General features: G+C 36.9%; 1 long non-coding RNA gene and 2 pseudogenes across 2 annotated transcripts in view; 2 read left to right on the top strand and 1 right to left on the bottom strand.

Moving 5' to 3' along the window:
* LOC148693453 (uncharacterized) overlaps positions 1–174 on the bottom strand; it is a 1083-nt gene extending 909 nt beyond the window's left edge. The window contains exon 1 of the long non-coding RNA XR_015952738.1: positions 1–174. This exon is cut by the window's left edge and continues 57 nt beyond it. This is a non-coding gene — a long non-coding RNA (uncharacterized LOC148693453).
* Positions 175–34724: 34550 nt separating this feature from the next.
* On the top strand, positions 34725–36965 carry LOC148693452 (uncharacterized; annotated as a pseudogene).
* A 2825-nt stretch (positions 36966–39790) lies between these two features.
* Positions 39791–66092, top strand: LOC137730042 (polyol transporter 5-like; annotated as a pseudogene). The gene is made up of 3 exons (XR_015951892.1): positions 39791–40519; positions 43109–44018; positions 65001–66092. The product of XR_015951892.1 is annotated as a polyol transporter 5-like (transcript).
* Positions 66093–72089: the final 5997 nt, after the last annotated feature.

Here is a 72089-nt window from a genome sequence, read left to right as displayed (position 1 = left end):
CATTGCTCGTTGACTTCTATTCAAAACCCTTGAGATTGGTGGGATAAACCATTTGCCATACCTTAACAGCCCCACTTTGATGACCCGTTACAAACCAGTTCATAACCAGCCAATTAGAAAATGAACAACTAGTAATAGAAAGAATTGAATCAGAAACAATCTTCATTAATGAATCAAAGAAAAGCTTAGAACTCAGAAGAGGAAACGACTTCACTGTATTGTATTTTTAAAAACATACCAGCGTTATTACAAGAGAACCAAATATAAAGGAATATCACTATTTGCTTAATGACCAAGCTACCCCTCAACATATCTAACTAAATCTTATCTATTTAACCAAATCTTACAACTCTATCCAACTGTCCTTACAACCAATTCCAACTGATTTGCTGACCTGGCAGCTACCATGTGACCATACTCATCATCTCTCCTCAATCTCAGGTAGGGTGACCAACCCTGAGATTGCAGCAATGCTTGAAAAAGGCAGGTCCATGGAGACCTTTGGTAAGAACATCAGACGTTTGTTCTGCAGTGGGAACATATTGAACTTGTAAGTCCTTCTTCTGAACCTTCTCTCTTACAAAGTGAAAATCAGTATCCAAATGTTTAATCCGTGTATGAAACACAGGATTAGAACATAAGGCTAACGCAGAGAGGTTATCACACTGTAATAATGGTGGCATTGACAAGAACTGATGAAGATCTTTGAGCAGCAACCGGATCCATATTACATCAGATGCACAATGAGCTAAGGCCTTATACTCAGCCTCTGTGGAGCTCCTAGAAACGGAGGACTGTTTCTTTGATTGCCACGAGATTGGATTATGTCCCATATACACCACAAAACCTGTAATAGATCTTCTAGTATTAGGATCAGTTGCCCAATCCGAATCAGAGAATGCTGTAATAGAGTTGTCCGGAGATGCAGAATATGTAAGACCACACATGGCAGTACCTTGAACATAGCGAAGAATCCTTTTCACAAGACCATAATGAACATCAGTAGGTGTATTCATATACTGACAAGCAATGTTGACAGCATAGGAGAGATCTGGTCGAGTAAAGGTAAGGTACTGTAAAGCACCAACAAGACTGCGATACATAGTGGGATCACTTAAAGGAGTGCCATCAGATGCTAAGAGCTGAGTATGAGGCTTACATGGTGTGGATGCAGGCTTGCAATTGTCCATACCAGCTTTGTGAATCAAATCTTTGGCATACTTAGATTGATTTAAGAAAATATCACCATTAGCATGATACTGAATCTGCAACCCGAGGAAATAAGACAATCTGCCCATGTCTTTGAGATCAAAAACATCTCCCAATTCTTGAATAATAGCCTGAACCTTTGTGGCATTAGATCCTGTCAGGATAATGTCATCAACATATAATAATAAGGCAATAACATCAGTGCCATCATGTTTGATAAACAGACTGTTATCGGATTAAGACATTGTAAATCCCATAGTTGGAAGATAGCCTGTAAACTTAGCATTCCAGGCCCTAGGTGCCTGTTTCAAACCATACAGAGATTTAACCAATTTGCACACAAAATCAGGATGTGTAGAATCCACAAAACCTTGAGGTTGCTGCATGTAAACCTCTTCTTCTAAATCTCCATGTAAAAAGGCATTTTTAATGTTAAGTTGCCTTAATTCCCATTTGTTTTGAGCAGCAAGAGAAATAATCAACCGAACTGTAGTATGCCTAACAACAGGACTAAAGGTTTCAAAATAATCCAAACCAAACTCTTGAGTATAACCTTAAGCCACTAACCGTGCCTTATATCTGGATATTGTACCATCAGGATTCATCTTCAATTTATAAACCCACTTACTACCAATGATTAATCTATGTGTTGGTGGAGGAACCAACACCCAAGTCCCTTGGCTGGTTAAAGCATCAAATTCTTCTTGCATGGCATTTTGCCAATGAACATTAGATGCAGCATGCTTAAAAGATTTAGGCTCAGACAGATCATTCAGACTAGCCACAAATGAAAAACCATCAGAACAAGACTCCTGGACATCAAGCTGCAATGAGTGTAATTCTGGTAAGGATGCTATGTAATTAGCATAGGTCTTCCTCGAAATGGCACCAGTTTGTAACCTAGTTTTCATTCGTGGAGGAGAAGAAACAGTAGGATGTGGAGTACCCCCAGTAGAAGATGAAGGAATGGGAAGAATGACCTCCAGTTGTGCAGGATCAAGGACAGGTAACACCAAAGCTGTCGAGGAAGATGAGGGAGTTGTTTCAGATTCAGGGACAGTCAAAGACGGACTCAGCAGGCCAGACAATTGCTGAAAAGGATGCAGAGTCGTAGAATCAGACAAAGCAATACCATTTCGACCCACAACACCATTGAGAGATGAAGCATCAGTAGGCACTGAAACTGACTGTGGCATAAAGATAGCAGAATGTATTGGAGAAGATACATGTGTGGAATCGGAAGAACTACTTCCCTGAGATGTAGTCTGCAATGAAAGCTGGGACTTATATGGAAACAAATCTTCATCATGAATCACATGCCGAGAAATGATAAATTTCCTAGACTTTAAATGGAAACAGATAACTCCTTTATAGCCAGAGGCATATCCCATAAAAGCACATAACAAAGCCCTTGGTTGCAATTTATTCACATTGTAAGGTCTAATGTATGGATAAACCGCAGTACCAAATATTTTAAGCCCTTGTAAAGAAGGAGAAACACCATATAGACTTTGATATGGAGATTGCATGCCTAAAGCCTTGCAAGACATTCTATTAATCAGAAACACAGAATGTGCACAAGCATGATACCAAAGATCCTGAGGTAACTGAGCAGTAGTCATAAGGGTAATAGCAGTTTCCACAATGTGTCTATGTTTCCTCTCAGCAAGTCCATTTTGTTGAGGAGTGTATGGACACGAAATCATATGTACAATGCCCTTATGGTTCAGAAAATCAGCAAATCTTTTACTTATATACTCCCCACCACCATCAGATTGCAAACACTTAATTCCAATATTAAACTGAGTGAAGACAAAATTGTAGAATTTCTGAAAGACATCAACCACTTCTGATTTATTGATTAAAGGAAATATCCATACAAATCTAGTAAACTCATCAATAAAACTGACATAGTATTTGTAACCTTCTATAGACATAGTAGGTGATGGACCCCACAGATCAGTATGCACCTTTTGAAAAGGAAAGTTACATGACTCGTTTCTATCATGAAATGGCAGTCTACACATCTTGCCAGAAATACAACAAGAACACACATGTTGATGAGAATCAGGAGAACAAACTATACTAGACTGTTTCAACATTACAGACAACACTTCATTGCTTGGATGACCACACCGTTGATGCCATACTTCAGACTTTATTTTCTGTCCAAGAAGAGCCACTGACTTCCGAGATGAAGACTCTGATAACAACTTCACTGGAATCCGAAACAACTCACCCTCATTTGTCCTTCCGTGATACAGAACAGCCTTGGTTACCTTGTCCTGCACAAAGAACTCATGATCATCACATATAAACCAACAAAAATTATCCTTGCATAATTGTTTAACTGACAGTAGACTAACTGCAATAGTAGGAACATGTAAAACTGTTCTGAGAAGTAAAGACTGAGGTAAAGTATGTAAACGTGCAGAACCAATATTTTCGATTTGCAAACCTTCACCATTTCCAATAGTAATCTTATCAGATCCTGCATAAGATGAGACTTGCTGCAGGGAGTTCAAATCAGCAGTCATATGGTGCGAAGCACCAGTGTCTACTATCCAAGAATCTTAAGGGAGAAGATTAGAAGAAGCATGAGCTTGCATAGCAGTCAAGGAAGGAGCAGGAGATATGCCTTGATAGGCAAAGTTATTACGATGATGACAATCCAAAGCACTATGACCACGCTTGCCACATATTTGACATTCCATAACCTGTCCCATCGAACTAGGACTAGTAGATCGCTTCCAACAATTAGGGGCTGTGTGACCACGTTTAGAACAGATTTGACATTCTGGAACAATATGAGATCTAGTTTCAGTATTCCCTGACCAAGACTGCCAAGTACCTCCACTTTGTTTAGGACCAGAAAACTGTCCACGTCCACTGCCAAAATTTGGACCTCTATAGCCCCCATTAGGCTTAGAACCAGAGAAAGGCCGCGAACCATGATTGGAATTAGGAAATGGCCTAGAAGAATTACTATTGCCCATAAAACCATAGACATTTGTAAAATCAGGATATGTAGGAGGCAAAGATGAAGGCATCATGTATGAATTAGGAGAAAATGGAACTTGAGGAAACATAGAACCATCCATAGAATAAGGAATCTGTGGAAACATTGGACCTGGTGGCAGAGCAGGCAGTGCATTAGAACCCTGAGACATAAATGGCATACTCACAGGTGGAGCATTATTGGGAGCTCGAGTAATAGTACCAGCAGTGGAGAAAGGAACATTATCAGAGTTACTAGAGGAACCCTGAGAATCACCGGACTGAGAAGAAGAACCTTGCATATACAACCCAGAAAAATTATGAGCCAAAGTGTTAACCATAGAATCAGCCTCTCTCTCTGCACACAGTAATTGCTCTCTGAATTCCCTTAGAGAAATAGAAGTATCTCGAGTAAGAATTACAGTTCGTATAGCAGAATACTCTCTCGGTAAACCAGATAAAGCAGCCACCACAAAATCATTGTCTGAAACAAATTCACCAGCTGCAACCAATTGTTCTTTAACGTGCCTCATTTTGGACAAATATTGATCAACTGAATCACCCCCCTTCTGAATTGTTTGAAATTCTGTTTTTAACGTATTCACCCTAGCCTTTGAGATTGATGCATATCTATCTTGAAGATTAGACCATGCCTCATGCGCAGTCTTGCACCCCAACACATGTTCGATAGACTCATCAGATAAAATAGCAATCAATAGACTCAAAAGAGCTAAATCAATAGATTCCCATTCAAGAAAAGCTTCTGTAGCAACATTAGTAACCCCAGAGGTCGAATCAATCACAAACTTAGGAGGACATATAGCAGTTCCATCAAAATGACCAAAGAACTTATAACCCTTTAACACCGACTGAAATTGAAACACCCATTTTGAGAAATTCTTATCAGTTAATTTGATCGTCAACATTCCAAGCAAACCCTCAATTTTAACCCCAGAAGACGCCATGATGATTAGCAATCAAGAAAACACAATACCAATTCAACAATTATCAACGAAATGGCCTACTAAACAACAAATCTTGCAAAACAAAATTACCCAGATGGCTTCGTGCCCGCTACACAATCTTGAATTGGCTTCGTGCCCAGTCCATAATCCAGAAAATTACTCAGATGGCTTTGTGCCTGCTACAAAATATTGAAATGGCTTCGTGCCGCAACTGATGTCATAAACCACAAACACAGAATCAAAGCTCCATGAACACCAAGAATCACCATGAACCAATCAAGCTCTCAGAAAAACCGCCCCAAGAAACTACGAACCACAGGAGGAACGAAGGCTCTGGATACCATATTAACTAGAAAACAGAGTTTTGACATTGAACAAGATCTTTAGAAAATGGAAGAGAATCAAAGAATCAAAGAAAAGCTTAGAACTCAGAAGAGGAAACGACTTCACTGTATTGTATTGTTAAAAACATACCAGCGTTATTACAAGAGAACCAAATATAAAGGAATATCACTATTTGCTTAATGACCAAGCTACCCCTCAACATATCTAACTAAATGTTATCTATTTAACTAAATCTTACAACTCTATCCAACTGTCCTTACAACCAATTCCAACTGATTTGCTGACCTGGCAGCTACCATGTGACCATACTCATCAAGAATGACTAAGAAAGGATGGTAAAACCTTGAACACTGGGCATCCAAGATCTGCAGTTACATTGTTTTGACATTAAATTTCATTGACGCATAAGATCGAACATGTGATATGCAAGAACCCATTACCCAACAGCGTGCCGATCACATGGCAGCCTCACTAACAACGAATAAATACGCGAAGATGATGGTGAAAGATAGAGAGAAGTATCGGTGAGATCAATGCTTCTGTCATTGCGTAAATAACCCTTTCAGTCGATCGAGTTTTGAGAGGATTCCGATGAACAAAAAAAAAAAAAAAACACCAATTTCTTGCGCAATTGTCAGACTCCAGCGAACAAGAAGCAAAGGATTTTGGGGAAGCAGCACCACATTCTGAGAAAAACCCCAATTCTGACAAAACACCAAATCCTGAGCAAGACACCAATTTCGGCGAAGCATCAATTTCTGAGGAAAAATCGGATTCCGACGAAGCAGCACAAGATTCAGACGAAAACCAACAAATTGATGATGAATAATGAATGAGATGAAGATATTCCACTGGATCCAAGAAGTTGCTTGAATCCCCGAGCCCCTCCAAGATGACGTCCTGGAAGATTTTGACGGTTGACCTGACCAAGACCGGCCTTAGACCCCGTCCATGAGGATTCATCGTGGAAAATTAACCCACCAATCTTACAACCCAGAAGGAAAATTAACCCAGAAGTTACAGAATGATTGCAGAAGCACTGAAGAAGAACTTAACCGAAGAGAAATGCCATGTTAACTACATTGAAATATTTGAGACTCAAGAGAAAATGGAGAAAAAAGAGTAACTGAGAAAGCCTAATAACAACCCTAACCAAATACTAACAAACTTGCTAACTGTATTTCTAACTGTATTGCTGACTTGTACCCTTAATAACAAGTACTCCTTCAAGGAATATGCAATAACCTATCACTGATCATCTCGTTATGAAATAACGAGCCCAATCCGCATCACAGAAACCAGTTAACAAGAAGTTGCCTTTGGAAGGAAAGAACAAATCTTGCCCATGTGCTTCTTTCAAGTATCGCAAGAGACGATGGACTGCGTCAAGATGTGGTTTTCGTGGCTGCGCATTAAATTTGGGAGGCATATAGTGCCTTAAAAGTTAAAAGCACTTAGACCTGAATTGGTCTAATGCTGCAAAATTGTTGGCTCTATAATAACTCCTGAATTGGTGTTTCATTATAGACCAATAAATATATGTAATGTCAGCTATAAAATTATTAGGGTGCTTTTGCACCTAGATCCATCTATGATAACATTCTTATTACTCATGAGTTATTTACAACCTTTAAAAAAAAAAAAAAAAAAAAAAAAAAAAATTGTTAGAGCAGGAGCAATGGCTGTTAAATTAGGTCTTGGAAAAGCTTATAAGCATTGAATTGGGATTATATCAAAGTTGTGTTAACCAGATTTGGATTTGGTAATCATTGGGTAAAACTCATAATGGAGTGTATTTCTTCAACTTCTTTCTTGGTGCTCATTGATGGCAAAGCTCATGAGCATTGTTAAGTTGTTTAGTTGGCTTTTGCTTCTTAATAGATTACATAAATACATTAATGCAATTTGCTCTAGTTTTCCTCTTCGTAATCTGGACAATGAAAATCAGGACCATTTATTTGTAAACTGTACTTTTGAAAGGCGGGTTTGGAATGCTACCTGGTTTTAACTCCAGTTAATGATAATGCTCCTATTAGTCTAACAGATTGGTCTAGCACACTTGAGAGGTCTGATGAAGGCACTATATCCCACCGAAGTATAGCCCTTCTAATTTGCTGGTAAATTTGGAACGATAGAAACTAGGTGGTGTTTAGAAATAAAACGGAATATTTTGTAGCCAATAATGCTTTTAAGTCATACAAAAAAATAAAACGGAATATTAAATGGGATCCTCCACAAGGAGGGCTCCAGAAAATTAAATATGATGGTTCAATCATCAACTCCGAAGCAGCAACTGGTCTTATCTTTTATGTATAAAGAGTATGGAAAAGGTAAATAGTGATTTGGTGTCACCATGCTTCAACAAAATTATTTGGACAAAAATGCCTTTAAAATAAAAAACTTCAAATGCATTTTAAAATAATACATCAAATAAGGTAGGGTTATTTTCATCATTTTAACAGTATTTCTTTAATAATTTACTTTTTGGTGCTTTTTTTTTTAATTAGTACCGCACAATAAGCTAGCAATAATGTGATTCAATTTCTTTATTTTTAAACACGTTTAAAACATCTTATTATGCGTGTAATGCCGGTTCTAAAAAATGTTTTTTGCATGCGGATAACAATGTAATTAAATAAGTTATCAAATGATTGTTTTTTTTTTTTAACAAGCAATATTATCTACACTAAGAGGGAGAAGATGAGCTTAACCTCACAATGGGCTAGCAATAATATGATTCAATCAGTTATTTATTAAATATTATTTTCTCTATTTTTAAACACGTTTAAAACATCTTAAGAGGCGTGTAATGCCGGTTATAAAAAAAAGATCTTTCGCACACGGATAATAATGTGATTAAATTGATTGTCAAATGATATTTTTTTTAATAAACGATATTATTTATACTAAGGAGGAGGGGATGGGCTTAGCCTCACAATAGGCTAGCAATAATATGATTCAATCAATTGCTTATTAAATATTATTTTCTCTATTCTTAATGTAAATTCTATAGTGATCGATTTTATTATGTAAATGTAGCTACTTTAATTGGTTTATGAGAGATTTCTTTTAGCATGATCTAAAATTATTCATTTACTTCAAATATTTGACTTTCCTTTTGTCAATTTATGCATATAAATACATTTAAAACATATAAATCACGAGTAGCACGCCATGATTCAAAAATACCTTCTGCACGTGCGTGAGTGCGTGCATGAATGCTAGTAATAAGGAATGAGGGTGGAACATCAATTGTAGCTGGAGCTCGTAGCGTGGGGCACTACTACATTAAACACTTTGCGAGATCAGGGAGTATTTGTTGCGCAAAGCATTTCCAGGTCGCACAAAACAATTACGCAACGCTTTACTGCTCGTTGCAAGAAAGGTATATGGACGAAGGTTTTCGTCGCACGATATAAGAGAGTACAAGTTTGCTTTGTGATGAGAAATTTTTGGGGACGTCTATGGTTTGTCTTGAAAATGTTTGAGCAATAGATGAAGCAGAATTTTGAATAAATTAAATAACATGCATATTGTCACCTTAATGTTTGGGTGACAAAACATGTAAGACGCGCGTGGTTTTGCACGATGACATATCTTTGTCGCACAAGTGTAATTTTTAATTAAAAAAAAAAAAGAATTTAATAAATAGAATGTTATTTAAAATATATATTTCATACAATTGACAAAAAAAATAAAAAATAACAAATTAATGAATAGAAAAACAATTTATTTATAATATAAATAAAAATGTAAGTATAAATACAAAGTTTAAAAAGAAAGCGGGAAAAAAAACTACGAAAAAAATGCGGCATAATCTACGGGCAAGTCGTTCGGAGGTGCTTGGTAATCTTGCTGTTGGAAGGGGTTGGGGTTGGGGACGGGGTTAGAGGTCAATAGGTCTAATTGCTGTGTATACTCAAGGTGGAGGGGCTTTGATGGTGATAGTGCAGAAAAATTGAGGAGACGGATCCCGGAGGAACTGAAGGCTTATACAATCAATGACATCTGAGTCTTGTACGATGTGAGCTTACTCCTTAGGCCAGCGAGTTCCTACATCAAAGCTGTAACCTCGCCCTTCAACTGTGAGGATGAAGAGGCTCCACTCTCCCGCTGCCTGGCATTTCCTATCCCCCGACAATATGTCCTTGGCCTTCGACAAAATGTCTGGTCAAACGTCTCTGTAAGGATGTGAAACCCCGCATCCTCAAGGGGATCCACAGACTCGATCGACGTGTCCAGGGGAAGCTGAGAGGCAGACTCCTGAAGGACCGACTGACCTTTCTCCACCATATTCACCTGTGAAATAAAACATGGAATATTAATAGCAAACAATTTGAAATAATTAGTATAAATCTTTAATGGATAAGAAATTAATTACATGAAGGGACTTGGTCAACTCATCCCCGGGCCAAACATAAACGTTAGCAAAGACGTTGATTTTCGGGAATTTTGAACCCCCTGGAATAGAAAAAGATACGGAAAATGTTAGTTCAGAAAAAAAAAATAGCGACATTTTAAAATTGGAAATGAAAACTTTAATATATACCTTCTGCCATGCCTCCATCCTATATGAGTAATAAACATTAGTAAAAATTTAAAAAAGTAAAATGAAAGAAGTCATATTTAAAAAGGGACCACATAGCCCGGCTCTTGAAAATGACCACAGAGCCAAACCTAACTATCTTCTCGGTCCTCGAAGTCCTTTGGGCAACCCTCCTCAAGAGTGACCTACGGATCATCAAACATCTCAAAATACTAGTGCAGGTCACTCTTCCAGTACTTGTAATATTAGAAGAAGAGCCGATTGAGGTACGCCAACATGTGCTCGTTGATGTTATCGAAATTATAGTTTGTCTACAATGTAACAAATATTACAAAAGTATTAGTAATAAAATACATTAATAAATATAAATATATAAATTTCATGAAAACTATTAAAAAGGCGACAATACTTACAAAGCCGGCCCTGAGTGTAGGGAGTAAGCGCCCACCTAGGGCCCCCACTTCGGAATGGCCCCCAATTTTTAGGTGGAACTAGGAAGGTTTGGACGAAGATAGGCGGGAGCTATGTGGACTTCTATGTAAACACCGGAATCTGGAATTCTTTTATTGCAGGGTCGGCCTTACGTGAGGAAGAAGACAACCCTATTCCCAACATCATTTTAATTGCACGATTTTACTTAAGATGGTCCAACTATCTTCTTCTTCTTCTTCTATTTTTATATTTTATTTTAGCTGCATGTCTTCTCCCTTTTAAATAGTCCACACCATCTTATTTTTATTTTTTTGCTTCTTTCTTAAATATCACCTTTATGTTTATTTTTATGAGGTCTTATTACCCTATTTTAAGATCACACCACACATATCTTTATTATGTACCTAAAAGATTAAAACTACCTTTTTGAAAATGACATATTTAATCTTCAAATTAATTAATTTATATAATATATAATAAATTATTCAAATCCGCCTCGTCCACGGTTCGTATACGAAAATTATTATCCTCTTCAATCTAGTATTTTTCCTAGTTGTAAGATGTTGTCTCTGTAATCCAACCATTCATTCATTTATTGAATGTAATAAGTAACATTGTAACAATAGAAAAATGATTGGAATTTGGTGTACCGGGTAGTGACTTCTCTTTCGGTTTGAATTGGTTGAAAAATTAAATTATGTAAACTTAATAAGTGCATTTGCATCTAAAAACGCGAGATAGGTAATATTTGAGTAATGTTTGTATATCCTTTTTTTTTTTTTGGGTATTAATTTTTAATAATATTTGATGTAGAAATAAACTTTTCATGTATTCAGTGAATTTTTTTTTTTTACATATGTCAATGTACAAAGGGTCGGGAGTTAGAGAACTCTAGGGCTCCACTTCGAAAGTTTGCCTAGGGCCCCCAAATTCTCAGGGCCGGCCCTGGACACTTAACGACAAATGATTGCGCACCATGTTCTTCACCTCATTTGGCATCGCCTTCCAAGATTTCCACCGCATAGGGCAAAAGGTCCGCACGATGTGCCAAATGGGCCAATGCACTATGCTACTTCACCATTGGTGCTACTCGATGTCGCTCATCGTATCTGGTTGTGATACGATCATTGGTCACCAGGGTGACCTTCGCCGTCTTCAATTGCCGACAAGGTACTCAGGTGTTTTTCTTGGCTGTAAAGAAATGAAAATTTAAAGTTAACCCAAAACTAATAACAAACCCTACCAAAATTTTGGCAAAACCTCCCTATAGTTAAAACTTTTCCCAAAACTCTGAAAATAACAAACAATATATGTATCCAACAAAATGATCACAACTGTTTAATAATGGGTTCGGAACGATGACAATAATAAACAATATATATATATATATATATATAATAACTTTTTAATCCTTAAATGATATAACTTAACAAACTGAACCTAAAATAACAAAACTAAGTTAACATGGGAATAAGAGAGTTAATTAGGATAATATACCTGGCTGTGGACTCGAGGCATCGGTTGTGGATCCCGATGGTGAGATCTACTCCGAAGTACGGGGACGTTGTCAGCACGTTGGGCACTAACAGGTAGTGCCACCAAAGAAGTCGAAGATGCAGGTGCCTATGGGATTGGAGGACCAATAGGGTAGTCGTCGGACGAGGTGTAGTCGTCATCGCCTTCCGGCTTCTAATGAGCTGTGACATCTACAAAATTGGAAATAAATTTGTTCGATTACAAAGATAAAAATTATTGTACACATGCATAATAATTTATAATTTAAAACGAATAAACCATTACAACCCTAAATCTAACTCATTGTCCTAATTCGAAACCCAAATTTAAGAACCCTAATTCCTAACCCCTAATTCAAAATCAAGTAACCCCTAACTTAAGAACCCTAAATCTAACACCACTGCCCTAATTCTAACCCTTTACTTAAAATTAATAAACCCCCAAATTTAAGAGAGAGTGGTATGATAATCAACGACTTACTATCAAAGTGGGATTATTAGATATCCAAGAATCATGGAAGAAATTGACTTACCTGTTATATATTTGATTTAAGGGGCATTTTGATACAAGTCCAAAAAAAATCACCTACTTTCAGATCAAGTCCAGTTTCATTTGATTTGTTAGTATGTCCATTTTGCCCCTTAAACTAAAAATAAAAATATATTTTAATTTGTTAAATTTGAATTTCAAATGCCTTTATCTACTTTCTCATAAAAAAATTTAAAGATCCATATACAAGTATGATAAGTTAATAAAAAATAAAGGTAAAACAATTGTGAGAGGTCGATAAAAAAAATTAAAAACTGTGATAGAGGTACGTAAGTTATGTGTTTTTGTCCACCTCTATGGGTGGAAAAGGTTTTTCATTCTACCTATGTGGGTGGAATTAATTAATTTATTTTTATCTACCTGTTTTGGTGGAATGATTTATGCATTTTCAATCCTCCTTGTGTATAATTCATGGCGCACCCAATCCATCCTCCCCGTATGGCCAGAGTTTTTATATATACATTTGATTCAAAGTTTGGTTTAGTTTCTGTGCTTGTACCTTGGTGTTTGGGGATCTTTAATTATGATGCCATCTTAATTTGTTTGATATTCTCCCTTCCGTCCCAAAAAAACGTAACAAAATTTTGTTTACCTGAATTGGTGGAAGGCGCAGATCAAAGTGGAGCAGCAGTTTGGTGACTACGAGTGCTGGGGATGGAGGGTTTATTCCTTTGGTGGGGCATTTAGGATTTTATTTTCCAGATGCATTCAATTTTATGTATACCTACTCTTTAGGAAGACAAATACTTTATACCTATAAAGTAGATTTATTCTACTTAATACATACCAAAAAACTGAAGAAGAAATTAATCATGAGAGCCTGCAATTATATTGATCATCTTTATGGAAGGAGGAGGAGCAGAAGATGAATATTATGGAAGAAGATTACTGGGCAGAATAATGCAGGAAGAGAAAGATATTGTGAGGGAGAAACAAGAAAAGAAAAATGAACGGTTTGTGGAAGGAGGAGAAAAAATGAGATTTAAATCCCTAAAAATAATCCTATAATTAAGGATAAGATTAACTTTAATCAAAAATAAAAAAAAAAACTGTAATTACTTGATTAGTCAATTTTTAAGGGTAAATGTGGCAAGAGAATACAAATAAGCTGATGTGGATAATAAATTATTGGACCTAACTCAAAAATTAAACAAAATTGGACTATAACTAATAATGGCTCGTAAAATTAGAGTTATATTAAGTTTTCCCTTGATTGAACATAGAATAGCTTAATTATAGGAGTTGTTTTTGGGGGAAATTTTAGAAATATAACCAAAATTTGTAATTCAAATAGAATTATAGCCATAATTTTAATTTTATGATAACTATAATCAAAAGTTAATATAAAAGTACTACTATACCCTTAATCACTGAATACTTATATGCTGTTTTTCTAAACCCACCTGTAACCAATATCCATCCAAGTTAGTTCCGACAGGGAGTTGCGACTGAAAAGCTGAGCTTTGGATCATTCACTTCACACGCGTTTTTGCCTCTCTATCTCTCTCTGCCTTTTTATTTTTTATTTTTTTATTTTTTCCACCTCTAGTCTTAAAAAGTTTCTACTTTTAGCTTCTGGGTATTCAAAGGAGAAGAAACAAGGAGGAGGAGGAAAAAATCGGTAGAATTAGAACATAGAATTATCAATTTAACTTCTTTAACTTGTATCTAAATTAAATGATCGTTGAGTTGTATTGAGTTTTCTTCTACATTTTCAAAATTTTCCATCTGAGTTTTATCTCTAATTATCATATGTGGTATTGAATAGCTGATGCATTTGATTCTTCGTCATCATCATCATCTTCTTCTCTCCAAACTTTTTCCATTTTTTTAATTTATAATTTTGGGTGAAAAATTCTAATCAATTTTTCCAGTTGGGTGGAAAATAATTCAAGAAAAAAGGTGTTTGAGGCCACTTTTTAGGGATGGTTTTATGGGGCATGTGGCCATCTGGAACCCACATGGTGGGGGTGGGGGGATGGAGCTATATTGTGTGTTGGAGAAAAAATAGAGGAAGGTGGGGTGGGGCGGAGTTGCAGTGAGTGTCAAAGACAGAGAGGTCAAGCTTGCAGAACCTACATGGTGGTCATAGCAGGTAGGAAGCTCAACGTTGATTAGGTATTAGGGAGAAGAACTACAAGCTTTAGGTAGATGGAGACTGGGCTTGACGTCGTAGTCATGGTAGTAGCCACCGTCTGTGTTCAATGACTTGTGGGTCAGCTTTCGCAGTAAAGAGCGAAAGAGAAGTTTCTAGCTTGTAAGGATAGATTAGTAATTTCAGATAACTTTGTGAATACAATCATCATAAACTTAAAGATGTGGCTATAATACTATATGAGGTCCAAATTTTAGTTATTTTTCTAAATTTCCCTTGTTTTTGCTCTTTGTTGTAAATATAAGCCCCTCTACTATACTCATAATATACAGAGAAAATAATTGACCAATCTTTATTTTTAAGCCATGACTTACTGTTTGCTCAGGTTTATGAAAATATAAATTAATTTATAATATAGATAACATGAACTATACTGTTATTGCTAATGTATTATAATATTAATAATGTGTGCAAATTCTAATCCTTATTTATAATATTAACTTCGAATTTTGTATAATATGAATCTGGGGTACAAAGAGCGGGACGGAAATCTTGATTCAGCACATGTTCTTAACACAAATGATCCTGTAACTTCCATGATGGTGATTTGTCGTATGTGATTTGGTAGCGTGGATCACTTCAATATTTCGTGGAAATTAATTCAACTGATACACGTCAGTTCATGGGAGATTTAAAGAAAACAGTATAAATATGTCCATGAAAATTTTGAAGTTGCAGCATCCATTTGTCTTTTCTCTTGATTTCACTCAATCCAAAGTTCCAAGCACAGCATCACTCATAAGCATCCTAAATCCAACCCCCACTGTCCTAATTCTAACCCCTAGCTCAGAATTAAAAAACCACTAAATTTAAGAATCCTAATTCAAACCCCTAATTTAAGGACCCTAATTGCAACCGACTGCCCTAATTCTAAACTCTAATTTAAAATCAAGAACCCTAATTGCAACCCACTGCCCTAATTCTAACCCCTAATTTAAAATCAAGAACCCTAATTCAAGAACTCTAATCTAACCCTAATTTAAAATTGGAAGCAAACAAAACCCAAAGTTCAAAGAAAGGGAATGCAAATTAAGACGAAATTACCACTTGGAGATGAAGACACGATGACTGGAGAGCAATTGCAGGAGAGGTGAGGTGAGCAACGGAGAGAGGGGTTGCAATCGCGTCAGGAGAGAAAGGGTATCGGACGAAGAAGAGAGAAGTGAGGGGAGGAAGAAGATCGATATAAGTATTTAGAAGCTTGCGCGACGGAGGTTTTGTCGCGCAAGCTTCCATGCTTCGTCGGAATTTTTAAATTTTTTTTTGTGAAAAAAAGGCGCATTTATTTTCACACTTGCACGATGAAGTATGGTTTCGTCGCGCAAATATCCTTTGCGCAATGAAATATAGGTATTCGTCGTGCAAGTGTTTGAATTTTTGTTTATTTATTTATTTTTTTGGTCAAAAGATAGACTTTATTTATAATCTAATCTAAATGTTTACATCCATAGCAAGTGTCTGAAAATTAATTCCACGCGTAAAATTATAATGCTTGTGTGATGAAAAGTGTTGTGCGTCGCGCAATTATGTTTAAAAATGGTTTTTTTTTTTTTTTTTTTTTTTTTTGTTTTTTTGGTGTGTGTGTGTGTGTAGAATTTTGATTACAATTTATTATAAAATACTAATAAAATAAATGTATTTACAAAGTAATTCACATATAAAATGCATTAACCATTTAATGTATTTTACAACAAAAATTACAAATAAATTGCATTAATCTTCATCCGAACTATAATAACTTTCACTTTTGTTGCTATCATCATTTTTAGTGTCCCATTCCTCATCATCATCGATAGGTACATCACTATTGTCGTTTGTGCGCATTGGACCATCGTAGCGCGGAAGATTACCGAGGTCAATTGTGATTAATTGAATCGGTATTTCGATTGAAGATACTCCTTCAATCTGAAATGATTCTTGGATAAGATTAGTATCTCGGAGTGTTTCTGCACCAATTTCCATCGAAGATTCTAGCTGTTGGTTAGCGACATTGTCGATGTCGTCATCAGTTGGGTCTTGTTATGGTATAGCATACACGTTCCTATGATCCATCTTCTGAACAACTTTCCAACCCCTCCCAGCTTTAGGGTCTTCTAGATACAAAAATTGTTTTGCCATGTTTGCTAAGATGTGGAGGTCTTCTTTTGGTAGTGTTCACTGATAGTAATCCATGATCTTTTTTAACACTTCCATGTCTATTTGGGTTTGTATCAAACCATCAACACTTAAATAGGATCACTTGGCATCGGTCTTTGTAAAGCAATCGCACGACACTTGTTAGTTTGCCATATAATTCAATGTTTGTACTTTCGCCTCCACCTGAGACATGAACACTGTTGTTTTGCGTACACAAGTTGTCATCTCATGCAGCCCCTAAGAACTTGATGCCGTTAACATGGCAACCCAAGAACAATTCAATGTGAATTGGCCCGAATGCCAAGTTATATAACTCTTCACTGTACGCTGGGGAATTCGATGCTTGCAATTGATTCACCTAATATTACACAAACACTTAAATTTGTTAGTTCGAGCAAAATAATTGGTACAATATATATGTCCAATACAAAACACTTCAAACTTACATATTCAAGAAACCATCGTGGAAACAATTCACAGTGTTTCTTGGCATACAAATGTGAAGGATGTGCCTGCTTCATCATATCTTCATGCTCGTCTAGGTATGACATTGTCTCATCACAATTGTTGAGTACAAACTACCTCCATGTCTTTTTTTGAAATGACTCGCTTCGTATTGGATCTCCAAAGGGTCGAGCGATATGGACAAAAACTGAAAGTTTCTCATTTCTCACATCCCCATCATTATTACGAGGAGGACGATTGAAAGTTGTCTCCACATCCTTTAAATACATTCCACAAAATGTAAGCACCTTATATGCCACCCAAGCTTGTAAAATTGATCTTTTGGGCTTCGCTTTGTTTCGTACATCTTTCTTCAAGTCTCTGAAAAATGTGCCAGAATAAAATGATACAATACAAATTTTACTAATCGTCAAATATTGATTAATAAAAATGACGAGGATTATATACCTTTCTATTGGATACATCCATCGAAAGTTGACTGGTCTAGCAAGCAATGCCTCATCCGGTAAGTGAACCATCACATGGTTCATACTTGTGAAGAAAGCTGGAGGAAATATCATCTTAAACTTGCATAGAACTTGCACAATGTCATGGCGCAACTAATTAACGTCTATCTTTCACAATGATCTTAATGTCAATTGTGAAAAAAATATGGACAACAACATGATTGGTTTCACTACATTGTCTTGCAAGAGATGTTGAATACCAATAGGAAGTAGGCATTGCAGAACCACATGACAGTCATGACTCTTTTAGTCTGGCTAATTTACCCCCATCAACGTTCACGCAACACGCAATATTAGAAGCATACCCATCGGGAAACTTTACAGACGAAAGAAACTTTAAAAATTCTTTTTTGTCTTTTGGATTCATGGAAAAAAAATGCAAGATCCCTTCTCGCTTTATAATTGTCCCTATTCATCCATAAACCTCGTCGTATTCCCATTCACTCCAAATCAAGACGAGCTTTGATCGTGTCTTTTGTCTTGCCCTTGATATCTAGAATTGTGCCGACCAATGTGTCAGATACATTTTTCTCAACATGCATAACATCGAGGTTGTGTCTCAATTTTAGTTTCAACCAATACAGGAGCTTAAAAAACATAGACTTATGCGTCCAATTCATATGTGTAGAAGGTCTGGTCCTACTTACAGTTTTCCTGAATGAAGCAAAATCCAAACAGTTAAGCTGTTCAAAAATCTGATCACCGGATCATTCTCTAGGTCTGAGGTGAGCCTCTATTTTCCCGTCGAACTCTTTATCCTTCTTTTGCCACTTCTGGTCCCATGGTAACTATCTCCAATGACCAAGGTAACAAACTTTTCTGGTGTGCCAACTAGATGTTACATCTTCCTTGCATACAGGGCATACCATATAATCCCTAGTGCTCCACCCGAAAACCATTGCATATGCGAGGAAATCGTTCACAATCCACATCACTACTGCCCACAAAGTGAACATTTTGCTAGTACATTTAGCGTATGTGTGCACACCATGTGTCCATAAATCCTTTAGCTCATCCACCAACTACCGTAAATATACATCGATTGACCTACCAGGATCCTTAGTTATCAATAGAGTCATCATCATGCATTCTTTTTTCATACATTTCCATGGCGGCAAATTATACAAAAATATGAAAATTGGCCAAGTGCTGTGGTGTTAGTTTAGAACCCTGAACGGATTGAATCCGTCAGTGGCAAGTCCTAATCTAACGTTTCGAGGATCAGCAGCAAAATCAAGGAACGTCCGATCGAACTCTTTCCATGCCTCCCCATCTGCAAGATGCCTCATCACATCGTCATCTACCCGCTTTTCCTTAAGTCATCTCATGTCGATGGTAGTATGCGTTGACATATACAACCGCTGCAACTTAGGCTTCAAAGGCAAATAATGCATGACTTTTTATGGGATCTTCGCCAATCTATTCTGAAATGTCATTTTGAACCTCGATTCATAGCATACAAGGCATTTATCCAATGCTTTATTCTCCTTATATAACAATATGCAATTGTTTTTGCAAGTGTGAATTTTTTTATAACCCAATCCGAGACCATTCAACACCTTTTGAGCGCTTCTATGATCTTTCGGCAAACAATTGTTCTTTGGTAGCATTCTCTTGAAAGCCCTTAAAAAGTAATCAAAACACTGGTTCGACATATGACACTTTATTTTGTTGTGCATTAGTTCCATAATAACTGTGAGAACCGAAAAGCCCTCACACCCCAGGTATAACTCTTGGTTGGCATTTTTTAATAGTTTTTCATATTTTTCAAATTGTCCATTGTCCATTGGTGTAGCATGTCATCTTCCACTTCTTGATTGGTATTTGTCGACACAAATGGAAAAACATCATTTAAGATTTCCATGACTTGTTCATTAGGATCTATATTAGGTTCAACATTGGCCACTCTTGTCGCATTTGAAGATGAAGCATTGTCTAATTGTTCCTCGTGATGGTTCCAAATATTATAGGTCTCTACAATTCCATTCCTTACCAAATGAAATCGAACATTTTCAATAGTGTCCCTTAACATGTTGTTACACTTCCTACAAGGACATCAGATTCGAGTTGTATCTGGGTTGTGTGTACATTCAAAGTCAATAAAATCCTAGATTCCGTTCAAGTATTCGTTGGCGCATTTGTTCAGGTTTTGCATCCAAGTTCTGTCCATCATTCCTGCAACCACAATAAGAGTACAACAATCACAACAACTTCAACATGATCTTGTCACCTTATGCCTTCAGTAAGGGCCATATCCCATTCAGGAATGCAAAATTATGTCAAGTAATTTATGGTTACTTCATATTAGATTTCGACGTGGAGAAATTTTGGCAGCATCTCTGTACAGTTCTTCAAGTGCACGGCATAGATATGAAATACCTATGTGCCACCACAAGAATGCACAGAGATGACACTGAAATCCCTACAACCGAAACTTGATCCTTTAACAACAAAATATGCATCATAACTTTGCATTCCCAAACTATCCAAATAATGGGACAATTCAAGAATTAATTGGACTGCAGTTATGCTTTCGCGTCCATGCTTGACATCCAACTGATCATCAAATGGGAAATTAAGTTTTGCTAAAAAAAAAAAAAACAAGTACGAAGTTAATTACAATTAACTCCTTACATCACAACACATATTTGTACGTCATGTACAAATTTGTACATATACAATTCAACATTATACACAAATTTTTTTGTAATAAATATAATTTAACAACTTAATATAAACATAACAACATAATTTCAATATAATTTAACTAATTTATATTTTTTAAAAATAAAACGAAGAAAATACCTTCCAAATTGTTATTCGCCGAGCGCTAGTCACACACAATATCCCTCTACACAATGAATTTTATGGTGATAGTATGAATTGATATTGATACTTGTAAATGAAAATAACAAAAAGCCTACAAAACACACCGAAATAGCTTGATCAACCTAGGGAAGATAAAAATTTAGATGGACGAAGTATTAGAGGAAGAAATTGAGAGAAAATGGGAACAACGGATTCCGAATTGAAGAAAAACGAAGGGAAAGGAGGTGTAGAGGCGAAATTTGCAGCTTTCTACCTCTGCAGCTAAAGTTACGTTATCAAGATTAGTTTTGGAAGAATTACTTCGTGTGACGAATATAGTATTTGTTGCGCAAGTTATTTTTGCGTGACAAAAACTAACTTCATTGCGCAAGAGTCAATATTTTTTTGCAAAATTCTCTTTTTCGCTTTCTTTATAATTTACTAATGTAAACTATTTGCGTGACGAACACTATATTCATCACGCAAGTTGCATTATTTGTTTTTCTGTTTTGTTTGTAACTAATGTAAATGTTTTTTTTATCCAATTAAAATTATCAAACCAAATTATATATTACCAAAATATTTATTAAAATTAATTTATTAACAAAAATATATATTATAACTAATGTAAACTTTAAGCCATCCATGTAACATAAATTTTAAAAATAAAGTCCAACATAAGGTTCAAATAAATCTTGTTTCATAAACAAATAAAAAAAAAAAAAAACCAAATTAAGTTCACTCTTCCTCTTGGTCATCAGCAGGGGCTTCAGCAGTAACATCGTCAACTCGTGCCGCTCTGCATCCCGCTGTACATCAAACTTCCACTGTCAAAACTGCATCTTGAAAAGGTCGCCACATACTTCTGCTGCTTCTCATCGGTTTCATCAACATCCCAAACAACTTGTAATGGCAATAAAATTAAATTAGTTATCACAAAAATATTATTTTTAAACAAAAATAATTACACATTCTTTAATACAAACTTACCGATAACTCTTGCACCATGGAGTTCTTCAAGCCAACAGGCACCATTTTCCTAGACTTAAATTCGGTAGAACACTGGTTTTGAACCAATCCCCTTGTGTCGAACCTAAGTTCGGTAGACGCATCAGCTGAACTTTTGTCATCAAATAAGGGCCATTGCTTACGTTAGTATCTCTCTATTGTCAGCACAGCTTTCCTCATTTTTTTTCCTAGCACAAAAATTTAAAACGTAATAGAATATTAAAACAATAATATTGACCATATCAAATGTAGAACAACTAATTCAACAATAATATTTTTTTTACCTTTCCATTCACGAGAGCCTTTTCCCTCGCAACCTTTCGTTGAATATGAAACCGAATCGGCCATCATTTGAACCAAAACCTTTGAAAAATAGGGTTTTCAAACATCGTTTATATAGAACCCGACACACTTTGTGCGACGAATCCTTGGTTGCGCAAAGTGTGTTATAAATGTGCACTAAATGGGAGTGTTCAATGTGTGACTGACTGTTTTCAGCAACACTTTGTGCGATGAATATGTAGAAATATTCATCGCGTAATCTTTTGGCTCCAAATTGTATTTACCTGCCTTTTCTTGTCTGACGAACAATAGTAATCGTCACGTGAAGTCATCTTGTGCGACGAAAACGTTCGTCGTGCAAAGTTTTTATTTTTTTATTTTTATTTTTTTTGAATTCCTCCAATGTTTGCGTGACCTAAATGTGTTTTCGTCGCACAAGTTACACTTATGTGATGAAATATTGTTCGTCGTGCAAGTTGTTTTTTCTACTAGTAGGGGAAAACACAATTACTGTAGCATAAGTGCTAGCTTTAAGGGATGCACTTTGGATGGCAAAAGAAAGGGCTGCACTTTTCAGTAAAGATGTTTTTTTATGATGGTATAATCATTATCTTACCTTACTGTACTATGACTATGCTCTGTATCACATGTGAAATGGGTCCAGACCCGCTCATCACGCACTCGTGTACTTAAGCACTTTTAGGTTTTAATTTATTTACATTTTATATACTATCACACTTTATGGCTTCGTCACCTTGCAAGTGTCGGCCAACACAACTCGATTCAGGGTCTTAGTGGACATTCCGAGTCGGGGTGTGTTAGTTTGGTATCAGAGCATATGTTGGGCAGTATTATGTTCATCACAACGTGATGTGAGCATTCTTGGTTTTGTGTCTAATGTTCGAATCTTGCCACCTCGTCGAATACGGAAAAATACGTTAGCTTTTCTGCAATTTTGGGCAGTTTTGTGGTCTTGATGACTTTTAGAAAAATCATTTTGGCATTTGTCCTTAGAATTAAAACAAATTTATTCCTTGTGGAAGAAATGTGCAGATTTGAGGCAAGTTGATGGCCTAAGTTAATGTATTGATAACCGTGTATCACCGGAGATTTTGCCAACCAATTCCATCATCATTCTTCTATTGTTAGTATTGATCTTTTTGAGATTGGAAATCCCAGTTAGTTTTCATTTCTTGGTAGTATTGTTAGAATATCGCCTAATAGAATTCTTGCGAAGTCTACTTTTGTTAAAACTCTAGAAATGTCTCATGTGACAATGTGGTGCTAAAGTGGTAACACACAGTGGAAGAACATGTTTGGGAAATTACTTTTGGTCCCTGGTAGTTTTAATATTTTGTGATGTTACTTTTCGATCATCAAGAAATCTTGTTAGATTATTCTTAAATTTTACCTTTCTATTTTTGGCTTGGGACAACGTCGAAATTGTTTAGGTTTTTTTTTTTATTTTTTTTTATCATAAATCATCACTTTTGATATTGTTCGACTTTTTGATATTAGTCTGCACTAGCTTTGTTCGTACCCTCAACTTCACCTCCTGGTATTAAGGGTAATTGGGTTGATTTAGAATCACCAGTCTGTTTCCCATATCATTTCGGATATTGACAAACTGTCCAGGAGGATCACTTAGACATTGAAATTGTATATTTAATCCAGATATTTTGTATTCTAGATTTCATGAACTTGTTTTGACCCTTAAATTCTTAAGTGTTCTTTTAACCTTCTCGACATGATTTCTTGCTCGGTTAGTGAAGAATTCATGATAGATCGACTTGGCGGGTGCTTGTGCCACTTTCATATCGATGCTAGCAGGAACCATTGAAATATAATCTTATTGTGAGTTTACCAAACTTACCAAAAAGAATTCTAAACAACTTTGAGTTATGGGAACGTGAAAGCTGAAACACTTTTTGTAGCCGAATTGGTGCACCTTGGGATAGTACGGTATCGTGATTGAGTTATGAGGCAAACAATTTAGGCATATTCACACAGGAGGAACAAAATGATATTTTGGTATCTCGAGAACTTCTCACTAGTTGTTGAGATGACGATAAGTTATCTGTGTTACGGGTTGCAAATTTAAATGTCAATGGTCGAATTGTTAGGTTCACTACACAAGTGGGCAAGACCGCTCATTTTCGGCAACATTTACTAGTTAGCTATGGTTCAGACTCATTAGTAGAATTCGTGACACAACGAATGTTGGGCGAGGTCCATTTTCGTTTTGGGCTTTGATTTGTGTCTTGTAAACATTTTTCTTACTACATTGTTTTATTTATACGGGTATTACACTATTATATAGGAAGAACGTGTGAACTTAGAGGCATGAAAAATGAATAATTACATCCGATTGCGACGGAACCTATTTGATAAATAAGTATTGCGAATATGTATTTGGATGATTGAGATTATTACACAGAAAATTATGATATTTGTTGGTGTTACTCGTGAGGATAGTGCGTGAGTATGATCAAGACTTGGATCAGATGATTTATGCGTATTTTCCCAATGGGGGGCTTGATGGTAAACCTGCATCCTAGGAAATTTGTTACTTACTTAGCATGACAATAGAGAGTTGTCGATATCGCAGTCTGCAGACGATAATATCAAGGACTTATTCGCTGGACTAGTTAAGCAAGTAAATATGTAGGTCTTTTCACGTGAGTACATAATTATGCATTTGTTGTATTTTACCTATTTATTACTTGGGCTCAACCCAAGGATATTATGTACTTACTTCCAGAGTTCGCAACTTTCGATTGCGTAGTTGAAAATATTATTTTTAGTTTTAAGTATTGGTACCACTACTCTAAACCTTATGTTGTTACATATATATTTTTCAACGGGACATTAGTGCATATATTTTATGTTTCCTTAACTTTGGGTTCTGTGTCCCAAATCATTTTAAATTTCGGGGAAGAAATTTTCTTAAGGGGGTAGATTGTGACAACCTGTCCCTAATTTTATGTTTTTATTAATTTTAAAAGCGTGAATTTATGAAAATGCCCTAGAGGCAAGGACTTTGACTTTCATTGACCATCGGTTTGAGAGATGTGGGACTTATTCTTTTAGCGTATCCTCGTAGTACTTGTTCGTACGAACACATAAGCGAAAGCCGTTTGTGAGTCCAGATTATAACGGTATAGTTACGGACGTTATTCAAGGTTTAGTTTTAATTAAATTAAATACCCACCTTGTGGGGAGAAGCCCAATCAGAAATCAGGAAAGAAGAAGAAAAAAAAAAAGGGAAGTAGCCTTCCCGTTGACCCACACCCACCGCGAGCTCCCATTTTCCAAGGTCGATTCCGGCCAACTCCGGTGGAGATTTTCGATGCCACCACCACCATCTTGAAGCTCTCATTCCCCTCTACAAAACCCAACTAAGAACCATCTTGATTAACCACTGTATGAGACGGTTTGAGGCCATGAAAATCGACCGTTCTCAAAGTGCTTCGGTCACCTTCTTCAATTTTTCGGCTAATCGGCAAAGCGATGGCCGATGCCACCACTTGGGCTTTGTAGCCCATCATCCCAAGAGAAAATCTCAACCAACCTTCACCCCTTCGACGCCAGGAAGGTTTAGGCACTCGCCGGCTTCATGGGAAAATTGGCCATTTTTCGTCCACTTTTGGACTTCGTGGCAGGTATGAAAGTTGTTCCTCTCATTGAGATCTCCATTTCTGTGAAATTTGAGAATTTTTAGAAATAGTGGAATTTTCCAGCGAACCATGGCGGCACATGGGCCGAGGCCCCACATGACCATCTTAGACTAATTTTGATGACCCTATTCCATATTTGTCATCCGCTTAGTGAAATTTTAATGTTTTAATGAAATTCGTAGTTGATCACCTAGTTGGCCACCACGAGGTCCTTGCATGAATTGACGATCCGACTGTTGGATCGTCACCAAACTTTAATACATTATAGTATGTAATATTTGATGACCATAGAAACTTACAGATCGAGAATCTAATGTACAGATCTTTCCGAATTGGATTTGTAAGTTCGTAAAATAAATGTTAATCGCCACTTGGTTTGGGCAATTGGCGGATATCTAACTGTTGGATTGTAATGAAAATTTAGTATGTCATTCTAGAAGTATAATGTGAATCTTTGGAAGTTGCAGATTGGAAATCTGATATGCAGATCTTCCGGATCAAATTATACATGGTTGTTGATCCTACCGTCGATAGAATGTCCTGGAGGATGTGTTTATGTGAATTACGTATACTATCGATAAGAGTTCTGAGATGTAATTCGATAATTGGTCTAAGCGTCGTTCGTCCGGGACGCCTCAATGTTCATGCTAGGAAAATGATAGGGCGGACTTCAGGTGAGTAGATCTTTTCCTTTTTATCATATATATATATATATATATATATATATATATATATATATATATACATGATTGATAATTTCAAAATTACTTTTAAATTGAATTAAGCAATTTGTGCTGTGTTATATATATTTATATGCTCTAAAGTACTAGGAGATGGTCGAGTTTAGATTATGTCATGGTATATCCATATGCATGTTACCTACAAATAACTGATGTGAACGACGATTGGCTTGATCCCTATTTAGGGTACATATGCAGTCTAACAAGACATTAGATGCAGCCATACAATAAATGAGATTAAATAATCGAGACAAAAGCCTTGTTTGGGGAATTGAGCAATGTGAAGGAAGTTGGTGGAAAGGTGAGATTTAACCTTATGATTTTGGTGGTTAAATGTTGGTTATAAATCAATGTGTGAAGAATCAAGAAATCAAAGCAGGGAAACGTAAGTAATGATAGTTAATTAAACTAGTGTCTAGTTGGGCTCATTACCGATAATTATTTCTGAAAATAAATAGTTTGGAAGTGGGGCGTTGCAGATTATGCATTTCACGCTATGTTATATTTATATATTTGGAAACACTATGCTGGTTGAGTTTTAGATTGCATCATGACATATCCATATGTTTATTATTTGCACATAATTATTGTAAATGCTTTGAAGTGCGAAGAGGAACGCATGACGCACATGTAAGTTCAGGTGAGGTTATGGTGTTACTCAAAATGATCGAGTTATGGCATGTCTATATTTATGTTTTTAGGCAACTCCGACACTGTCGTATAGGTTGTCCATGAGTCGTACATGTTATGTTGAGATGCACTGAGAGCTCATAAACCTGCAACCCGGTGTTGGTGCTCCCGCTCGTGGCTAAGGCACAATCTTTCACGTGATGTTCACCTCCCACACCTTACGCTCACCTTGGATCCAGGGTAGGTTCACAGTCCTGTCGTATAGACCATAATAAGTGGTTCCGACTCGTAGGTGACCCGTGATTATTCGCACAGTCTTCACATGATCGTAGCACTTGAGCGTATTTATTTAGACCTAGTCTTGTCGTACAGACCACTTTAGGTGGTTTCGACTCGTGTGTAGGTATACTTGTTGAGCTATTGGCTAGCATGTTGATGAGCTGTTGGCTAACATGTTATTAAGCTGTTGGCTAGTATGTTGATGAGCTATTGATTAACATGTTGATGAGCTATTGGCTAGCATGTTGTTGAGCTATTGGCTAGCATGTTATTGAGCTATTGGCTAACATGTTGGTGAGCTATTGGCTAGCATGTTACTGAGCTATTGGCTAGCATGTTGATGAGCTATTGGCTAGCATGTTGATGAGCTATTGGCTAACATGTTACTGAGCTATTGACTAACATGTTACTGAGCTATTGGCTAACATGTTGATGAGCTATTGGCTAGTATGTTGATGAGCTATTAGCTAGCATGTTACTGAGCTATTGACTAACATGTTACTGAGCTATTGGTTAGCATGTTGATGAGCTATTGGCTAGGATGTTACTGAGCTATTGGCTAGCATATTGATAAGCTATTAGCCAGCATGTTGTTGAGTTATTGGCTAACATGTTGATGAGATATTGGTTAACTTGTTATTGAGCTATTGGCTAGCATGTTGTTGAGCTATTGGCTAACATGTTGATGAGCTATTGGCTAGCATGTTGATGAGCTATTGGCTAGCATGCTGATGAACTATTGGCTAACATGTTATTGAGCTACTGGCTAGCATGTTGATGAACTATTGATTCAGTCGTACAGGCCACAATAGGTGGATTCGGCTGACATACCATTTCATATTGATTTATTTCACCTAGGTTACTTATTCTTGTTGAGATATTTGACACGGCATAACTGTGAGACTATTATTTTGGTTATGATTTTGAGTTATAATCACGCCTGTTATTTTATGGGAAATTATATAGGTGTTACGGCGAGGGGGTACTGCCTTTGGTAATTGAAATTGGTTTGAAAAGTTTTGTTTCGCTCCAAGTTCTAGTAGTAGAGTTTCGTATCGATGAGGATTCGTGGCACTTTTGAGTACAGATGTTTTCTTATGAGGATTTGTGGTACTATGCTCTGTATCAAGCGTGAAATAGGTCCAGACCCGCTCATCGCGCACTTGTGTACTTTAGTATGTTGTATTGGTTTGAAAAGTTTTGTTTCGCTCATCACGCACTCGTGTACTTTTGAGTACAGATGTTTTCTTATGAGGATTCGTGGTACTATGCTCTGTATCACGCGTGAATGGGTCCGGACCCGCTCATCGTGCACTCTTATAGTTCGTAAAAATATGACAAGTCTCACCATATAGACAATGGTGCCACAATTTCAAGGCAAACACTACAACTACCAATTTTAAATCTTGGGTAAGATTGACACACCCCGAAGCAGAATGTCCACTAGGATCCCGAATTGAGTTGTGTTGGTCGACACATGGGAAGTGACGAAGCCATAAAGTGTGATAGTATATAAAATGTGAATAAATTAAAACCTAAAAATGCTTAAGTACACGAGTGCGCGATGAACGGGTCTGGACCCATTTCACACGTGATACAGAGCATAGTTATAGTACAGTAAGGTGTGTTTATGTGACTGTTAGACTGTTGCATTGTAATGAAATTTTAGTATGTTATTCTAGAAGTATAAGGTGGATCTTTGGAAGTTGCGGATTGGAAATCTGATATGTAGATCTTCCGGATCGAATTATACATGGTTGTTGATCCTACCGTCGATCTTCGATCGACGATTGACTTGTGGTCAATGGATCTCAAACTATTTTAGAATGTCCTTGAGGATGTGTTTATGTGAATTACGTATTCTATCGATAAGAGTTTTGAGATGTAATTCGATAATTGTTCTAGGCGTTGTTCGTCCGGGACGCCTCGATGTTTATACTAGGAAAATGATAGGGCAGACTCCAGGTGAGCGGATCTTTTCCTTTTTATCATATATATATACATGATTGATAATTTCAAAAATACTTTTAAATTGAATTAAGTAATTTGTGCCGTGTTATATATATTTATATGCTCTAAAGTACTACGAGATGGTCGAGTTTAGATTAAGTCATGGTATATCCATACGCATGTTACCTACAAATAATTGATGTGAACTACGATTGGCTTGATCCTTATTTAGGGTACGTATGCAGTCTAACGAGACGTTAGATGCAGCCATACAATAAATAAGATTAAATAATCGAGACAAAAGCCTTGTTTGGGGAATTGAGCAATGTGAAGGAAGTTGGTGGACATGTGAGATTTAACCTTATGATTTTGGTGGTTAAATGTTGGTTATAAATCAATGTGTGAAGATCAAGAAATCAAAGCAGGGAAACATAAGTAATGATAGTTAATTAAACTAGTGTCTAGTTGGGCTTATTACCGATAATTATTTCCGAAAATAAATAGTTTGGAAGTGGGGCATTGCAGATTATGCATTTCACGCCATGTTATATTTATATATTTGGAAACACTATGCTGGTTGAGTTTTAGATTGCATCATGACATATCCATATGTATATTATCTGCACATAATTATTGTAAATGCTTTGAAGTGCGAAGAGGAACGCCGGACGGACATGTAAGTTCAGGTGAGGTTATGGTGTTACCCGAAATGATCGAGTTATGGCATGACTATATTTATGTTTTTAGGCAACTCCGACACTGTCGTACAGGTTGCCCATGAGTCGTACATGTTATGTTGAGATGCACTGAGAGCTCATAAACCTGCACCCCGGTGTTAGTGCTCCCACCCTTGGCCAGGACACAATCTTTCACGTGATGTTCACCTCCCGCACCTTATGTTCACCTTGGAACCAAGGTATGTGCATAGTCCTGTCGTATAGACCACAATAGGTGGTTCCGACTTGTAGGTGACCAACGATTATTCACACAATCTTCACGTGATCGTAGCACTTGAGCGTATTTATTTACACCTAGTCTTGTCGTACATACCACTTTAGGTGGTTTCGACTCGTGTGCAGGTATACTTGTTGAACTATTAGCTAGCATGTTGATGAGCTATTAGCTAACATGTTGATGAGCTATTAGCTAACATGTTGATGAGCTATTGACTAGCATGTTGTTGAGCTATTGGCTAGCATGTTATTGAGCTATTGGCTAGCATGTTATTGAACTATTATGGCTAGCATGTTGATGAGCTATTGGCTAGCATGTTACTGAGCTATTGGCTAGCATGTTGATGAGTTATTGGCTAGCATGTTATTGAGCTATTGGCTAACATGTTGATGAACTATTGGCTAACATGTTACTGAGCTATCGACTAACATGTTACTGAGCTATTGCTTGCATGTTGATGAGCTATTGGCTAGCATGTTGATGAGCTATTAGCTAGCATGTTACTGAGCTATTAACTAGCATGTTACTGAGTTATTGGTTAGCATGTTGGTGAGCTTTGGGCTGGCATGTTGTTGAGCTATTGGCTAGCATGTTGATGAGCTATTAGTTAGCATGTTACTGAGCTATTGGCTAGCATGTTACTGAGCTATTGGCTAGCATGTTGATGAGCTATTGGCTAGCAAGATGATGAGCTATTGGCTAACATGTTATTAAGCTATTGGCTAGCATGTTGATGAACTACTGATTCAGCCGTACAGGCCACAATAGGTGTATCCGGCTGACATATCATTTCATATTGATTTATTTCACCTGGGTTACTTATTCTTGTTGAGATATTTGACATGGCATGACTGTTATTTTGGTTATGATTTTGAGTTATAATCACGCCTGTTATTTTCTGGGAAATTATACAGGTGTTACAGCGATGAGGTACTGCCTTTGGTAATTGAAATTGGTTTGAAAAGTATTGTTTCGCTCACTCACATTTGCTATTTTTGCACCCCTCCAGGTTCTAGCAGAGAGTTCCGTATCGACGAGGATTCATGGCACTTTTGAGTACAGATGTTTTCTTATGCGGATTCGTGGTACTATGCTCTGTATCACGCGGGAAATGGGTCCAGACCCACTCATCGTCCACTCGTGTACTTAAGCACTTTTAGGTTTTAATTTATTCACATTGTATATACTATCACACTTTATGGCTTCGTCACCTCCCAGGTGTTGGCCAGCACAGCTTGATTCGGGATCCTAGTAGACATTCTGGGTCGGGATGTGTCAATCTTACCCATGATTTAAAATTTGTAGCTGTAGTGTTTGCCTTGAAATTGTGGCGCCGTTATCTATATGGTGAGACTTGTCATATTTTTACGGATTATAGAGTTTGAAGTATCACTATGATCAGAAAAATTGAATCTTAGGCAGCGAAGGTGGATGGAGTTAGTTAGCGACTACAACTGTACGATCGATTATCATCATTCTTGTGCTAATGTTGTGGTTAATGCTCTTAGTAGGAAATCTTATGGTCTGATGTGTCCATCTTATACCATATATTTCACCCTATTCTTAGTTATAGTTTATTGGTTATTGCGGTAAAATTTTGATACTTTGTTATATATTTTCAATGTAGGACATGCGACTTCCTCTGGAGCAAAAAGCAATCAAACGAATGAATTTTGGAGTGATTCCAATTAAAGGATGTTTGTGATTCTTTCAAGATGATTGTATCAAAGTTTCAGATTTTTCTATCAAGCCGTTTGACCATGGTGACGAAATAAAGGCCCAGTGCGTAGCTTTCCCAGATTGATGTTTATGGACGTTTTGGGTATTTTGGAGGTTAAGATGACATATTTTGAGGAAAATTCCTTCTGAGGATTTGTAGGGGATGTCTCCAGATTTCAAAAGAAACCTTTTGGGACCAAATCGGAGTTGATTTGGTTGGTCAAAAGTCTGATTTCCTGAGAAGTCCGAATTTCAGTTTAAATAGGAAACCTTTTATTTTCTGTTTTATTATTTTATTATGTTTCCGAATTTTATTCTAAGACTTTTTAGGGTTTTATTTTGTAGTAGTATAAATACGAATTTTTAGCCGTTAGGGTTAGAAGGGAAGGAGAGGAGGAAACGCACAAGCGCACAAGCCTATAATAATTCAAGTTTATTTTCTGGGTGTTTTCTATCCTTGTTCTTAATAATATTTTATTATGATTGTTCGTAACTAGTTCTTTTGCTAGGGTGAAGCCTTGATCCTTAACATGAATATGTGATTTTATTAATTTGCTTATGAATGGATGCATGCTTGCTTTGAATTATTAATCACCGTGATTAAACTATCTAATTGTCTTAATGATTCGCGACCATTAAGGTTTTTAGACAAGTAATTTGATGCAATTTCTGCTGGAACATCACCCTGAAATTGAAGAGGGCTTCTTGTGATTAGTAATTATAAGTTCACTTAATGTGAACATCACACTCTTAAGGGTTGCATGGTTTTTCAAAGGGTTTTCACAAAGCTTAATGAGTCTTGCATGTTTATATTTGATCTGAACATCACAGACAGGTTGCATGTTAGATATACATTTTCGCTTGAACATCACAAGTAAGATATGCATTAGGAAAACCTAACCTTCAAAGTATGTATTGGAAATTCCTAAGTAGTTGGTAAAATTGCATAGGATTGTTAAGAGGATGGCAGAACCCTAGACTTTTACAAATTGATTTTCTTTAAATTGTTCTCTATTTAATTTCTTTAATTGTTTTATTTTAAAATTAGTTTTTATTATATTAAATTCTAAAATCAACGTTTTCCAAACTTTGTTTTCAATAATTAATTAAGAGTTGGTTTTAGACACAAATTATTCATTCAATCTATGTGAAAAACAACCTTGCTTGAGCCGCTATACTACGATAACCTTGTACTCTTGCAAGTATTTTTAAGTGTTTTTATCCCTACTTTTACAGGTGGTAAAAATCCTATCAAGAAATTGGCGTCGTCGCCGGGGATTGTTTCAAATAATTTATGTTTATCATATTCTTAGTTAATTGTTTTTGTATATATCTTTTTATTTATTTGTTGATTTTTTTTTTATTTGGTTCGCAGGTTATAATTTGTTGATCTTGAGAGCAAGTCCATGATGGAACCACTGACAGGAAGCTTGCCGTTATGGGTTTGTTTAGCAGAAAAGGGTTTTTATGGATTTAAACCTACAGTTTGTGCACTTTACTATTTGAAGACCCATGATCTTTTGGAGTGCCCCGAAAGAGAATATTTTCCTGAGTTTGTCCAAAAACATATCAATATGAGAATCGACTCCAAAAGGAACTGGAACAATCCCTATTTAGAGTTCTACACTGCAAGTTTGAAAAAGCTTCTTGAGCAATATTTTGAGCAACTTAATGTGCCATAAGGGCTCTCAGTGGAGGACAAACTTTCTCTATTGTTGGAATCAACTGAGTTGTGCATTGAAAGAACCCATCAAGGATTTCAAATTCAAGCATCAAACTGTGGGAACAACTTTAATGATCATGAGGAAACTGTCACAGGAACTGAGGAGCACTTTGCCAGCCATTCACTCCCAAGGAAGGAAGCAACACATACGGATATTTTCCCAGAACCGAGGCCCATCCATGCTTATGTGCCACTAAAAGCCTTCCCACAAAGACTGCATGAATGCACAAAAATTGATGTGTTTGAAGCTATTCATACAAAATCAGCATTTGGTACATCACAAAGTTAGCTTTTGGACACACTGATAAATCCGGATATAGGATAGCTACCTACTGATAAGAAAATTTTATCGGCTGTAACAGACTGTGGACCTGCACAGTACATCAAACTCAAAGAAATGCCAGATGAGTCATGCGAACAAGCAAAGATCTATATGGGAAAGAAAAAGGTTATTGACAACCAACTTCCTCATAGAAAAATCCAGCCATTGCAAAAATTGTGGGTGTTAAATACAAGGTGGAAACCAATTCTACAGATACCAAAACCTTATTGGAAGGGAGTCCAGTGACCTTATTTGTTTACAAAGACTCATTCCCTTAGAAGGGTGGACAAGAAAGATTCAACCAATGAATTCAAATGCACAGTTCTAGTCAGTCCTTACCTACTAACACTTTATGATGTTGCTAAAGAGTGCTTAATTCTGAAGGAACAAGTGATGTGATCATTAGCCTCATTCCTCTACGTCTAGCTATAGACGTTAACTAAAGCGCTAATTGGGAGGCAACCCAATTTTTCTAACTCTTTGCTTTTATTTTCATTTTATTTTCTTGCTTTCATTCATTATCACAAAAACAAAAATTAAAGAAAATTAAAGAAAATTAAAGAAAATTTTTTAGTTAATCAATATTTTATTTTGGGATTTATTCTGATTAGATTTTTATTGTCTGATCTTTGCAGGTTGCATATGGAAGCAAATCAACTCTAAATATCCACTAAGCATGCACAGTTGACTGAATCATTCATTCAATAACATTCATATGTTCATCACAACAAATTCATCATCACATTCATAAGAATATTCATGGGAGTCAAATTCAACACAAATGCAAGCACATGATACAGAGTGAGCACACGATGAGGTCCAGGGATACTCTCAGTGAGGATGTTGAGAAGACCTTTATGCTAATGGACCCCTTTCTCTCACACTTCATTCAAAATATAATTACATTCAAGTTTGAGGGAGGGATCCATGTTGCACAGAGAGCACGGTGTAAAGATGTATTAGATGCTTCAGATATTGACAAGTGTACATAGATTAGGGTGCTAAGCAGTTAAGTTTGTTTAGTAGTTAGCTTGCTTAATGACTAAGATAGCCTTGTCTATATATATATATTGCGTAGCTGTTGTAACTCAGATGATTGATTCAATACATACAAGATATAATTTCTTTCTCTCTCTAAAACTGCAATTTTCTCTCTCTCTCTCTCTCTCTCTCTCTCTCTCTCTCTCTCTCTATCAAGAACACAGATGATGAAGCATCTCTTTGTATTCCTTGCCAGTGATGAAGATTTCTCGATCCTGAGCTGCTTTTTGCTTCTGCATTCCTAATCAATCTGTTCTGGTGTGAATTTCTGCTCTTTTTCCTTCATCTATAGCTCTGTGAGTTTGTGAATCTGCGAAGTTGTTCTGTGAAGTATATGCATGATTGTGCACACCAAGTGTTCGATTAACTGCTTCTTACAAGATTTGTTTGGATTGCTATCAGTTTACAAGATCTTTACAAGTCGAATTCTTTGTGCTTTTGCATAATTCTTCTTTCTGAAACCCTAATTTTGTGATATTTTTCATGAATTCTCCAATTCTTGCATAGTTATCTCTGCAAATATGGTGACTGCTGCACAATTACAGATTGTACAATCTCCGATCACGAATCTCATTCCAAATGTCTCTAATTCTGTTACTACGAAGCTTGATGATACAAATTATCTTGTATGGAATTATCAAATTTGATTACTTCTTGAAAGTCATGGTATATTTGACTTTGTTGCTGGCATTCATCCATGTCCTACTCAGTTTAAAGATCATTCAGATGTTGAAGGTGTTGAAACTAAGGAGTTTTAGATTTGGAAAATGCATGATCATGATCTCATGCAGCTAATCATTGCTACACTATCTCCCACAACCCTGTCTTGTATCATTGGTTGTCTCACTTCTCATAATAAGTGGACTAATTTAAAGGATAAATTCTCCATAGTCATGAAAGCCAATATTTTTCAGCTGAAAACTAAGTTGTAGAATATAAAGAAAGGTTCTAATTCAGTCTCTCAATATCTTCAAAGGATCAAAGATGTAAGGGATCATCTCTCTGCTGCATGAGTGAACTTTGAAGATAATGACATTGTAATTTTGGCACCTAAAGGCTTGCCTGCTGAGTATAATACTTTTTGAACAGTTATAAAGGGGAGAGATAATGTCATTTTACTCAAGGATTTTAGGTCCCAGCTATTAGCAGAAGAAGCTGTTGTTGAAAATCATTCTGTGAGTGAAACCTTTGTGTCTGTAATGATGGCAAATGAGCAAAAAGACAAAGGAAAGGTTCTGATGTTGGGAGAAGGGTCTAATCAATTTCAAATACAGAACTATACTCCTAGTGGATCAACCAACCCTGGTCCTTATAATGGTGGCTCTTCTAATCAAAATGAAGGGTACAGTTCCAATTATAGAGGGAAAAGAAGAGGCATAAACTACTATAATTCTAATAACAGACTCAATTCTGGTTCTTCAAATTCCAGTGCAGGAATTCTTGGTCCAGGAAAACCACATATTTCTACATGTCCTGATCATGGATATGATATTCCTGTTGACTGCTTCCAAAGATATTCACTCTCCACTACTTTATCCACCAGGCCACAGTGTCAAATTTGTTGGAAATTTGGACTTACTGCCATACAATGTTATCATAGAACTGATTTCTCATACCAAGGAAGGGCTCTCTCTCTAAATCTATCTGCTATGCATACAACTTTTCAACGATCAGCACTACAGGACCAGTTTTGGGTGGCTGATACAGAGACAACTTCTCACATGGCTTTTGATTTTGCAAACCTTTATCTTACAACTCCATTCTCTGGCATATATACAATAACCATAGCCAGTGGCTCAGGTTTTCATATCTCTAAATATGCATTTGAATTGAAGAAAATTATGCATGTTCCATGTATATCTCAACATTTATTATCCATTTATCGACTTTGTAAAGATAACAAATGTAGATTTATATGTGATGAGTTCTCTTACTGGATCCAGGACAAGATCACATGCTTACTGGATCCAGGACAAGGTCACATGGAGAATCCTTCTCCAGGGACTGTGTAGAGCTGGCTTATATCCCATTCCTTTCTATATTCCACCACATCTCATCAATCAAGCACAACAACATCTACATTCACTTCAACACAATCATGTTTTCTTGGACAACAAGTCAAAATAACGTTGTGGCACCACAAGCTAGGACATCATTCCAACATTGTGACATTTGCAATGTTAAAACAATCTAATATACCTATGCCTGTTTCTCATGTGTCTTCAGTTTATAAATCATGTTTAGAGGGAAAATTTACAAAGCTTCCTTTTGTTTTCCCTGTAAATAAAACTGTAAAACCCTTGGAGGTGATACATAGTGATGTTTGGGGACCTTCATCTATTATTTCGGTTGAAGATTACAAATACTATGTTACATTTGTGGATGAATGTACCAAGTTTACCTGGATCTTTCCATTGATAAATAAAATTGAAGTGTTTAATATCTTTGTTCATTTTTATCATTTTTTGAATACTCAATTTTCTGCCTATAGTAAAGTCTTTCAAAGTGATGGAGGAGGTGAATACTCCAATCATTAGTTCAAGCATTTCTAGCTTGACAAAGGTATAGTTCATAAAAAATATGGAGGCCAATACAAAGGCTATTTGTGTCTTAATCCACTTACTGGAAAAATCATGGTTTCCAGACATGTGTTATTTGATGAATTTGACTTTCCATTTTCAAATTCTCAACAATCATCCATTCACTCTCATAACATTTCATCTCAGTCACAAGTATTTGTCCCTATATCACAGTCATTACCACCATTAGTCACTTCCCAAAACATAGTCATTCCTCCTCAACCATCTCCTTCACTTGTTTTATCCCCTACAGCCTCAGAGTCTTCCAATTCCATAACCACTAGAGCCACAGAGTTATTGCAAAACCTTCCCTCTAATGCCTCAGAATTTTTGGATTCCTCTCACCATAATCAATCTTATGAGCCTGCATCTTAGAGTTTTACACAGTCTCAAATCCCTGTTGATCCAAATTTTCAAACAGAAAATCTATCTGTTGTTCTTTCCATTCCCTTAGTTAGTTTGCATCCCATGCAAACTCGGTCCCAAAGTTGAATCTCTAAAAGGAAAGTGTTCACAGCAACTGTTCAATCATCTGCAAATGTCTTTTAACCTACTTCATACAAATTTGCTAATAAAATTCTCGAGTGGCAAACAACTATGCAAGAAGAGATAGATGCTTTTCATGCTTAGAAAACTTGGAGTCTAGTTCCTCCACCCTCTGGGAAGAATTTGGTTGGATGTAAGTGGGTGTATAAGATTAAAACACACTCTGATGGTTCTATAGCTCGATACAAAGCTTGATTAGTTGCAAAAGGATATAATCAAAAGGAAGGTATTGATTATAGTGAGACTTTCAGCCCTGTAGTTAAACCCACCATTATAAGGTTGATTCTTGCTTTGGTGGCACAATTCAATTGGTCATTGAGACAATTAGATGTCAAGAATGCATTTCTGCATGGTGAGTTAAATGAAGAAGTATATATGACCTAACCTCTAGGATTTCAGAGTGACATTCATCCTTCTCAGTATGTGTGTAAGTTAAATAAGTCATTGTATGGGTTGAAGCAAGCTCCCAGAGCTTGGAATGAAAAATTTACAAACTATTTGCCTGGTTTGGGTTTTAAGTCCTCTATTGCAGATCCTTCATTATTTGTTAAACATAATGCTACTGGTACAGTTGTGTTGTTACTCTATGTGGGCGATATTATTCTAACAGGCAGTTCCTCTACAATGATTGATGATGTTATTGTGGAACTAACCAAAGAGTTTGAAACGAAGGATTTGTGCCAGTTGAATTACTTTCTAGGCTTGCAGATTACTTATCAATCTAGTGGCTTGTTTGTCTCTTAGTCCCAATACATCAAGGATCTATTAAACAAAGTTGATTTGCAAGATTCCAAGCCTTGTCCTACCCCTTGTTTACCATATCACAGACTTATCAAAGATGATGGCACTCCATATCACAGTCCAGAGCAATACATGAGCATTGTTGGGGCCTTACAGTATGTGACTTTTACAAGGCCAGACATAGCCTTTTTAGTAAATCAATGTTGCCAATTTATGCATAATCCAGCACGCAGCAATAGACTATGGTATGTGTAGTTAAGAGAATTCTTAGATACCTCAGTGGAACAATAGACTATGGTATGTGCTTCAAACCTGGAAAATCACATCTGCAAACATACAGTGATGCAAATTGGGCAGGTGATCCTAATGATCATAGATCAACTTCTGGTCATATTGTATATTTTGGTTAAAGTCCCATATCTTAGGCTTCCAAGAAGCAACACACCATGTCCAGATCTTCAGCTGAGGCAGAATATAGAGCATTAGCTATTGCAACTGCAGAATTGGCTTGGATTAGATAATTATTGTGTGATCTTCATGTTTCTGTGTTCACTGCACCAGTGATTTACTGTGATAATATTTCAACAATTGCTTTATCTTCTAATCTAGTGTTTCATTCTCGGGTGAAGCACATTGAAATAGATTACCATTTTGTCAGAGAAAGGGTGATTCAAGGAGATTTGAATGTTTGTCAAGTGTCCTCCAAAGAACAGTTTGAAAATATTCTCAGCAAGGGTCTTGCTGCACCTTTATTTCAGCCTCATTGTTCCAATCTAACGCTTGGTTCATCCAAGCATGAAATTGCGGGGAGATGTAAAGATGTATTAAATGCTTCAGATATTGACACGTGTACGTAGATTAAGGTGCTAAGCAGTTAAGTTTGTTATTATTAGTTAGCTTGCTTAGTGACTAAGATAGCCTTGTCTATATATATGTGCAGCTGTTGTAAGTCAAATGATTGATTCAATACATACAAGATATAATTCCATTCTCTCTCTAAAACTGCTATTCTCTCGAATCCCCCTCTCTCTGTCTCTCTATCAAGAACATAGATGATGAAGAATCTCTTTGTATTCTGACACACGGCTCATCAAGTCAAGATATAGATCCAGTTTTGTGCACACCATTTTGACTCATCATTCATCACGATTCATGCAAGCACATGGGAAAGAAATACTGCATCGCCGGATCTGAGATTTGCAGCTTTGGAGGCGAAATCAAAGGAGATGCAGAAGAGAGTTACCTTTATCAGTGTCAAGAACTGAGAGGGATGTTAGATACAGCTAGGGAGGCACGGCTGGGTATTTGTTTTTGAGGTTGATCTATGGCCAAAGAATGCTGAGATCATGGTGAAGTATGTTTTGGACCATGAAATTCATTGGAGGGGATGTGACTGCTATGGTTTTTGAGGGAAATGAGACATGAGTGGAGGAGCCTTCGGCTCTGGGCTCCAGGTGAAACTTCTAGAGAGAAGGGGAGCTTCTCAAACAGCTAGGTTTGGGGCAACGAGGATACTGGGGCCTAATTTAGCTTAAATGAGAGCAGCTAGGATTTCCATTAGCACGTGTGGTCCATGTGAAGAGGCTCAGTGCCTCATGTTGTTCCAGCAAGTCATGGGTTCATGTCCAGCACGCAACAATTTTGGGTTTTTATTTTTTAGCGCTTTCTTTGATGTTCTCGTGTCCCAGGTTCAAACCCAGGTGTGTCCCCTTCCATTCCTTTTATTTTATTTTTCGTTTTGTATCATTTTATAGTTTGTTCTGCTTTGTCTTTTGTTTCATTTTCTAGTTTTATTTTTCATTTTTCTATTTCTAGTCAATTAAGGTGGTTGATTATTTTTATTTTGTTGTTTAGCTTATTTTTGATTTCATTCCTTTTTCCACACCTTGAGGACAATGTGTGATTTAAGTTTTGGGGTGGGAAAGTAAATTTTAAGGTTTTTAATTTTTGAATCGGTTAAAATTTTTTGTTTTTGAGTTAATATTCATAGATTATTTTAAACGTTAGAACAAATGGACATGGTGAAGGTTAATCCCATAGTATAGTCTTTTCTATTTATCATTGCTTAGACACTAATCCATAAGTTATACTTTGAAAATTTGCACGTTCACACCAACATGGTTTATGGGGAGTGAGATTGGAAAACTTACTTTTTGTCTAAGTAATTTTTTAATTTTTGTTCTAAGTAAAGTAAAGTTTATTATGTGTTATAAAGTAATAATTGATCCACCTGAGACTTTGCTTAGTAACCAGGCCAGTCCTGCCTAATTAGCTGTGATTCTCGCGTCAAACAGTAGAGTCCTAGCATGGGGCAGGGTGGTTAGTTGGTTTCGTAGCCTTTTCAGCTTGAGTTAATAAGTCCTTAGGGGTGTTCTAGGCTTAGTGCCCTAAAGCCTTTGTGGTTTGGGAGTCACTGACCTAAAGCTCGTTACATGGGTTGGATAGAAAGCTTAAGGGAACAGACATTGCACAACCACTACTATTACTAGAAAAAAAAAATCGAAAAAGGCAAAAAAAAAAAAAAAAAAAAAAAAAAGAAGAGAAAATTCGAAAAGAGAAAAAAAAAATAGTACGTGTGGAATAAAGAGGACGAAAGGTAGTTGTTTTAGTCGAGTTTCTTTAACCATGTTGGTTCACTTTACACCAAAGAAAGTTCATGAATTCTTTTCTAATTGATTCTAAATGGCTTAGACTCTGTGGTGGGATTAGTTAGAACTTTTGGAAAGATGTTTTGATTTTTAACATTTTCTATGGATTGCGACTTGAAGAGGAAAATTTTGTCTTAGTTGAGTTTTGAGTTTTGTTAGTTCTTATATTTGTTTTTGAGTTTTGTTTTGCTTGAGGACAAGCAAAAAGCTAAGTTTGGGGGTATTTGATGAATCCATATTATACCATATATTTTACCCTATTCTTAGTTATAATTTATTGGTTACTTTGGTAGAATTTCAATACTTTGTTATATATTTTCAATGTAGTACATACGATTTCCTCTGGAGCAAAAAGTGATCAAACGGATAAATTTTGGAGTGATTCTAATTAGAGGATGTTCGTGATTCTTTCAAGATGATTGTATCAAAGTTTCAGATTTTTCTACCAAGCCGTTTGATCGTGGCGATGAAATAAATGTCCATAGCGTAGCTTTCCCAGATTTACATTTCTGGACGTTTTGGGTATTTTGGAGATCAAGATGATATATTTTGAGGAATATTCCTTCTGAGGATTTGTAGGGACATCTCCAGCTTTCAAAGGAGACATTTTGGGGCAAATTGGAGTTTTTTTTGTTGGTCAAAAGTCTGATTTCCTGAGAAGTCCAAATTTTAGTTTAAATAGGAAACCTTTTATTTTCTGTTTTATTATTTTATTATGTTTCCTAGTTTTATTCTACTTTTTAGGGTTTTATTTTGTAGTAGTATAAATAAGACTTTTTAGCCGTTAGGGTTAGAAGGGAAGAAGAGGAGGAAATGCACAAGCCTTTGACAATTCAAGTTTATTTTCTAGGTGTTTTTTATCCTTGTTCTTAATATTAGTATTATGATTGTTCGTAAGTAGTTGTTTTGCTAGGGCAAAGCCTTGGACCTTAGCACGAATATGTGATTTTATTAATTTGCTTATGAATGGATGCATGCTTGCTTTGAATTATTAATCACCGTGATTAAACTATCTAATTGTCTTAATGATTCTCGACCATTAGGGTTTTTAGACAAGTAATTTGATGCAATTTCTGTTGGAACATCACCCTGAAATTGAAGAGGGCTTCTTGTGATTAGTAATTGTAAGTTCACTTAAGGCGAACATCACGCTCTTAAGGGTTGCATGGTTTTTCAAAGGGTTTTCACAAAGCTTAATGAGTATTGCATGTTTATATTTGATCTGAACATCACAGACGGGTTGCATTTTAGATATACGTTTCCACTTGAACATCATGAGGAAGATATGCATTAGGAAAACCTAACCTTCAAAGCATATATGTGGAAATTCATAAGTAGTTGGTGAAATTGCATAGGATTGTTAAGGGGATAGCGGAACCCTAGACTTTTACAAATTGATTTTCTTTAAATTGTTCTCTAGTTAATTTCTTTAATTGTTTTATTCTAAAATTCATTTTTATTATATTAAATTCTAAAATCAACATTTTCCAAACTTTGTTTTCAATAATTAATTAAGAGTTGGTTTTAAACACAAATTACTCATTCAATCTCTGTGGAAGACGATCTTGCTTGAGCCGCTATACTACGACAACCTTGTACTCTTGCAAGTATATTTAAGTGTTTTTATCTCTACTTTGGCAGGTGGTAAAAATCTTATCTTGGTCAATTGTCATCTCTTGTGGAAGTTTGTACTCCAAATTTCTTTGAACTGAGGAAGAGGGGTGTTCGGTTATAAATGGGAGTTGATAGGGCATTGTTAGCTCATTTCCAAGTTCGACTGATACTTGTTGGTCTAGTTCACTCGGCTTAACAAAATGATAAATTGTGTTTAAAATTGATAGAAGAAGTTGCAAATGGTACACAACAATATCTTATAAGTTAGAAGAGATGGTGCATTTGTCTCTGGGAATCGACTATATGTATCCGGTTCTACCAAGATGTATCACACAATAAAGCTTTCTACTACTAGTTGGGTATCACATATTGCTGAATATGTGAGAAGTGTTTAGTTTGTCAACAAGTGCAGAAACCGGCAGGATTATCTCAACCTCTTCCTATTCCTATTTGGAAGGGGGAAGAAATTACTATGGATTTCCTTTACAAACTTACAAGAACAAGAACTAGTCATGATGGCATATGAGTAATTATCGACTCTCTCACGAAATCAGCACGTTTCATTGCTGTATTTGAGAACTACTCTATTGCCAAATTGGCTCAAAAAGTACAAAAACTAATTGATCATTTATTCAATCATATTATGGATGTCCAAGTCGAAGTTCTTAACAGTACTTTGAACATATACTCTCTAATTGGCTTCACCTTTGCCGGTAAAACCTCTGACTGGATTGGACACTGGGACCTAATAGTACTTGCCGTAACAATCTTCTTTAGTGGAGCTCTCCTCATGGGTTTTGCCCCCAACTACGCCTTCCTCATGTTCGGGAGATTCATAGCTGGAGTTGGAGTTGGCTATGCTCTTATGATAACTCCTATCTACACCACCGAGATCTCTCTGACCTCGTTTCATGGCTTCCTCACATCTTTTCCCAAGGTTTGTTTCATTACCATGTTATATTATTATATAATATAATAATTATTTTTGTTATTATCCAAGGTAATATGTTTACGTAAATATAAGCATCTAAGTATTTGAAAAAAGTAATGATTGCGAGAACATATATTTATATCACATTTCTGTATCATCTCATGTGACGCGTGGTGCATACAATTAACATTCAATAAGATAAATTCATTAATTGATGTGGCATTTAAACCATCGCTTGCCACGTTAGAAGGTACAAAAATATGGTAAAAAAATGTGGTATTCTAACAATTTCCTTATAAAAAGACGAGGAGTGCTATTCACCCACCCATTTTTAGCTCCCACATACTCTTGTGAATTTTTGTCCACTGATCTTCTTCAATTCATTCGATCTGACAACCGAAGATTAAGAGAAATCTTTGAGAGGGTAAAAAAGGGTGTATGGATAGCACTACCCAAAAAATAATGCTAGGAAGACAAGATATTTATAGCACATTAGTTTATCATCTCATGTGTGCAAGTGATGTCTACAACCAACATTCAATGAGATGAATTCCATTAATTAATGCACTCCTACATAAAACAGTTATCACGACAAACAAGAAATTGTCGGGTAAATAAGAAATTCGCCGCCTAAAATTATAAATGACGAAAACTTCGTCATCCCAAGTTGGTCGCACAAGGCTCATAAAGAATGGTATTGCGGGATGAAAAACTACGTCGTCGCTTCAAATTAATAAGGGCGAAGACAATTCGTTACATATATCTATGGGCGCAACGAAACTAGACTCGTCGCATGAAGATTAGAGGGACAAAGGGTTCGTTGCATAAAGTTTTAATGGGACAAAGGTATCTTACGTGACGAAGAACGAGGTCGTCCCGTAAAACGAATAGGGACAAAGATTATTCATTGCATAACTATATTTGCGACGAAACAGGACTGTTCGCATAAAGATTAGAGGGACAAAGGATTTCGTGCCGCAAGAACAAATCAATGAAGGGATCCTTCGCCGCATAAAGTTTTAAGAGACAAAGGTTTCTTTATCGTAAGATTTAACTCTATCGTCGCTCTAGTTAATAGCGACGACAAATTATTGCGTCGCGTAAATGATTTTTATTTTTTATTTTTTTAAATTGTTTATAATCTGAATTTCAAAACAAAATAATTTTGTTTGCTTAAATTAAATTAAGAACAGTAATTGATAAAGAAGAATATTAATTTAAAATAAATGTGGAAAATGTTTGTACAAGTGAGGAAATTTTTTGAATGTATGAATATTTATCTTAAAAAAAAACTACAATAAAAAGTCATCAGAGTCAACTCCTACGATTGGTTGTGATGGGTCAAAGGCCTGGAAGGTTGAAGTAGTAGGAGGAGGTGTAGCGGCGGGGATGTTGAAGCCAGACAGCTGAAGTATGGTGATGATTTGATAGGAGCATATTTAGGCAACTTAGTTGGCTTGTTCTTGTGCATTTACGTTGTTATTTCTTAGTTCTTTAAGTCTTTTAAGTTATTTTCGTATGTTTTCAGGTTCTAAGGGCTAAAGGAGCAAAGAAGTGCATTTTGGAGCCTTTTGGAGCACTTTTGGGCTAAGGATGGATAGCTTATGCTTGGAGCCAAAGTGTTGGACGAAATTGAAGGCCTTGTATGCACTTTAGGACATAAAACAAAGGGCCTAGCCCATTTTAACACCATTGCCGTGCATTCCCCTTCCACTCCTTCCAATTACAGCTTTCCCACTTCATCATTCAATCACATGCTTTCCCATTCTATAATGCACCCTACATACATTAATTAGTCACTCTTCATGATGGCAGCCACATTCATCACCAAAGAACCATCCTTTGCCGTGCATTCCCTTTCTAATTCCAGCCATCTTCCACACTTTTCCAACCTAGCCACACCCTTTAATCATTCACCCTAGCTGTCACTCCCATTCTCTCCCATTAATTAATTCATTCATTTTCCATATTTCAGCCAAAAACACATAGCAGCCACTATAAATTCCCATTCAACCGCAAGACACATTCATCACCACTCCAGCCACTCTCTCCATTGCCGTGCCTTCCTCCACCATTCCAGCTACCATACAAACCTTCCTCCATCACTCCACAACCTTGCCGTGCCACCAAACCTCCCTAAATCCATCCCCAACCCAAAATAACATCCAAAACACCCCTAGACCATCTCTGCCGCAGCAAGGAGAAGGAGAAAGAGGACTTTAAAACGTGCAGAAATTCAAGTGGATTTCTTGGGCGTTTTATTTCTCTTTTTGTGAACATGAGAGGCTAAACCCCCTAGTTAGCTAAGGGGTGATTTGAAACCATGATTATATATGTGAAATAAGTTGATTACTTCCAGTTATCGTTGCATAAGTTTTGAATACAATTTGCTTAACCGTTTGATTTAGAACTTATTCTTGTATGTTGATTGAGAGTGCACGCTTAATTTGCATGCTTGAATTTGGTGCTAGGATATAAGTTTGTTTCACCTAATCGTTATGAATTTATATTCACAAGTAGTGAAGGTTGCTAGTCACGATCATGTTAAGTAGATTCCTGGCAAGAGTATCATGCTTTCATAGTTACAAATGCCTTGTCGATGCTTATGATTTCCAAAGAACGTAATGATTCTAACTTGTATCTTTATCATGCTGTTCGTATAGAGAACTTGTTAGGAATAATTTGTTTGCTATGCATATTCATCTAATTCAATGATTCTAGGGAAATCTGAAGGTTAATTTAAGCGGACCTAATTAACTTGGAGTGTCGAGGTTCATAACTTATTGAATTGATAACTGGAAGTTGATTTACGTTGCATATATTTCATGTGTGGAGAAGCACCCCTTAGCTATTCCATCATCCATTGGTCTATCACAATTTGTCTTACAATCTGTCCATTTAATTTAATTTCGTCTAAACACAATCCCCCCATATTTTGTTAGTCGTTACAATCTATCTTATTTTGTGTTTTTAAGTATTTGGAGTCTTGTGGACTTGTTTTGAGTTTTTGTTAAGTGAGTTAAGTGTTTTAAAGGTTAGTTTTATTTATTTGAGTCAGTTTAAAGTGTTTAGCACCCCTAGTTAATCCCCGGTCAGAACGATCCCTACTTACATCATTACTACAATTGTCACAAATAAGGTTTAATTTGTGTGTCAACATAAGTTTCGCATCATGATTTGGGCCATCTTAGACTCTTGGGCAGCAATATGAGCTTGTTGGGTGGCGATGTGGGCAGATTGCATCACAATATGCTTATGTTGGATCGATACCTGCTGCTCGAGTTTTGCTACTTTCTCCGTCAATGATGCGACCTGTCCTGACGTAGACGTGAAAGATAAGGCTTCTATCTCACGATGGCAAACATTTCCCATGCCCTGATACACCTTCCCCGGCCTAGGACCGAGTCTCTAGTTGAGGGTGTCAGTCATGATACGGAGACCCGCATCCTCACCGGGGGGGCACCTCCTCTATCGGGGTGTCAAGGGGAAGTTGGGAAGCCACTTCCTTAAGGAAGTTGTGAGAAAATTGTTATAGTCCACATTACTGCTGTTAGCAAGGTGAACATCTGCCCAATTGCTTTATCGTATGTCGAAACTCCGTTTTCCCATAATTATTTCAGCTCATCAACCAATGGTCGCAAATAAACATCGATATACTTGCTTAGATCCTCAATTATTAACATAGTCATCATCATATATTCTTTCTTTATGCATTTCCAAGGCAGCAAATTGTACGGAATTGCAAAGATTGGCCAAGCGTTGTGGTTTTAGTTTAATATCCGAACAGATTAAACTTGTATGTGGCCAACCCCAATCTTACGTTCCACGACTCTTGCGCAAAATCAAGGTACAAACAATCAAACTCTTTCCATGCCTCACCATCAGTTGGATGCCTCATCAAATCATCATCCACCTGTTCGCCCTTATGCCATGTCAAGTCGCTAGTAGTATGCGTTGACATATACAAACATTAAAGCCTGGGCTTTATTGGAAGATAATGCATAACTTTTTGTGGAATCTTCATCATTCTGTTTTGAGCTGTCATGTTAAACCTCGACTATTTGCATATAGGGCATTTATCTAGCGCTTAATAGTTCAATACACAATTATTTTTTATACGCATGAATTTTTTCATAGCCCAATCCCAAACCATTCAACACCTTTTTTGAAATTTTGTGATCTTTAAACAAACAATTGTCTTTTGGAAGCATCCTCTTGAAAAGGCCCAAAAAAATAATCAAAGCATTGATTGGACACACAAATTTTATTTTTCCATGCATCAGCTCCATAATAGCCATCAATACCGAAAAATCCTCGCAATCGGAGTATAATTCTTATTTGGCAATAGTTCTTGTTTGACACTTTTTAATAGTTTTTCATAATTTTTAAAGGCTCCACTATCCATACTTCGAGGGACGTCATCTCCCCCTTCCTGATCAAAATTGGTCAAGGCGTCTGGAAAAGCATCATCTAGGATATTCATTTGTTTGATTAGATCAACATAAGATTCAACTGCCTCAATTAATGGGGTCACATGTGAAGATGAAGGATATACTAATCGTTCCCCATGATGATTCCAAGTGGTATACGTCTCCATCATACCATGTCGTACTAAATGGTATCAAACATTTTCATAATACTCAACCATTTAATTGTTACAGTTCCTACACAGACACCGGATTAGAGGTGAACCCTGGTTGTGTGCCATTGCGAAATCAATGAACTGATTTATTCCATCCAAGTATTCATTTGCACTTCTATTAGGATTCTGTATCCACTGTCTATCCATATCGCCTATGAAAAAAAAATCACAATGGTTACAAACACTTCAATTATAACATGCCATCTTATGCCTCTAGTAAGGGTCCTATCCCATTTAAGAATGCATGGCTACATGTCGTATTTTATAGCTCGATCAGATTAGATTTCGATGTTGAAAAAATTTGGCAAAATATCCCTGCAATTCTTCAAGTGTGGCACGTATATACCAAATACGTACGTAGCACTCGAAGAACACACAAACATGCTACCAAATTTCTCCTTATCGAAATCTAATCCGTGAACCGCAAACTACAACACGTATTTGTGCATTCCCAAACTACCCAAAAATTGGGACAATTCAAGAATTAACTGGACCGTAGTCATGCTTTCACATCCATAAGCGAAATCTAACAAATTCTCAAATGGGAAACTAAGTTTTCATGAAACGAATGTACGAAGTTAAGTACAAAAAATATTTGCCTACAAATAAATTGTATCACATAAATGCTAAAAAAAAACAAATAAATAAACTACATTTAATGTTAATGAAATAGTTGAAGAAAATATACATCTTAATGCGTTCCTCGCCGATAGTCGTTAAAAAAAACACCTACACACAACAAATTTAATTTTGTTAGTTTCATTGTGTAATTTCAAAAAACAATATTGAAAACAAATTTGCTTACCAATTGATATATAGGTGATGAAGAATGGGAGCACAAGACCAAGTGATAGAGCTAAGGGAGAGGAAAGACAGTGAGATGAAGGAGGAGAGGTAAAGCTGCAATGAATTTGCACCTCTCTGCGTCTACGAAGTTGAATTATATTTCACACTCTTGCATGACGAAGCATTCGTCCCGCAAAATCTATGCATTCAAGTACATTGCACCAAATATGTTCTCTTTTATCGCCTTTTTTACCCACCATGCACGACGAAACATTGTCGCTTAAAACATATGCATTTTGCGCAACAATGGTGTAGCATCACGCAATTCCACTTTGAACGACAAAAAAGTAATTTCATTGCTATTTGTTTTTTTTTTAAATACTTTTTTTCATTTATTACTTTGTTCATTTTAAATCACATAGACACTTAATAAACAAAGTATTAAATTACACCCGAACAAATCTACAAATGTTTAAATTAATTAAAGCATTCATGCATATTTAATTAATATAATCATTTATTACAATAATATTTTATTCAACAAAAACTTTAAAATCGCATATTAAAAAGTAACATTCATAAATAAAAACTTAAAACCCTAATATTATTATATAATTAAACATAAATAAAATTCTATTTTGCTGCTGATGGTTTTGGTATTCGGTTCAATTCTTCCTCACGTTCAACATCAAACTTCCACTCCCGAAAAGATGATTTGAATATGTTGTCAATGCACTTCATGAAATTTAGGTCAATTTGGTTAATATCCAAATCAGGCTTTAACTCATCGACCAAGTGCGTCTTTATCTACTCGGGGACAACTCTCCAAGACTCCTAATCTGCACTACATTTGTCACGCACTAATACCCGCACATCACGCATAAACTTGTTGCACATATCCGACTTCTAAATTCCCATCAATTCTTCATAATTGATTTGGTAATGGCTCCCTCCAAAACTGTATCGGACCACGGGCGCAGCCCTTTTTTTTTCTTGTCTACTAAAAAAATTTATATTCAAAATAATAATGCAAAGTATAAAATGTATAGAAAAACATAATTAATTTAGTGGGTATTACCTTTTTCGAAACTCTCGCCTTCCATCCTCTTCGACAAACGAGCACCCGAGTCCGCCATTGTGCTTAATTTGGAATAAAAATAGAATTGTAATCCGGAAAAAGGTTTGAAAATATGGAACCCGGAACTGGTTATTTATAGGAACCTTGGCCACCTTGCATGTGAAGGAAATATTTGTGAAAACTAGTTCATTTGAGCAACATCTATGCATGCAATTAACAATTAAAAGGCGGAATCATGCTTGTATGCACTCAAAAACAAAACTTTACCCATGAAATTCAAGGCCTAGTAATTGTGGTGAACCAAGACTCAACTCAAGAACAAAGTGAGTTGACAAATAGTATACCTTTGTTGATTCCTCTTTGCATAAGTAAGGGCGAATCACCCAAAAGATAGGGCTTTATTCCTTACTTCTTAGCTCCATGGATTTCTTGGATGAGGATGGTAGAATGGATTCTCCAAGTTCCCAAAATAGGGAACCTCTAAGTCTCCACACCAAGGAGGGATTTGAAGAAGATATGAGTGACCTTGGAGGATGGAAGATTACTAGCTAATCCCCTCCAAAGGGGCTGCCCTCCTAGAGAGAAAAGGGAGAGACTTTTCTTTCCAATTTCCTCAAAAGAGAACCCTAATGAATTTTGGCTATAAAGTTCTTTATATAGTCACTTCACTTAAGTGACTAAAAGAACAAAACCCTATTTTTCATCACATGGCCGGCCTACCATAGGCATTAGGCTATTTGGGCCCTTTTAAATCTGAAGTCATTTAAGTTGTCATACAACTTAAGTTAATGGGCTTGACATTCAAAGCCTATTCGGCCTTGAGGCCCAAAACTAACCCAAAGTCTAAAACGAACTTATTCATTTGATTAATTAACATATTCATTAATCATAGCCATAAACAATTAAACCATTTAATTGTCCTTACTCAACTCCGTTGTTTCTTCAATCTCTACCTTACATGGCGTACGATCCATTAAGTTCCTTTTAGTGAGGCAATGGGCGTTTGTTACTCTTAACGATCGATTCTAAATTGAAACATACTTTCAATTATCCCTTCAGTGATTACTTACCTTTAGAGCTTCCACAAACCATGAGTGACACCTAGCAGTATGTCATGGCTACCCAAGCTAATCAGAAGAGGTGGATAACCTATTCAGTTTAGGATTACAATGCAATACTGTCTTTCTCTAATACAATAACCACATTGTTTGGTTTGATAGTTTATTCATATCTACTATCCAATGTGATTCTTTTACTTATATGATTACCTTGAATGTGATTTGGAACGACTTCCTAAATCTCATTCATACTCTGGCCAGAGATTCTTAATCATATCATAGAGTAATTCTCCCTCAAACGGTTTAAAGGTTAGAGATCCCTTGTTGCGCATTCACTTCCTCCTTGGTTAAGTGACTTAACCCCAACTATGTCGTGGACACCCTCTGATGGGGTGACTTTGACATAGTCAAAGATCAAGGACCTAACCACAAGATAACTATGATTCCTCAAGTTAAAGGATGACTTTGCATTATCCCAACCACGAGTTCTCATGTGAGATGGGTATGAGAACCCTTGTTGATCGTGTTCAGTGGACTCATTCTCTATTGAGCAGCTACATGTTTGTCTTGGTGTCAGTCACACCAATGACACGAGACCAGTCACTCTTCCTAAGAAAAGACATAACACGTACTAATCTTAACGGACTGTCAATGCCCAATTGGCAATCCTATGATCAGGAAGGTTTAGGATATGTATACGAAAGAGAATGGTCTCATGAATCTTTCTTTAGATCATATTCTCGCAATTGCATATTCCTTGGACTTATCATTTAAGCATATAACATTTATATGAGACGGCTTAAAACAATAATCTTTGCCCCTTATATTAAATTAGATTAGTTTAACATGTGAAATGTTTGTAAAGTATCATTATATGATTGGTTTTAGGGCACATTTCCAACAGCGTGACAAAAACTTCGTTGTGCAAAACCCGATTCTCTGATTTAATAGTATTGAATCCTCTAACTCAGAAAAACTGATCATCTGGAGTAAAAATCTTATGCAATAAAAATCTTGCGCGACGAAAGCTTTGTCGCTCAAGACTCTGCCGTCATCGCCCTTTGATTTCACCTTTACGCGACAAATGTTTTGTCGCTCAAAACATGTAGATTTGAATTTTGGCGGTAAATTTAACCGTACTTTTTACGGCTTTTACACGACAAAAATATGCAGGACGAATAAGTATTTCGTCACACATACTTGTTGCGTCGAATATTTCGTCGCGCAAAATGTTTACCGAAGAACAAATACGTAATTGATTATAATTATGAAATTTACGTTAACATAGATCTTTATAATCTATATTTATGTAAATTTCATAATTACAAAGACTTATTCAATTATAATATTTATTCTAAAAATAATAGAAAACTTAAATAAAGTAAATTAACCAATTCAATTATTTAAACAATAAAACATGAACTAAAGGCTAATTAAGTCTAAAAACATAACTTAAAATAAAACCTTAAAAATAAATATTGTCCTCAAAAATATAAATTTAATGTTGTAGGCATAATTTACTGAACGATTATGGAGGCCATAAAGAGAGAGAGACAGGTGCGGCAATAGTAGAGATGAGAGAGATGTGTAATTATGGGTGTGTGTTATTCCACCCCATTGTGCCTTTATTTATAGTAGTAGGGAAGGTTAATTCCTTACACTTTAGGATTACAACATTTAATAGGTAATCAACTCCTAATGGAATATAAGAGATATTTCCATATCTGCTAGGATTTACACAATCATATTCCTAATCTAATAGGACTACAACATTCCCCCTTGAGTGTGTAAATACTTAAGTAAATGGCGCATCAGGTCTTCAGTGATGAAGTAACTACATTTGATGAAGTCATCGGTACAATGAGCAAATGCGAGTCTCAAATCAACAGAAGAATGCATAAAAAAGTAAAATTCACAAAACCTTGCTATGGTAAAACCAAAGGTGGGAGAACACCTATAGGCTAAGGAGAAAAGTGAGAAGTTGCATTAAGTCAAAACTATACGTCTTACTCCCCCTGAGTTTGACATAACTTCCAAATGAGAACTACAAGCATTGCATATGAATAGTTAGGCATACCAATTCCTTGGACAAGCATATGGAAGGTTGACTTTGGCAGTGACGTCGTGTAGAGGTCGACAAGGTTGTCTGGGATCGGCTTGCATGACTTCAATATCTTGATGCTTTGCTGATGTAGATGTAGACGCAATATGTCTTGGCGTTGACTTCGTTGATGTATCATGGCTTGGTCGGGTGGAGACATGCGGCATAATCTTCATAGATCGTTGGTGGGACTCAATGATGAATGAAAACAGCAACTACTTTGAATATGCTCAACAAGAACTCATAACCATGTATTTCTTGTGGCATAATAAAGTAAGGTGAGTCTTGGAACAATTTGAAGGTTTCACAACTAAGGTTATATCATGGACCTCCAAGATATTCCGATATCCTTAATGGTAAAGACATAACCATTTGGGGATTTTGCCTTGTGCGGGTTTGGTAAGTAACATGTGTCAGCATAACAAACAAGGCAAACAACTTTCCAAGGATCAGGACAGTTGGATCTGCTTGAGATGCCTTGGAATTTGCCCTCATAATACCTTCAGGGTACGTCTTTAATACCAATTTAGTGAATGCATGTAAGCGTGGTGCTGCATCTTTACCAAGATCAATAGCAAATGAGATGTCATGTCTAAATACAATGAGCTAAGTACAATGAAGCGCAAAGTTGAACTTTAGATATGGAATTTTGGATTCCGTAACCACTTCAAGGGTCTCATTTGCATATAACGTATGGACGATCAAAGGTATACTCAAAAGTACCACATTCGGGGTATAGTTCGACTGGCAGACCAAAATACCGTCAAAACAATGCTTCAACTCCAGGTCAAGGCATAAATGAGTTTACCTAAGATCCTTCATCTCAAATCCCATCTTTAGGTGCTAGGTAGTTTTCTCAAGCTCTTCCGAAGTCTTAGTGAGATACATGTTAACAACATAAATTGTAACTTTAGCAATTCGGAATAAGACTTCATAGTTTAACATGCAAGGGCATAATTTATATCCCTGACTAATCAAATAATCACTTAGACGGGTATACCACATCCGTTAGATTGTAAGTGAATGCCTCAAACAATTTAAGAGGGTATTCCATGGTTTTGAAACTATTTGAACCAGTCCATGTAATTCTTCAGGAACTTACATGTCAATCTTCGTATCCATATCCCCATGGAGAAATACTAACCATATTTCATAACGTTGCTATCACTCATATGACATTTTGAGAGAAACCTTGCGCCGTAAGACATACATCATATCACACTATTTCATTCATCTCATAATGCTTCCTTTCCCACTTGTAACACAATAGGGTTACCTTGGGCAATGTAGGAACAATAGATCCAAAACACACTATGGTAAGGAATTTGACCTGGATTGTAACTTTAGTTGTCCAATCAGTTCTACATTGTCACTTAATCAATAGAACATGGTTCGATATCGTCGTTTTTCATTTATGTCGGTAACTACAATATAAGTGAAAACATCATCGATGGTAATCTCATTTCAATTCCATTTAGCTCATCTAAACTATTATACTGGATCAAAAACTTCAAGTCTCAGGAGTAATCCAGATTAATCTCATGAGATGGAAATGATTTAGGACAGCGATCGAGTTTAGATTCATTGTTGGGCCATGTCTTCCTCTTACACACCCTCCAGGGATGTTGACTCGACGTCCGTTAAGTACGTTTATCCTTGCAAGCATGTTTGTAGAATACGTCTGGAGCAACATTCTGAAAGCTATAATTCACCACACTTGCTTATCACACTTATGCGGTATGGGGATCAAGATAAGACATAGTGGGCAACGTCCATGCAAATTCGCATCGTTCTCCAGGAAATTTGAAGTTCTTATATCCCCCTAACAGCAGGAAAACTGTCTTATTAAAGTGACAACCTACAAAATGAGCGGTAAAGAGATCACGTGCAAGGGCTCGAAAGAAGCTAGTGTGAAGGAGAATCATGATCGACAAAAGATACACATCCTTCTTTGATGACCCATATTGGTACGTTGTGAAGGCGCAACTTCACACATGGAATGCACACCCAAGTTCGTACCTAGTAACCAACTGTAACGTCATATAAGTTGGGTGGCAATGGGCCTCAAGGCAAACTAACATAACTGCGTACAAGATTGCATAGCCCTAGGAAAAAAACCGAAAACTTGGTACGTTTACCAAAATTCAGCGATCATTTAAATTATGATTTATGATCACTAGGCGAGGCTATTTGGGGTGAATATGGGAATTCGATGTTCAATTATAAACCCAAGATACATGCAATACTTTATCGAAAACCGTCAATGTAAACTCTCGAACGTTATCCAGTCTATTGGACCTTAAGGGGATAAGTAGGGTCGTGAGCCCTTAATCGGCCATAAGGTTTAGCAGCAATGTTTGTGGATAAACATGTGACTAGTTTGTCGATTTATCAACCAAAACCCTAAATATTTATATGGTCCGCATTTTGGTTGGATTAGTCCACATATATTCCCTTAAATCCACTTATGAAAAATGGAGATTTCGTATCTTTGCGATGACTGATATAGAAAATTAATTTTCCTAATGAGCAGGCTTGGCAAAGTGTGCTTGTAGGCACAAGATCCTTACTTCGAGTAAGGAGATGCATCGTAGTATCATTGTTCGACCAAAATGTCCCAAAAGGTCATGCCAAAGCAAGTAAATTACTCAATCACCAGGCTTCAAGCCAGCCACATGTGGTGTATTCCCAATTGGGAGACAACTCATTGGCCCCAAATCAAAGCTTCAGGCTCATTTTTGGAGGAGGTGCAAAGATATTTCACTTTATTTTCTTCAATGGTTTCATTCATGATCATTGTCATCTCGAATATCCTTAAAAAAACTCAACGACAGGGAGAATTTAAGGTCTCTTAAATGGTGATGCAGTACCATTCATACAACGAGGGGTGTGCCAATGCTCTTAATCAGGTTGGATAGACCTAAAGCCGTTGTTAGAGATGTGATTTAGGTGTAAAGTTAGTGTGCGTAGTACGCATTCATCCAGACAACTAACTTTCCCACATTCCTACCTAATCATGTGTTTAATTGAATTGGTCATATGTATTAAGAAACATGCTTCAATTAACTCATATTCGAGGACAATATCAACAAGATTATCCATAAGTAAAACATACACCAAACTTGAATCCAAGAACATAGAAAAATGTTCACAAAGTAAATGTTTTACTAAGTGGATTTTGCCAACAAGGCCATCCATGTCAAAATTCGACTCTTCCAACGGTGTTTGGTGGAGCAAAATTAGTCTCACATATTGATTACTAGAATGGTACTCCTCAACAACATTGGTAGAGGCACGAACATGTGCATAACCAATGATTTTTTCCATCAAGACGGAAGTAGATTCTGCAGGGTTACAGTTGGGGAATACTATCCCTTATTCTTGAAGTTTTAGGTCTTAGGTGCCAAGGATCACGCTTCGGGCATGATGCCACACCTTGGCAGGCCCTAATTCTACCATATGTTTGGGGTAGTAATCAGATCCGAGAATTTGGTAAACTTTTCCTTTCTACATTACTGCTTCAGGGCGAGTTAGAAACATGGAAGGACGAGAAAAGTATTCTCTAGTCAAAATTTGATCGGATTTATAAGCTTCATAATTATAGTCATTCGTGGACGTAATCATGGTTTGCTTTAGGCAATGTCTTTTATGATTAAATAGTTCGTAGAAGTGAGCCATAGAGCCATGGAATCCTCATTCAGAAGGTACTTCTATTTGTAATGCTTTGGGCATAAGTCTTCGAATGAAGATCATGGCAGAGGCTTATTCAACTCTTCCTTGCCATTGTTGGCTTCAATGGTGTCATAACTTCTTGATAGTCAAGTGGAGATTCATGTCTTATACCCCACATAAAGTGGTTTCTATTAAAAGCATCCAAATTAGGGAAATCAAACTTGTGATAATTCGACAATCCATTGAATTGGAAGGAATAAGATTGTGATTGGTGCTATTGGAATGAATCATCCATAAGCATCAAAGTTAGAACATTCAGGTTTTAAGACATGGTTTTCATGAAAAACATCGAGTTTTCATTGGTGTATTGTTTTATGAAAACTTTGGGTATCAAAGGCACTAATTTAGTTTATGAACATTTAGTTCATAAAAGAAAGGTTCCTGGAAGAACACAAAATGCAATATACAACTAAGTGTAGTGGATTTGAGTTGCATCAGAAACTCAAGTATGAGTGGGACTACAAAAGTGAGTCAACGGTTCAAAGAAAAAAAAATAAATTATTGAATGTCCAAAAGCGATCTTCAGGTCAATAATTTTGGATTAATTATCAGATTAATGGACTGCATGTCACTTTTAATTAATTCAATAGATTAGGACCAAATAGGGTAGATCGTAGAAGCAAAAATAATTATAATATTCGGATTAAAAATATTTAAAATGCCAAAAATTAGCATTGGATTCAAAAAGTCATAGCCCAATAACATTGGACTTGGATGTCGTGAGTAGGGCACCAAAAATAAGAGGCGGGCTTTAAAAAAAAAAAAAAAAAAAGCCAAAAATGGCTTTGGGCCGAGAAAATGAGGCAGCCCAGCATTGGATTGCTGGCTGCTGCTTTAGAGAAGCTTTTGTAGCCTCAAGTTGCGGGCTGTGCTCGGACAGTTTGCAAAAAAAAAAAAACAAGGGCAGCCCAATAAGGCATGCAAGCTGCAAGCTTGCAGCTAAGATGGGCGGGAAAAGGTTTAGCCCAGCAGCATTAGGCTATTGGCTGTAACCCAAGGCGGGCTGAAACAAAAGGAAACCCACTAGGTTTTGGGTTCTATGCACAGTGAAGTCCAGTGGGTTTTTGGGTGCAACGCTTGGCTTGGCTTCAGGCTAGCTAGGCCCCAACGACTTTTCCCCCCTTTTTTTCTTCTTGTTTTTCAGATTTCTAGGGTTTTCAGAACCCAAAAATTATGCTTCTATTTTATTTAGATTCTTTGACTCACAAATTCCATATAGCAATTTAATTGCATAATGCATGAAATAAATATATATATATATATATTTTTTGAAAAATATATAAACGTATACAATATATATATATATATCGTAAGGAAAATATAAACATAGAGGGGTTCATGCATCATGGCAAATGTTTTTATGCTTCAAGGTCGTTTCAAATATCTTACTTTATTTTAAGCGTACCTGATTGGCAGAAAACAATAAAAGCCTTTGAATTTGTAGAAAATTCTTCTCGGAAAGCTGAAATTGCATCTCAAATACGCTGTATCACGTTCAACACAGAAAAGTTAAATTGAATCAATATCATGTAAATCAATTCAAAATAATAAATTAATCACAAAAAGAATGATTAAAACGTAATACTCCCCTGATTAAAGATCAAACTCTCCTCAGCGCAGCGTCAAGAACGTGTTGATAATGTGTTGTAGGCATAATTTATTGAACAATTATGGAGGTCATAGAGAGAGAGAAAGGTGCAACAATAGTAGAGAGAAAAGAAAGATGTGTAATTGTGGGTGTGTGTTATTCTACCTCATTGTGCCTTTATTTATAGTAGTAGGGAAGGTTAATTCCTTACTCTTAGGAGTACAACATTTAATAGGTAATCAACTCCTAATAGGAATATAAGAGATATTCTCATATCTACTAGGATTTACACAATCATATTCCTAATCTAATAGGACTACAACATTTAAAACTACTCCGATAGTCCTCCATTCCGCTCCACGCCATAACGTCACTGCTTGTAATCCCTTTTCAACACCTCTTCCATCAACTTCATCAACTCTTCGTTTGTATCATCAAGAGTATAGTTACACTGTCACACATATACACAAATAATTATTTACAACATATAAAAAAACAATTTCACAAAATTAATTATTTTCAACATTTGTCACACTTACTAATAGTTGATCCATCACCGCCTTCTACAAGTCCTCGGGCACAAATTTCTAAGAGTGTCACTTAGCAGTAGGACAATTGTTCTGCATTACTAAACTAATTGAATGCTCAAACTCCACATATTGCGTCATGTCATGGGCCCAGGGGGCGTGTTGTTTCTTTCCACCATTCGATTCCAAGTCGTTGCTCTCCTACTCCCCCTATTATCGGCCATCAGATGTACAAAACAATGTGAAAAAAACTGCAAAACAATATGTGCTTATAAAGAACACGTAACACTTTACACGACAAAGCCTTTGTCGTGCATAACCGTTGAGCGACGAAACGTTTGTCGCTCAAAGTATGAAATAAATACGCAATAAATGCCAAGACTTCAACGCCACCAATCATCGCTTTGTGCGACGAAGTCTCGTCCCTCAACGTTATGTGTGACCAAAATTTCATCACGTAATTAAGTGGTAATGCACAATAAATACGGCACCTTAAATGCTAACCGGTTGTTTCATAATGTTTTTATGCGACGAAATCTCGTCCTGCAAAGGTTTTGTCGCGTAAAGCCTTACGCGATTAATTAAAAATATTTATTTTATTTCCTCTTGAAAATAGTTTCTTAACAATGTGACAACCCGTTCCAAATTTTACGTTTTTATTTTATTTTAAAAGCGTGAATTTACGAAATTGCCCTAGAGGCAAGGACTTTGACTTCTGTTGACCATCGTCTAGAGAGACGTATGACTTATTCTTTTAATATATTCTCGTAATACTCGTGGATGTGAACGCATAGGCGAAAGCCGTTTGCGAGTCCGGATTATAACGGTATAGTTATGGACGTTTGAAATTGGTTATTCAAGGTTTAGTGTTAATTAAATTAAATCCCCAATTAGAAATTGGTTATTTAAGGTGAAGCCCAATCAGAAAAATGAGAGAGAAAAAAATAAAAAAATAAAAAAATAAAAAATCCCAGCTTTCCCGTGGATTTTTCCCACTCGCGACCACCCATTTTCCAAGGCCGATTCCGGCGAACTCCGGTGGATTTTTTCGATGCCACCACCACCATCTTGAAGCTCTCATTCCCCTCTACAAAACCCACCCAAAAACCACCTTGATTAACCATGGTAAGAGGCGGTTTGAGGCCACGAAAGTTGACGAAAATCAATGGTGCTCCGGCCACCCTTTTCGATTTTCCGGCAAATCGGCAAAGCGATGGCCGATGCCACCACTTGGGCTTTGTAGCCCATCATCCCAGGAGCAAAACCCAACCAACCTTGACCCCGTTGGACCACGTAGACGACGAATCGACGTCGGGAAGTTTTAGGCACCCGCCGGCTTTGTGGGAAATATTGACCATCTTCCGTCCACTTTTGGACTTCGTGGCAGGGATGAAAGTTGCTCCACTCACTGAGATCTTCATTTCTGTGAAGTTTGAGAATTTTTGGAAATAGTTGGATTTTCCGGCGAGTCGGGGCGGCCGACCGCCACCCGCGGCGGCGCGTGCGGCGGCGCGTGGCCAGTGGGCCGCCAATGCTATTTTTAGGCTATGTCAAATGTCTTGAATTCAGTTTTTTCATTTGAATGACGTAGGTTGATAGTTGGAACCTAAATTCATTACGATACGTTACTTGATAAAAATGTGAATCGATGATCCGACCGTTGGATCGTCACCAAAATTGGATACATTATAATACGTAATATTTAAAGATCATAGGAATTTATGGATCGGGAATCTGACTTACAGATCTTCCTGAATTGGATTTGTAAGTTAGTAAAATAAAATGTTCACGGCCACTTGTTTTAGGCAATTGGCGGAGATCTGACCGTTGGATCATAATGAAATTTTAATATGTTATTCTAGAAACATATTGTGGATCGTTGGGAGTTGCGGATTGGAAATCTGATATGCGGATCTTCCGGGTCAAGTTATAGAGGGTTGTAAACCCTACCGTCGATCTTTGATCGACGGTTGACTTGTGGTCAATGGGTCTCAAACTATTTTAGAATGTCGTTGAGGTTGCGCTTTATGTGAATTACATATTCTACGGATAAGAGTTCTGAGATGTGATTTGATGATTGGTCACAGAGACCAATCATTCAGGATGCCTCGATGCATGCGCTAGAGAATCATAGCGTGGACTCCAGGTGAATGCATCTTTTCCTTTTTATCGTACATATTATTGAGAGTTCTATCGATACTTTTAAATTGATTAGGCATATTACTTTCTTATATAATTATTGTGAATGCTTGAAGTACTATATGAACTACGAATGGCTTGATCCCTGTCTAGGGTACGTAGGCAGTCTAACGAGACATTAGATGCAGCCATAAAATATTTGAGACAAAAGCCTTGCTTGGGAAATTGAGTAATGCGAAGGAAATTGGTAAAGGCAAGTTTTAGTTTTATGAATTAGTTTGTTAAATTAGTGTTAATTGGGTTGTCATGGATAATTATTCCTGAAAATAAGTAGTTGGGAGTAGGGCGTTATTGATTGTACACTTCTCACCGTATTGTTTATAATTGAAAATGCTACGACATGGTTGAGTACTAGATTGCATCATGGTATATCCATATGTATATTACTTGCATATAATTATTGGGAATGCTTTCAAGTGCAAAGGTGAACTCAGGACACCCAGGTAAGTTCAGGTGAGTTTATGGTATTAGTTGAATCGATTGAGTTATAGCATGACTACAGTTATGTGTTAGGCAACTTCGATACTGTCGTACTGGTTGCCATAAGTTCCACATGTTATATTGAGATGCATTGAGAGCTCATAAACCTGCACCCCGGTGTTAGTGCTCCCGCCCGTAGCCAGGGCACAGTCTTTCACGTGATGTTCACCTCCCGCACCTTACGCTCACCTTGGATTCAAGGTAGGTGCACAGTCCTGTCGTACAGACCACTTTAGGTGGTTCCGACTCGTAGGTGACCCGCGATTATTCGCACAGTCTTCACGTGATCGTAGCACTTGAGCGTATTCATTTACACCCAGTCCTGTCGTACAGACCACTTTACGTGGTTCCGACTCGTGTGCAGGTATACTTATTGAGCTATTTGCTAGCCAGGATTGATGAGATATGGATAAGTCGTACAGGTCACTATAGGTGACTCCGACTTATTTGCTAGCTAGGATTGATGAGATATGGATAAGTCGTACAGGTCACTATAGGTGACTCCGACTTATATGCTAGCCAGGATTAATGAGATATGGATAAGTCATACAGGTCACTATAGGTGACTCCGACTTATATGCTAGCCAGGATTGATGAGATATGGATAAATCGTACAGGTCACTATAGGTGACTCCGACTTATATGTTAGCCAGGATTGATGAGATATGGATAAGTCGTACAGGTCACTATAGGTGACTCCGACTTATATGCTAGCCAGGATTAATGAGATATGGATAAGTTGTACATGTCATTTTAGATGACTCTGACTGATATATCACTTTGTATTGATTAAATTCATTTGGCCTACTTATTAATGTATGATAGAGTTGATGGCAAACCGTGGTTTTGGTCATTTATGAGTATGGTTTGGATATATGTATATATGTTGTACTGTCTTATGGAAAACGATACGGGTTTTACATTTAGGGGCATTACTTTTAGAGAGGTAATAACTTTGGGAAGCTTGGTTTTATTGCTTACTCACACCTTCTGTTTGGTGCCCTCCAGGTTTTAGCTGCTGAGTTTGTATCGACAAGAATCTGTGGCGAATCTTAGTATTGATGGATATTTTTGAGGGTATGATTCTTACCCACACTACTGTACCTTACTTATGCTCTGACATCACGTGTGAAATGGGTTCGCTCCTACTCGTAGCGCACTCTGGTACTTAGACACTTTTAGATTCAAATTTATTCACTTTTTATGCACTATCACATTTTATGGCTTCGTCACCTTCCAGGTGTCGGCCAGCACAACTCGATTCAGGGTCCAAGTGGACTTTCTGGGTCGGGGTGTGTCAAACAAAATAATGTCAATACTATAATATTTTGGAAATCTATTCTCGAAACAAAATAAAATAAATATAGTCCATAAAAATTTATGCTTCCAAATTAATAATAATTCAGTGTCATTATTTAATAAACCATAAATAGACTAATAAAAAAAATATTCTAATCGTTCCCTGGTCCAGCCACTCCGTGCCGCTCTGCGTCACGTTCAACACCAAACTTCAACTCCCGAAAATGATACTTAAACACGACGTCGATGCACTTCATCAAATTTGTGTCACTTTTGTCAATGTCCTAATCAAGTTGATATGCAAAAATAAATCAATTATACATATAACTGTTATATTTTATCTAAAGAACTAAATTATTATTTAACTAATTAATAATTTACACGTACTGCTAACGCATCAATCATGACCGTCTTTATCTCCTCGAGGACATCTCTCCAAGACTCCCAATTCACTCCGCATCTGTCATGCTCCAATACCTTGACATTGCCCCTAAACTTGTTCACCATATCCGACTTCTGATATCCTACTAATTCTGTGTAAGTGATTTGGTAGGGGCTCTTAGTTGAAGAAGTGTATCGAATGCATATCGCATCTCTTTTTTTCTTTTTCTTTTTTTCTTGTCTACTAACAAAATAAAAACTTATATTAGTCTACTTAAATATTTCATTAATTAAACAACCAACAAAATTTAGTACGTATTACCTTTCTCATAACCTTCGCTCTGAACTCTCTTTGACGAAGGACCACCAGAGTTCGCCATAGCATACGGAAAAACAAACAAAAATTAGAATAATAATTCGGTGAAAGTCAAGAGTTTTCGGATTGAATTGTGAAGAGACAAAGCGAAACTGGCAATTTATCATGGTGTAAACACCGCATTCAACACTTTGACCAAACAACTGACAGAACCTTTGCACCATGAAAAATTGGTCGCACTTTTTTGGCGCCAAAAACACAAGCATTCGTGCGTTTTTCTACGAACCTTTGCACGATGACGAGTTTTTTTTTTGTCGCTTAAGCGACTTTTGCACGACGAAACATGGCATCGGTCAAGATGTTTGTCCTATTAAATTATTTTCGATGGGTTTGAGCGACGGAATGTTATCTTCGTCATGCTAACCTGTTTTGCATGGCGAGTTTTATGTCATCGCATAAAGTTTGCTCTTGCAAATGGTTTTTTCTACTAGTGATGTGACATGTACACTTCACTTGCCACATTGGATAGTCCACAAATGTCATATAAAAATGTGTTCACCCTAGAATTTTCCTTAAATATTTACTGGGTGGCGCTATGTTTTACAATTCACACACCCTCTGAATTTCGACCGCAAGATCAAATGAACTAAAGAATATCAAAAAATGAAAATTAACAAAAGGTGTGTGGAAACTACTAATGGATGTGTGGATAGCACTACCCTATTTGTTGTTTCGTAAACCTCTCACATGCATGCACGTGGAGTTTATATAAATAGAATTGATCATTTTGAAAATTTGTAGGTGTTTGTTAACGTTGGTATATTACTGGGGTACATATCCAACCTTGCCTTAGCCAAGCTCCCAATCCACTTGAATTGGAGGATCACACTCCGCATCTGTGTAATTCGCTCAGTTTTTCTGGCCCCCGGCGTTTTAGCCATACCAGAGTCGCGACGCTAACTCGTCATGCAAGGGAGACTTAGAGACGCCAAGCAAGTACTAAGTAAGACATCATCTTCAGGAGAAGAATCGTAGCTCAGACTAGACGAGATTAAAGAAGTTGCAGGAATCCCTAAAGACTCAAAGGATAAGGTCGTTCAGGTTTCTAAACGTAGCCAAGGTGAAAGTATATGGAAGGAATTGCTCCTCTGCCACACCTCGGTTATTCACTACATTTTAATAGCTGCCCTTGGTATCCACTTCTTTCAACAATTGTCGGGCATAGATTTTGTGGTTTTGTACAACCCCAAGTTCTTCGAGAAGGCAGGAATCACTTATTACAATGACAAACTACTTGCAACCGTGGCTGTTGGATTTGTCAAGACTATTGCAATCTTGGTGCCAATATTTCAAGTTGATCGGTTTGGATGTCGTATTTTTCTTTTGAGCAGTGTGGGTGGAATGATAGTGTCTTTTATGCTGTTCGGTGTTGGTCTTACGGTCATCGATCAATCCGACAGCAAGGTCCCGTGGGCCGTCATATTGACACCCTGTGCATCACCACGGTACTATTCAACATTGTTTTTTTCTCCATCAGGTTGGGACCCATGACGTGGGTCTACAGCTCTAAGATCTTTCCATTGCAGTTGCGCAAGCGAGGGTGCAGTTTGGGGGTGGTTGTAAATAGGGTGATGAGCGGGGGTCATCTTCATAACTTTTATTTCATTGTATAAAGCCATCACGATTAGTGGGGCCTTCTTTCTTTACGTGAGAATTGTTGCGCTTAGTTGGTTTTTCCTTTATACGTTGCATCCAGAAATGCAGGGTCGATCCCTTGAAGATATGGAGGTCCTGTTTGGTAAATACCACAAGTGGACAGAAGCCAATGCCATGCTTAACAAGGCTAAGCAAGCTGATCATGGTTTTGGTGATGACAAGGCTCAAATCCATTAGGAATAGAAGGGCATTGCTTAATCAATGTTTAATGCAATTTATGATGTTGATCAATTCCTTTATCTCATATATTTCGGTAGTATGCAACTGTACTTACATCTGTTTGATATCCTACTTAAAAAAACTTTATTATCATTTTGTAAGAAACATCTAAAGAATAATGTTCATTAAAACCCAAAAATTTGTTTAGTAGTGATGTTGAAATTTTTGAAAACTTTTGGTTTTCATCTTTAGTAAGACATAGATCTTTAGCAATCGCTCCAGCCATTATATTAAATTCTGAACTTCTAAGAAGGATAATGTCAAAGAACCTAATTTTCAAACCAAATTTTGTAAACCAAATGATACGGTTGTTGATGGTTGGATTATTACTTAAGTGTTGATTAACATTATGTTTAGGCTGATATTTGACAATGGGGTTTTGCAAGCGACTAAGGCCCAAAGATGTTAAAATGAGTGGAGTTTTGCCCGAAGCCCAGTCGACAAACCAAGAACAAATTAGCACCTCCTCCATTAAGACATAAGCCACATGCCTAGGATTAAAGTGACAAGTGATGGAGACCAACTCGCTATCAGTTAAAAAGCATTTTCTAGTGGCAATACAAGTAAATAGTTGATGACTCATTGCCCTTGGCCAAGAACAAAGCTAAAAGCAGTTAGGCCAAATCGTCTATAAAATGGGAAGCAAGCACCAGAGACAAGACCACTCAACCAATCAAACTCAAAAACATACAAACTCTACTCTCAAGCTAGTTCATACCCAAAAAAGCTGAAACTGGCCCAGATTTAGTCCTTTTAGAAATAGTTCTTTTAGAAAAGCTATCTTCTATCTAGTGTTAAAGTTCTGCTACCATCCCTAGTGTTGTAGTATCGATTCCCTCATGTAAAACATGTTTACCATCTATCCCGTTTAGCATACAACCTTTATAAAACTCAAAGAGAAGTGGATGCAAGATGTTTAACCTTGTTCGACAAGGTGAAATCTTGCCCGTGTCTCTTTGTATGTACTTGTATTTAGTAGATCTTTTGCTTTATATGATTTTTATCATGTACTCAAGGTATTTCCAAATGTTTTCCGCCTAAGAATGCCAATTTACATTTAGATGTAGTTAACTTAACAAACATGTTTTCATTATGAACAAACTGAGACCAAGGAAATGGTTTAAAAGGTCCTGAACTCCCTTCGTTTTGAACATACAAGATTATAAACTAAAAGTCCTTGTTTACAAGGCAAGAAAAAGAACTTAATGCAGACTTAAGTTTAAGTAACTTAGGCGTAATCGACTTAAATCATATCTACTTGACATTCGTTATACTAAGATAACAGTGGCACACCTAACTCTTTGTTAGTTTTGATTATGAGCCTCAAGGCCTACATCTAAGGCCCCACAAAGGTACCTTTCAAAACTAACTAGTAACATATCTTATAGTACACCAAATAGCAAGAGCTTGACCAACTATACACCAAGTGCCAAACCTTTCAGAGGAGTCGTGCCAGGGCTGAATCCTTGCCTGAAAAAAGTTTTGGCACATTCAGTGGGACTTCACAAATTTTGTATGCCCTGAAAAAGGAAAGAACGGACTTTCAGGAGGAAGATAGAGTACGGGCAACCACAGTGTCCAAAAAGATCTGACATGACCGATCATTTGAAAAGTTATTCTAGGAAGCCCAGCTTCATTTGAAAAGTCAGGTAGGAAGGTTACCAAAGAAGACTTGCAAGCCACCATGGTGCAAGTATTGAAGATTATGGAGAAGATTTCTCTAGAGACCAGATGAGAAGTGAACAGACTATGTTCCTTAACAAGGAATCTGCAAAGGAGGTTATAGTTAGAGTATTCTTCCCCAAGGAATGATCAAGCTAGAGAAGTGGTCAGGGATATAAGCCTTAAGAAAGAAACAATGATTCCCCTATTTCCTTTGCTTTAAGAAAAGAATGATAGGGGAAGAAGAAGGAAAAGCCTGGAACTAATCGACCTGAGGAGGCAGAGATCCTGGAAACGGATTTGCTCGACCCTTTATTATTCCCACTTGATAGTAGGGGGCAAATCAGGAAAGATAAGAAGAAATATGGGATGGATCATGAAGTTGGAAAACCTAGTGGAAAAGGTGTGTCCATAACTACGGGCAAACCTCCTCCTTATAGGCAACCACCATTGGCTAATAAGGTAGGGGAAGCTAGGTGGAGACAGCCGGAGCAGCAAAAAGAAGCTTTCTTGGGCAATGAGAGAAGCCTGAAGTGGGGACTCCTTATACCCCACACAACAACACAGTTAACCAGCAACATAGAAATGAGTTGGCTGAGCTGAGAAGGATAATGGTCCAGAATGCTTAACCCCAAGCTCTCCTGCTATTCAGGATCACGTATCAAAAGCCTACCTTGAATATATTGATAAGCAGAACCATTTTCCCCTTAACTTCAAGACGTCTGCATTCCTAACTTTCAGTGGAGAAGACTGTAATGTGTCCTCTAGAGATCCCATCTCCAAGTTCTCCAACTACTGTGTGGCGTTTGAAGACAATCCTCACTATAAGTTAAGGTTGTTTGGGAACTCGCTGGTTGGCTTAGCTCTCAGTGGTACTCTTTGTTACCCTCAATTCCATTGCCAACTGAGGGCAAAAAGAGATCATTTTCCATGAGCAGTTCTATAGGGTGGAGCCCCAGATGACGATTAATAATCTAGTAGAGATAAAACAATATGAGCATAAGTCCACATAAGACTTCATGATGAGGTTTAGGAGGATGAGGATGAGATGCCAGTTCCCTATCAACCATGCCCAACTTATATCCATTTCTCATAAGGCATTAAGACTACCCTTGAGAAAGAAGTTTTATGATATACAATTCAATGAACTGCAACAGTTGGTAATTGCTGCCACGAAGTGTGAAAAAATGCTGATTGAGGAACAACAAGTAAAATACTCGTCAGAGGTGTCTCCTTTCTACAATAACAAAGTTGCAATTCACCAATTAGAGTTCAAAGGTTCAGAGCCTGGAGAAAGGGACGGTAATGGAAGGGAAGGAATTGAGCTGTGTGCAGCCGAGATGACTACTCCCTTCAAGCCTTTAATAGTGAAAGGTTTAGTTCAACCAGTTAAAGACAAAAAAATAGTGACGAATAACAGAGGATTCGTGCCTATGAAGTCTCCTAAATATTAGACTTATTCTTTTGATTTGACCAAAGTAGTGGAGATCTATGAGGAGTTGGTGCACGCAAGAGTGATTGAGCCCGATAGCACCAAAAAGATAGAAGAATCGAGAGGAAAGAAGTATTGTAAAATGCACTGCACCTTTAACCATTCCATAACTAACTGTGTACAATTCAAGGACTACATACAGGACCTCAAAGTCAAAGGAAAGTTATTATTGGAGAAACCCTAGCAAATAAGATGATTGATATAGATCCCTTCCCAGAGGCCACAATAAACATGATCAAACTTTAACAAGGTTAAGAAAGGAAAAGGAAAAGTTACCTGGGAAGTGAAAAGAGACAAGAAGCAAGCAACCAGACCTACAAAGGGAGTGAAAGGGTTGCCTGAGAAACTCAATCTTTAATCAATTGGGTGAGGAAGAGATGGAAGAGAGTGTAGGGTGTTTGTGTATGAGAGAGAGAGAGAGATACAAGGGGAAACAACAGCCGCCGAGAGGAGCAGGGAAATGAGAATGGGAATAAAGAAGAATGCACATACCTAATTGGTGAACTAGTGTATGCCTGACGGAAGTCCTCGACATGCACCTTCACTCAGTTGTCGAGCAAACGTGTTTTTGGTCGTTTTTTAACACATCGACATGATCATTTCTTAAACTAACTGAAACTGTTAGTCAATGAAACTGTCCATCGGGCAAACTGAACTTACCCAACGAATCAGTGCTTAGTCCCGCAAGCCTCAATGACTTGCATACCAAATTTTTTGTTGGCGCCAAAATCTTGCCCTACGACAGTCAAATGTGGAAAACTTTCGTCGCCTAAAGTGCATTTGAGTGACAAAAACAGTAATCCATCAGTCAAATGTGGAAAAATTTACGTGACGAAGGATTTTGCCGCACAAGGTACCTTTTCTCAACGAATAAAAACCTTCATCATGTAAAGGCCTTCAAGTAAATACGGGTAAGGAGTTTTTTGGCACCAAATAGTCTCATGACAAAGAATTTTCCGCATAAACATTACATGACAGATTTTATCAAGTAAACATTACGTGACAGATTTTATCAAGTAAAGGGCTTTGAAATAATCAGTGCACATTGAACTCGTCGTAGTTACTGCGTACTTTATGCGACAAAGGTTTCGTCGCTCATGGTTTTTGGGACCATGTTGAGCAGTAAAATTTTTGTCCCGCAAGGTCGTACAGGTTATTTAAAAGCAAAATTTCACTTTAACTTTTCCTCACATTGGTTTTCCCATAACCCTAAATTTCCTCCCTTTAGGTCTTGTTTTCATTTTGGTGAGATGGCCGATTTCGCTACTCTTACAACTAAGCAATGTAAGGGAGAAGGGTTTGGGAAAGGTATGTAATATATTTTTGGAATTTATTTTGGGAAAGGTATGAATCACTTACTTGGATTTTGAAATTTATGTTTTGTTTCCACAAATACTGCAGATAAAAAAACCTAAAGATCGGTGCAGGCTCAAAAGGAGGAAAGTACGCAGCGTATGCGAATCATTTATGATTACATGAGAGGATTGAATACGACGACAAATGTGGAGCTTATGCATGACATTCAGGTACTAGTGCGGATCAACTGTTTTACGAAGCAGGCGTCTTCGAACAATTTGCCCAAGGAATTGAAGAAGTCTATGTTGAATGAATTATCAGTAAGTGTAAATTAGTAAAATAATAATTATTTTTGTTAAATAGTATATTATAACGATTAATTTGTAATTATTTTTTGTGTGACAATGTAACTATATTATTTATGTTACGGACCAACACTTGATGAAATTGATCGATGAGATGTTCAGGACGCATTACCGGCAGTGGTGGCCTAACGCCTAGTGACACATAGAATTACAGGGAAATCTTGACGGACTAGTGGGGTAGAAGTGTTAATTAAGTGTTGTTGACGAATAACATATGTTTATATTTATGTATTTGAGGATGATGTTTTTAATTATTTCTTTAATATGTATTTGAATTAAATTTTCAGTTTAATTGATTAGTTAGTTAATTTGATTTATTTGGTTAACATAATTTGATTTAAGTTTTTTTTTACTAAATCAATTAGACAATAAACTCTTTGTGTAAATAAGCTTCAAATTTTCAAATAAATATTTAAATTTAATGACCTCTGTCGCTTCAACATTTAGGCGGCGAACCTGTCATCGCCCAAAAATATTCATCGCGCAAGTGGCCAAAAAATGCAAGTAGATTTCGCACCAATTTTCGACGGTATATGTTTTGTACGACAGAGGTTTCGTCGCACAAAGAGTTCGTGTTTATAATCAGATCGCTCAGCTGTAGAGGTAGAAACTACAAATTTTGCAGCAACTGCCTCTGCCACTAGAAAAATTCAACCTTCCTCCTTCCATTACTATCAAATCCATCATCTCTCCCTAAATTGATCTATCCTACTCTATTCGGTATGCGTTTTCATCTCCAGCCATTATATTAAATTTTGAACTTTTAAGAAGAATAATGCCAAGGAACCAAATTTTCAAACCGAATTTTGTAAACCAAATGATACGGTTGTTTATGGTTGGATTATTACCTAAGTGTTGATTAACACGCTTAACTCTTATTGATGATACATCATTTGGTTTGCAAAATTTGGTTTAAATGTTTACTACCTAGTATTATCCTTCTAAAAAAAATCACTAAACACACCACATGAAAACCCCAGTCTACCTAGACATCCTTGCTTATTGCCTTACCCGTAAACCCTCACCCTCGTTTATCGACTCTCCCTTTATTCTTCTCTCTGATCTTAGTGTCCTTTCGAACATTTTCTAGTGGACACAAAATCTGTTAGAGAATAATTAAGAAATAAAAAAAAATAACAT

The sequence above is a fragment of the Pyrus communis genome, chromosome 10 (assembly GCF_041283825.1).
Source record: "Pyrus communis isolate YQ-2024b chromosome 10, ASM4128382v1, whole genome shotgun sequence".
Taxonomy (NCBI): domain Eukaryota; kingdom Viridiplantae; phylum Streptophyta; class Magnoliopsida; order Rosales; family Rosaceae; genus Pyrus; species Pyrus communis.
The sequence above is the reverse complement of the archived record's forward strand: the minus strand, read 5'-3'. Positions and strand labels throughout refer to the sequence as shown.